At 43.4% G+C, this 72,089-nt stretch overlaps 2 protein-coding genes, 1 long non-coding RNA gene and 1 other non-coding gene across 5 annotated transcripts; 2 read left to right on the top strand and 2 right to left on the bottom strand.

Moving 5' to 3' along the window:
• Positions 1-3,433: 3,433 nt before the first annotated feature.
• LOC118945324 (uncharacterized) lies at positions 3,434-10,220 on the bottom strand. The gene is made up of 4 exons (XM_036968069.2): positions 10,044-10,220; positions 9,611-9,817; positions 8,317-9,326; positions 3,434-4,373 (listed from the first exon to the last, which is right to left on the bottom strand). The coding sequence occupies exons 2-4, from the start codon at positions 9,705-9,707 to the stop codon at positions 4,041-4,043; spliced, it is 1,440 nt and encodes a 479-aa protein (XP_036823964.1). The 5' UTR covers positions 9,708-9,817; positions 10,044-10,220; the 3' UTR covers positions 3,434-4,040.
• Positions 10,221-23,951: 13,731 nt separating this feature from the next.
• LOC110509625 (claudin-4) lies at positions 23,952-31,556 on the bottom strand. Its single transcript, XM_090227108.1, has one exon. It carries the CDS (start codon positions 25,460-25,462, stop codon positions 24,815-24,817), a length of 648 nt encoding a protein of 215 aa, XP_090083234.1. The 5' UTR covers positions 25,463-31,556; the 3' UTR covers positions 23,952-24,814.
• A 5,131-nt stretch (positions 31,557-36,687) lies between these two features.
• Positions 36,688-61,655, top strand: LOC118945340 (uncharacterized). 2 transcript variants are annotated; one of them, XR_005040502.2, is made up of 3 exons: positions 36,688-37,018; positions 58,654-58,744; positions 60,196-61,655. It is a non-coding gene; the product is annotated as an uncharacterized LOC118945340 (long non-coding RNA). The 2 variants fall into 2 exon arrangements; XR_016493367.1 differs by lacking the exon at positions 36,688-37,018 and adding an exon at positions 58,843-59,031 and having other exon boundaries at positions 58,610-58,744; positions 60,196-60,920.
• Positions 61,656-62,186: 531 nt separating this feature from the next.
• Positions 62,187-71,602, top strand: LOC118945334 (GTPase IMAP family member 8). The gene is made up of 7 exons (XR_016493366.1): positions 62,187-62,336; positions 64,013-64,706; positions 64,990-65,772; positions 65,854-65,923; positions 66,383-66,505; positions 68,108-68,190; positions 68,681-71,602. It is a non-coding gene; the product is annotated as a GTPase IMAP family member 8 (transcript).
• Positions 71,603-72,089: the final 487 nt, after the last annotated feature.

Below are 72,089 nucleotides of genomic sequence, written 5' to 3'. Positions count from 1 at the left end.
GTCACCAGTCTTTGGAATTTGGTTGAGGTTATTCCTTTGTGCAATGAAGAAGTACGGCCATCTTGGAAAAAGGTAACGCTGTTGAGAGTGTGCAAGACTTGAAAAGTAGCGTTAGTTTCCTCTCGTCCTCTATTGAAAACAGATAGACCCGTCTTCAATTTGATCGATTATTAACGTTTAAAAATACCTAAAGTTGTATTACAAAAGTAGTTTGAAATGTTTTGCCAAAGTTTACAGGCAACTTTTGAGATATTTTGTTGTGCAATTTAGAAGCTGTTTTTTTCTGGATCAAACGCGCCAAATAAATTGACATTTTGGATATATATGGACGGAATTAATCGAACAAAAGGACCAATTACGATGTTTATGGGACATATTGGAGTGCCAACAAAAGAAGCTCGTCAAAGGTGAGGCATGTTTTATATTTTATTTCTGCGTTTTGTGTAGTGCCTGCAGGGTTGAAATATGCTACTCTCTTTGTTTACTGTTGTGCTATCACCAGATAATAGCTTCTTATGCTTTCGCCGAAAAGGCTTTTTAAAATCTGACATGTTGGCTGGATTCACAACGAGTGTAGCTTTAATTTACTATCTTTCATGTGATTTAATGAAAGTTTGATTTTTATATCATTTTATTTGAATTTGCCGCGCTGCATTTCCCCTGGCTTTTGGCCAAGTGGGCCGCAAGCGTCCCCTACACCATAAGAAGTTAACCTCCCGATGACTGACTTGAATTCATTTCTTACCACCTCATTCTTTTCACTTCTTTTCTCTTTTGACCTCACCCTTTCCCAGTCCCCTCCCACTCACTTGGCAGGCACGCTTGACCTCATCACCTACTCATCTAACTGCAACCCCCCTCCATGTCTCTAATTCTTACTTTGATTAATTTCTCGCCATCTCTCCTTCAATCCTACCCACTCAGACCCTACCCAGATGGTCATGCACATCCGCAATCTTCGCTCTCTCCCACTACTCTCTCCTCTTCTATCCTATCCTCTCCTTCTTCTGCTAAATCCTTCTCCCTCCTGTCTCCTGCCTATGCCTCTTCTGCATCCTTTGACTCTCACCATTCCCGTTCCTCCCTGCCGGCACGAGCTTTCCCTCCCGCTCCATGGCTCAGTGACTCACTGCGTGCTAACAGAACATGGCTGTGGAAATGGAGGAAAACTAAACTTCCGGAGGACCTATCATCCTTTCACTCACTCCTCTCTACCTTCTTTTCCTCTGTATCTGCTGCTAAAGCCATTTCCTATCACTCTAAATTTCAAGCTTCTGCCAACCCTGGGAAACTCTTCTTGTCATGCCCTGACCTTAGTTCCTTTTTTATGTCTCTATTTTGGTTTGGTCGGGCGTGCGTTGGGGTGGGCATTCTATGTTGTTTTTCTATGTGTTTGGCCTGGTATGGTTCCCAATCAGAGGCAGCTGTCTATCGTTGTCTCTGATTGAGAACCATACTTAGGTAGCCTTTTCCCACCAGGTGTTTGTGGGTAGTTGTTTCCTGTTTTCACCTTTCAGGACTGTTTCGATGTTCATTTCTTACATTCACTTTGTTATTTTGTTATTTTCGTGTTCTGTTATAATAAATAATCATGGACACTTACCACGCTGCGTTTTGGTCCGATCCTTCCTACTCCTCATCCGATGAAGACGAAGATCGTTACACTTCTCCACTTTCTACTCGCTCCGAAATCCTCCACCTCCTCCCCTTCCCTCCTCCCTCTCTGTGGACGACTTTGTCAACCACTTTGAAAAAATGGTTGACAACAGCTGCTCCTCATTCACTCATCCTACTGAGCCCACCCATCCCATTAATACAAAACTACCCTACGCCTTGACTCCTTTCTCCCCTGTCTTTCCAGATAAAATAATGTGACTAGTGATATCTGGCAGACCAACAACCTCCTATCTACTCCTTCCTTCTCTCATTCCTCTCTTCCCTTATCAACTCATCCCTGACCACTGGCTGTGTCCCCTCTAACTTCAACATGGCCAGAGTCACTCCCCTCCTCGAGAAACCATCACTCGACCCCTCTGACATTAAAAACTACAGACCGGTGTCCCTTCTTTCTTTTCTTTCCAAAACACTTGAGCATGCTGTCTCTGACCAACTCTCTCGCTATCTCTTTCAGAACAATATACTTGATCCAAACCAGTCAGGCTTCAAGAAAGCTCATTCAACTGAGACCGCTCTCCTCTGTGTCAAATAGGCTCTACGCTCTGCCAAAGCTGCCTCTCTCTCCTCTGGCAGACATCTCAGCTTGGATGTCGGCCCACCACCTCAAGCTCAACCTCAATAAAACGGAGCTGCTCTTCTTCCCGTGGAAGGCCTGCCCACTCCAAGACCACTCCATCACACTTGACAACTCCACGGTGTCCCCCTCCCAGAGTGCAAAGAACCTTGGCATGTCCCTGGACAACACCCTGTCTTTCTCGCTCCTGCTGGGTCATGCTCATTCATTATGGTATGACCTTATTCTCACACAGGAAACGGTCACTACAAGGGGAACTGACACTCTTTATCTAAAGGCTATGCTCAAACCTCAGGTCCCAACCCAAGCACTCCGTTCTGCCACCTGTGTTCTCTTGGCCCTCCCATCTCCTGCTCAGCCCAGTCTAAGCTGTTCTCTGTTCTGGCATCCCAATGGTGGAACAAGCTTACTCCTAAAGTCCGTAACATACAGTTATGTTAAATAGTGATAAAGCTGTTTTGACATGGTAACATTTTAGTATTAACCTTACCAAAAGGCAAGTTTTTGTTACTAGAATTTTGTTCTCAATGTTCTTAAACTGAACTTCAATTAAACTACTCAGTCTGCAACCCAGAGTTTGTAAGATTCTGGTTGAATGAAACAGACAAGAGTCAATGTTTATTCACGAGAGCGCTCTAAAATCAAAAATGTAAACACAGTGTTTATAATGCACACAAACAAGTTCAAATCTTAAGCTAAGCCTTGCTCGGACAGTCTGTGTTTTTCCACTACACAGATACATTGTTTCTTTATTCTGTAACATGTTTCATAATTTTCTGCCAGCCTAACAGTTTCTCCCCTCCACGGGCGGAGACAGAATGTCCCGTAAGGAACACAGTAGTACAACTTGTCTGTCGATAGCTCCTCTTATCATTTGTTTCACACTTTCACCCTGCTTTCATGCTAAGAAGGAACAAAAGGTCCTTGTTCTAATTCTGACTAAAGCTACACACATTATCAGATTATAGTTTTATGATTCTAATAAATGTCATACATTATACAGTGACAGGGTGGAATACTTTTAGTCATTATCTTAACATTACCTTAAACATATAATCATAATCATAAAAATAATTTAGTCATGATCTTACCATTACCTTAAAGATATAAATCATTTTAATTTCTATTATATCAGTTTCACAGACCGAGGTTAAGCCTATTGCAATAAATATAACACACACGTTTCTCACCAATGACTTTTAATTTGCCACGTGCTTCATTTTAACAATCTTTTAAATCATCTAGCAATCATTAAAATGATTTAACAATACACTAAATCCTTTAACAATAATTTAAAGCTGCAGTATGTAACTTAAGTTACTTGTGGTCATCCAATGTGATGCAACAGTAACAATATTGTGCTTCTAGCCTGCCTGAGAACTGCTGATTTCATTGGTTTTCATTTTGCCTGCTGGGTCAGATTTCCCCGGCAGGTTATGTGCTGAGCATAAAGTGTGATGTGTTTTCCGTCAGGGAGGAGGTGGTGCCACAGCTCTAACGGTTAGCACTATCATAGCTAGCTAGGTGAGCTCACGTCCACACTTGGCTAGCGGAGATACTTAGCTGACAGACATGGAAGACGCAAGGGGCAAACGACCTGAACATCAGCCAGAGTAGCACTTAATTTGACCCTGGGGACCATCAGGGCAAACATGGGAAATCACAGAATCATAATTTGAGCAGACATTCATCCAGTGTGATTCACAAGTAAGGAGCATTGCTGGGTCATACATGAATATGGAACATACTGTACATCTTAGTAAGGGTTAGTGGCAATCACTACTCTCCCCTACGGCCGTGTTCTCGCTATCTGCTCTGCCCTCGCTCTCTTCTTCCATTCACATTTCCTCATTTTCTTCTTTCTCATTGGTCTTGGGTGCTGGCCTCTGATAGGCTGATGGTCAGAGTTGTAGGTGTTTCTCTCTAGGAGAACCTCACCATTGGTAGAGTAGATGGCCTTGGACCAGGTCAGCACATTACCAGGGGCGTAGGACCAGTAGGACTGCCACCCAGACATGTAGGACATTATCCAGCTTGGGGAGAGGACGCTGTCCCACACTTCCACGTCAGTTACCTGCCCCTCAAACTTATACACTTTCAAGACAGGAGGCCCATTGGTCACCTACACACACACACACACACACACACACACACACACACACACACACACACACACACACACACACACACACACACACACACACACCATTTAATTAGAAAACATAACATTTTGTTATGTTACAGCCTGAATAAAACATGAATTAAATATATATTTGTCTCCCCCACCTACACACAATACCCCATAATGACAAAGTGAAAAGAAAACAAGTTATTACAAATGTTTCCAAATGTATAGAAAAAGAAATACATAAATATCTAATTTGCATAAGTATTCATACCCCTGAATTAATACTTTGTAGAAGCACCTTTGGCAGTGATTACAGCTGCGAGTCTCTTTGGCAAGTCCATAAGTGCTTTCCACACCTGGATTGTGCAACATTTGCCCATTTTACTTTTCAAAATGCTTCTATCTCTGTCAAATTGGTTGTTGATCATTGCTCGACAACCATTTTCAGGTCTTGCCATAGATTTGGAAGAAGATTTAAGTAAAAACTGTAATTCGGCCACTCAGAAAAATACACTGTCTTCTTGGTAAGTAACTCCAAGGTAGACCTTCAGAGAATGCTACACAAAGAGCCTGCTTGTACAAGTTTGGCTACAAACGTTTGTTTCAGTGTATATAGTTCCTCAGGAAACCAACTGTTGCTGCGCAATATACGGGAGAGAAACTGAAACGGCTGCTTGAGCAGTGGTCATCTGGCCATGGGCCTGAGCCCTAGGACCATGCCTCAGGACTACCTGGCATGATGTCTCCTTGCTGTCCACGGTCCACCTAGTCGTGCTGCTGCTCCAGTTTCAACTGCTCTGCCTGCGGCTATGGAACCCTGACCTGTTCACCGGACGTGCTACCTGTCCCAGACCTGCTGTTTTCAACTCTCTAGAGACAGCAGGAGTGATAGAGATACTTTCAATGATCGGCTATGAAAAGCCAACTGACATTTACTCCTGAGGTGCTGTTGCACCCTCTACAACCACTGTGATTATTTTTTTACCCTGCTGGTCATCTATGAACATCATTATAATTTCCACCCGGCACAGCCAGAAGAGGACTGGCCACCCCTCATAGCCTTGTTCCTCCTTTCTAGGGAGTTTTTCCTAGCCACCGTTTTTCTACACCTGCATTGTTTGCTGTTTGGGGTTTTAGGCTGGGTTTCTGTACAGCACTTTGTGGCATCAGCTGATGTAAGAAGGGCTTTATAAATAAATTTGATTGATTGATTGTAGATGTTTTAGGTTATTGTGCTGCTGAAAGGTGAATTCATCTCCCAGTGTCTGATGGAAAGCAGATTGAACCAGGTTTTCCTCTAGGATTTTGCCTGCGCTTAGCTCCATTCCGTTTCCAACACTATTATTACACACAGAGTGAGTCCATGATACATATTATGTGACTTGTTAAGCACATTTTTACTCCTGAACTTGGCTTGCCTTAACTAAGCGGTTGAATACGTATTGACCCCAAATCATTTCAGCTTTTCATTTTTAATAATTTGCATATATATATATATATATATATATATATGTTTATTTATTTACATAACTCCACTTTGACATTATGGGGTATTGTGTGTAGGCCAGTCACCAAACAAATCTCAATTTAATACATTTTTAGTTCAGGCTGTAACACAACAAAATGTGGAAAAGTAAATGGGTTTGAATACTTTCTGAAGGCACACTATATAATAAAGGCACACACTCATATACATTATGCTGAATTACTTCATTATGCTGAATTGCTTCATTCAGTATATTTTTTGAGAGATATCGAAAATACCTCAAGACAGATGTTGAGAGGCTCGGGGTCAGCGGCGGTGCACTTACAGTGAGCTCCAAAAGTATTGGGACAGTAACCAATTTTTTTGTTTGTTTTGGTTCTGTACTCCAGCACTTGGGATTTGAAATGATACATGACTATGAGAGTGTAGGCTGTTAGCATTAAGTTGAGAGTATTTTTATCCATATCGGGTGAAATGTTTAGAAATTACAGAACTTTTTATACGTAGTTCCCCCATTTTAGGGGACCAAAAGTATTGGGACAAATTTACTTAAGCGTATGTGTAATAAAGTACTAAAAATGTCAGTATTTGGTCCCATATTCATAGTACCCAATGACTACATCAAGCTTGTAATGCATTTGCCGTTTTGTATCGTATCAAATCCCAAGTGCTGGAGTACAGAGCCAAAACAACAACAACATGTGTCACTGTCCCAATGCTTTTGGAGCTCACTGTATATCACCCTCTCTCTCACCTACAGTGCCTTGCGAAAGTATTCGGCCCCCTTGAACTTTGCGACCTTTTGCCACATTTCAGGCTTCAAACATAAAGATATAAAACTGTATTTTTTTGTGAAGAATCAACAACAAGTGGGACACAATCATGAAGTGGAACGAAATTTATTGGATATTTCAAACTTTTTTAACAAATCAAAAACTGAAAAATTGGGCGTGCAAAATTATTCAGCCCCCTTAAGTTAATACTTTGTAGCGCCACCTTTTGCTGCGATTACAGCTGTAAGTCGCTTGGGGTATGTCTCTATCAGTTTTGCACATCGAGAGACTGAAATGTTTTCCCATTCCTCCTTGCAAAACAGCTCGAGCTCAGTGAGGTTGGATGGCGAGCATTTGTAAACAGCAGTTTTCAGTTCTTTCCACAGATTCTCGATTGGATTCAGGTCTGGACTTTGACTTGGCCATTCTAACACCTGGATATGTTTATTTTTGAACCATTCCATTGTAGATTTTGCTTTATGTTTTGGATCATTGTCTTGATGGAAGACAAATCTCCGTCCCAGTCTCAGGTCTTTTGCAAACTACATCAGGTTTTCTTCCAGAATGGTCCTGTATTTGGCTCCATCCATCTTCCCATCAATTTTAACCATATTCCCTGTCCCTGCTGAAGAAAAGCAGGCCCAAACCATGATGCTGCCACCACCATGTTTGACAGTGGGGATGGTGTGTTCAGGGTGATGAGCTGTGTTGCTTTTACGCCAAACATAACGCTTTGCATTGTTGCCAAAAAGTTCAATTTTGGTTTCATCTGACCAGAGCACCTTCTTCCACATGTTTGGTGTGTCTCCCAGGTGGCTTGTGGCAAACTTTAAACGACACTTTTTATGGATATCTTTAAGAAATGGCTTTCTTCTTGCCACTCTTCCATAAAGGCCAGATTTGTGCAACATACGACTGATTGTTGTCCTGTGGACAGAGTCTCCCACCTCAGCTGTAGATCTCTGCAGTTCATCCAGAGTGATCATGGGCCTCTTGACTGCATCTCTGATCAGTCTTCTCCTTGTATGAGCTGAAAGTTTAGAGGGACGGCCAGGTCTTGGTAGATTTGCAGTGGTCTGATACTCCTTCCATTTCAATATTATCGCTTGCACAGTGCTCCTTGGGATGTTTAAAGCTTGGGAAATCTTTTTGTATCCAAATTCGGCTTTAAACTTCTTCACAACAGTATCTCGGACCTGCCTGGTGTGTTCCTTGTTCTTCATGATGCTCTCTGCGCTTTTGACGGACCTCTGAGACTATCACATTTATACGGAGACTTGATTACACACAGGTGGATTGTATTTATCATCATTAGTCATTTAGGTATTTAGGTCAACATTGGATCATTCACAGATCCTCACTGAACTTCTGGAGAGAGTTTGCTGCACTGAAAGTAAAGGGGCTGAATAATTTTGCACGCCCAATTTTTCAGTTTTTGATTTGTTAAAAAAGTTTGAAATATCCAATAAATGTCGTTCCACTTTATGATTGTGTCCCACTTGTTGTTGATTCTTCACAAAAAAATACAGTTTTATATCTTTGTTTGAAGCCTGAAATGTGGCAAAAGGTCGCAAAGTTCAAGGGGGCCGAATACTTTCGCAAGGCACTGTATTCCCCCACCCCCTCAACCTGTTTCCCCTCCCCTCTCCCTCATCTTCACCACTTTATTTCCTCTTACCTGGCCAAACACTCTCTTCCTGATACTGACAGTCCTGCCCCTCCACACCTGGGCTACACCCGTGTTTTTCTCCCAGGTAACGCACAGGCTGGTCCATGGGCGTGGCTCTGTGATGGACCACAGCAGCCTATAGGAGCGGAAGGACTGAGAGGAGGAATGGATGGAGAGGTAGTCCATCCCACTGTTCCTTTCCAGTAACAGGTTCCAGTAGTTCCCCTGAGTGAGGCTGAAGAGAGTCAAGTCTTTTCCCTCCTCGGCCATGTAACGCAGACACACAGTCAGAGCAGAGAGAGAGGGAGAGGGGGTGGTGTAGGGATATGAGGTGTATGGAGAGGAGGGAGAAGAAGAATGAGAGGGGTAAGGGGTGGAGGAGGGAGAAGAGGAGGGAGAAGGAAAGGTGGAAGGAGAAGAGTAGGGAGAGGAGGGAGAACGAGAGGTGGAGGGAGAATGAGAGGTGGAAGGAGAAGGAGAGGTGGAAGGAGAAGAGTAGGGAGAGGAGGGAGAAGGAGAAGGAGAGGGGTAGGTGGTGGTGGAGGGCGAGGGAGAGGAGGAGGGAGAAGGAGAGGGGTAGGTGGTGGAGGAGGGAGAGGGGGAGGTGCTTGGGGAGGGAGAGGAAGAGTAAGGAGAGGTGGAAGGAGAGGGGTAGGGAGAGGAATAGGCAGAGGAGGAGGAAGGAGAGGTGGAAGGAGGAGATGGGTAGGAAGAGGAATAGACAGAGGAGGAGGAAAGAGAAGTGGAAGGAGAAGGGTAGGGAGAGGAGTAGGCAGAGGAGGAGGAAGGGGAGGAGGAAGGAGAGGTGGTGGGGGAGGGAGAGGAGGAGGAAGGAGAGGGGTAGGGAGAGTAGGCAGAGGAGGAGGAAGGGGAGGAGTAAGTAGAGGTGGAAGGAGAAGGGTAGATGGTGGGGGAAGGAGAGGGAAAGATTGCGTCTGTGTACATGGTGAAACCTATGCTATACGAATATGACACTGTAAACATCTGACCACGCAGGTCTGAGGTGGAGGGGCCTGGGCCTGGGGGCAGAGAATCAATCACTAATGAATCCCTCCATCAGCAATCAATCAAATATTATCTGTAAAAAGTGATTTGTTGCTGTACACTTCAAAGAACTCAGACCAAATGCAGTGTAACGAATGGTGGGGCAACGAAGCGAACCCCGCTCGCTGACATGAAAGGAAAACACCCTACACATCGTGCCAATAGCATTGACCCACTTGGTGGGAATTGTAACATGCCTCATATAGAGGATCGCTACAATACAACCTGTGTCTGTATTTGTGTATTTGAAAAACGGTACCTGAAGGGGTTGTATTGGGCGATGATGTTCTTGCCCCAGTTCGTCCCAACACCGACAGCAGTGCGAGAGCGTTGAACAGCACGGAAATCATATCCATCTTCTCGAGTCAGTGTGAGGCGTTTAAGAGAGGTAAGATCCTGAGTGAGAGCGGCCCCAATCAACATGTGGCTATGGGTTTCGCTTCCCACTTACTAAAGAGTTTCGTTTCTGCAAAAAATGTCACATGTTTTAAAGGAACTTGTCTATAGTTTATTTTAGACTGGTTGCAGTAGCCCTACAATCACACAGCAATGGAGACAATAGCCTAATAGGTCTTACAGACAAATCACCAAGATTCTGAAAAGAAACTAACAGGTATAGGCCAGCTAGGTCAGCTATTTTTGAAGGGTTTACTTGCAATGATCTTAATATGTTATTGTTTCACTTACCTCACCTTAATTTGTTGTATAGCCCAGTAATTGTCTGCTTCTCCAAGGCCTGATAAGCCTGTTGGCTCTGACAGACTGTATCAGGGCTCGTTCAGGAGACCAGGCACAATAATGTCTTCCTCATCCCTGTGACTGGGTCACTGGAGCAGACGTCGATCTTGTGTGTGTTCTTTTCTGTATATTCCGGTTTGGGAGCGTGTATTCATTTCTGTGTGCATGTGTGTGTACAATGGCTATGTGTGTGTGCTCCATTGACTCTGTGACTGGCCCATGTCCAAATTAGGCCATGGCCAGTCTGCCTGACCCTGGTGGCCTAATGATGCTGCTGATCCTGATGATGATAACAGATATTGTGGCTTACAGTGTGTATGGTATGTGTCTCAGTATGTGTGTTTAATGCGTATTGTTTGTTCAGTCAGCTCCAGTCTCCCAGCAGAGACAACCAACAGACATTTCCCTCTGAGGCCCTGATTCCATTTCTGTGTGTCTTTTCTTTTCTTTTGGATCTGAAAGTGCATCATTTTCATTCCATATTTCCACTGAAATCTACTTAATAATGGGTATTATTTCAGTTCTCACATTCCTCTTTGAATCCAAATATAGCACCATTTGTCCAACAAATGTAAAATAAATGGTTCAGATAAATACAGTCAAATGTAATCTGCATACAACAATATCACGTTGTTCTCCATCAATCACTAATCCCTGTATTGAGAGTTCTAATTTATGATGCTAGGGGTTCTGTGGCTAAAGCAAATAAATAACTGGACAGAGGGCATCCCTGTCTTGCCCCTCAGGATAACTTAAATGAATCAGAGATTTGTCTAATTGTTCTTATAGCTGTTTTGGGGGTTTTATACAATTGCTCAATCCAGGAAATAAATACCACACCAAGACCAAACTTTTTTTTAGACAGCCACCAAATATGCCTATGCCTATAAAATAACAAAGTGAAACACAGACACAGAAAACAAACACCCACAACCAAAATGGGGAAAACAGGCAACCTAAGTATGATTCTCAATCAGAGACAACGAACGACACCTGCCTCTGATTGAGAACCATACTAGGCCAAACACATAGAAATATGACAACATAGAAAAAAGAACATAGACTACCCACCCCAACTCACGCCCTGACCTAACACAAAGACATAACAAAGGAACTAAGGTCAGAACGTGACAGTATTGAGATATGAGGTAAACTCCTTATCTCCCAGTAACATTGTGTTGAATCACCATGTCAATGTCATTGGCATAGGAGTTTGAGCTTAAAAGTGAAGGACTATGATCAAATCAAATCAAAGTTTGTCACGTGCGCCGAATACAACAGATGTAGTAGACCTTACAGTGAAATGCTTACTTTCAGGCTCTAACAAATAGTGCAAAAAAGGTATTAGGTGAACAATAGGTAAGTAAATAAATCAAAACAACAGTAAAAAGAGAGTGAAAAATAACACTAGCGAGGCTATAAAAGTAGCGCGGCTACATACAGACACCGGTTAGTCAGGCTGATTGAGGTAGTATGTACATGTAGATATTCTAGGAATTTACATTAAGGAACAAAGTTAATCGAAGAAAAGTTTACAATAAAAAGCATGTTTTTTTAAGTCAGATTTGCTATACAGTTGTTAATTCAATTTGGGTCGTCTTCATTTGGGCAATAGCAATTCAGTTATCCCATCATTGTGTCACAGGTCAGGGTTTTATCCCTTCAGTGTACTTCCTGAGGTTGCCACTGGAGAGCACCCGTGGGTTACTTCTAGTATCCAGGTGACCCTGATTAGGCTTATTGGGATCACCTGCTGGATGACTATTTAGGTTCCTCTGTGGACTGGGCCAGTCGCTCAGGTCTTATGTTTTGGTCAGTGTTCTCGTGTGCCCTTGCATTGTTGTTTTGCTATGGAGACTCTTACCTCTGCCTGCTGTGTTTCTCTGCGCCTGGGTCCGAGTTCGTACTAGCACTAATGTCACCCAGCAGAGATTTCGTCCGAGGGACACTCCGAGCTCCACCATTTACGGTCGGCTCTCACTCACCATGGAACAGTGATTGGTCGCCATGAGGCGCGGCTGAAGACATTGTCGGAGGATTTAGGAACTCTTGTGTTCACTCTACAGATGGGAGCAACTGCTGCTGCACCTGTGGTTTTCACTTACCCGCACACTTTCCACACTTTTATTACCCTCGGGTCCAGTGGACCTGAACACCACATGTAATATAAATGTCTGGGGGTGGCACTCAATGAAAATGTGTTATTTTACATGTTCTACACAGAAATAGTGAATTTATCTTTGTTTCATAGTGTAGATTCTTCTTTTTATTCAGTTTAGTCACATGATTCCTCAATTTGCAGTACGTTTGCCAATCGCTTGTGCAGCCAGACTTATTTTCCTTTTTCCCCCTCAACCGGACAATTATTCAACTCCTCATCAGTCCACTGGGATTTAACAGTTTTTACAGTCATTTTGTTAATGGGTGCATTATTATTAGTAACTGGGAAAAGCAATATCATAAATGTGTCAAGAGCAGCATATGTTTGCTCCTCATCACACACCACGGACTAAAAAATATTATTTACATCAACAACATAGAAATCCCTACAAAACTTCTTGCAGGACCTCTTATACACTATATTAGGCTCAGCCTTTTGGAACTTTGGTTTTCCTAGATATATTATATTGTGATCACTACATTCGATGGATCTGGATACTGTTTTCAAGCAAATTTCTGCAGCATTTGGTAAAGATGTGATCAATACATGTTGAGGAGTTCATTCCTGTGCTGTTTGTAACTACCCTAATGGATTGACTAATAACCTGAACCAGGTTGCAGGCACTGGTTACAGTTTGAAGCTTTAGGTGAGGCAGATGAACCTGTAGCTGTATTACTTCAACAGTATTTAACATTAGATCCTCTAAGCTTTACAAGAATGTGGCTCTGAATATAAACAGCAACAACTCCACCACTGGCATTTCTGTCTTTTCTGTAGATGTTATAACCTTGTATTGCCACCACTGCATCATCAAATGCATTATCTAAGTGAGTTTCAGAGATATTAATGTAATCTGTTACTAGCAAGTTATTCATTTCATGAACCTTGTTTCTTAAGCTACATATGTTAACGTGGGCTATTTTGAGCACTTTTCTAGGATGCTTTCTTGTTTTCATTGCTTTACTGGGAAGCTTAGCAGAAGTAGACATGCTCATGTTATTTATGTTAGTGCAGGGTGAGCTGAACACAGTGGACTTCCAGCTAGGGTACACCACCTCATTGCTAACAGCATAAATCTGGTTCATATGTACATCATTGCTGCATACAATAGCTGTAGGATCAGCAGAGGCATTCAGGGACCTAAATGAGGTTACTTACATTGTGTCTACCAACGTCCCTGATATGATGTATATTTGCTAAAGCATTATGACAATTCAGCGACACAATGGTAGGGATTATCTGAGCTGGGCTTGGGTCATTGATCAGTCATTGTCTCAACACAGTCTTATAATGTTGTGAAAGAATACAGGAAGCCAAATGATTTGGGTGGATCCCATCCACCTTATAAAACGTGTTTTGTTTTCAATGGTATTGAAATTGTCAACAAAAGTTACACCCATTGAGCTGCAATAATCATGTAGCCAGTTGTGAAGAGAAATAATCCTGCTAAAGTGTTCAATGCTACAATTCAGAGAGGGCACAGGGCCAGATATGATGGGTTAGATGTTAGTGTCTAGCAGAGAGTCAATCGGCTCTTTAAAATCCAGCTGTTCCGAGCTTCCCTTCATAATGTCATTAAAACCCACATGGACATATCCAGATGTAGTACATTTGTTAGCATCTTATTAATGTAATTTACTTGAGCTCTGGGATGGGGCATTGTTTTTGCACCTGGAATAGTCACATTTCTTATCATGGAGCTAACTAAATTTACAGCTGGAGAGAAGGATGAGGAAATCCTCCCACTCTTCACAGGATTCGGAGAACCCTTTAAGAATGGGTGAGCGGCAGGATAACTTGAGTCCTTATCTCCCAGTGCCTGGTGCAGGCCTCCGACAAATGAAGAAGCCCCGCTCAATCCAGGGGCGAAAGGTTGCCGACCTCGACTTCGAAATCGTAGTGGAAGGAGTAGGAGTAGGCAAAGCGGCCGCAGACACAGGTACACCCAGCAACAAAGGTGCAGGAAGATCAGGTTCCAGGGCGGAAAAATATTTGTTGTTTGTATCAACTCCGGGCCTCTTGTTGGGAGTGTAGACTCCTTCGCGGAAGGCCACTGTGACATCCACTGCTCGGGACGTGCAACCACGCTTATCTTGCTGTGCTCCTTCGACTCCGCTATCAGATGGGGGAGGAGAGGTAGGAGATGGCTCCCCTGGCGAACAAACTCCGGGAAACACCGACCAGTCGGATAACGACAAACGACAAGGCAGAGATGCATCCAACAAGCGCAAACGCTGTCCAGCCACCAGCGTAGGAAAGGTCAACATTCCACTCTGCGTTTTCCCCAGTTTTTTTTACATTGGCTGTTGACCTGTGTGATCAAGGAAGCCACCTCAAGACAATAATCCTCAGCGAGCAAACAATCATAGCTTTGGAACTAAATGATCCAGTTTGTCCCGAAACAAAGCGCAGTAGATACAGCTCCTACAGCGCTGGAACCTTTCATTCACTCTCCAGACAAATTGGGCTCCATTGCAAAACTCATCTGTGACTAACTTCGTTAGCTTGATGGCTAGCAGTTTAGCTGGGTTAAGCAGGCTTCAACCTGTCAGTTAAGCGGGATTCCGGGACAAGGAATAGCGGCCCTAGCCGTTAAATAGCGGCCCTAGCCGCTAACTGCGGCACGGAATCCATGCAAAAAACAAGCCCGTATTTATAGTTAACAAAGATTGGTTATGTTTTAGTAAAAAATAACAAATTGAGTGTTTCCAGCATACAGTGTTCAGCTGCGCACTCTGATGACGTATGTGTTCCCAGACTTCAATGCTGACAGACTTAGCAGAGAAGTACTCCTCCATCAACGTAAAGTTCAGCTGGAATCTCCCTGGCCCTGTCTGTTATTATGGTTGCCAAGTGTTTACTTCTCAGCTCCTCTGCTGTATATCTGGCAATTTCTTTGTTAGATACTTCTCTCCTCAGACAGCTGTCTGCACCCTGCACCTCTCCCTCAGGCAGGGGAGAGGCTACGGTGGGGAGAGGGGGCTACACCTCTGGCTACGCATTTCGGTGATTGAAATACACAAATGAATAGAGAAAAAAACAGTCCATTTTAATGTAACTTTGCTGTCAGCTGGCAGCTTATTTTTAAGTTTTAGAATCATATGCATTCTATTTGAAATTTTGCAGATTTTGGTCGGAATTGGATTCCGTGCGTCTACCCATACACATTTATGCCACTCTAAAGGTAAACCACACAGGTGTCACAATACCAAACCATAAAAGGCTTTCAATATACATTACCAGTCAAAAGTTTGGAGACACCTACTCATTCCAGGGTTTTTCTTTATTTTGACTATTTTCTACACTGTAGAACAAAAGTGAAGACATCACAAGTATGAAATAACACATATTGAGTCATGTAGTAACCAAAAAACGATACACATTTATATTTGAGATTGTTCAAAGTAGCCACCCTTTGCCTTGATGACAGCTTTGAACACTCTTGGTATTCTTTTAACCAACTTCATGAGGTAGTCACCTGAAAAGCCTTTCAATTATAAGGTGTGCCTTGTTAAATGTTAATTTGTGGAATTTCTTTCCTTCTTAATGCATTTGAGCCAATCAGTTGTGTTGTGACAATGTAGGTGTGGTATACAGAAAGCCCTATTTATGGCAAGAACAGCTCAAATAAGCAAAGAGAAATGACAGTCCATCGTTACTTTAAGGCATGAAGGTGAGTCAATCCGGAAAATGTCAAGAAGTTACCTCAGCTGCAGAGGATAAGTTCCTTAGAGTTACCAGCCTCAGAGGTTTTTGGGTCCAACCGCCATGTCTTTGTGAGACGCAGAGTAGGTGAACAGATGATCCCCCCATGTGTGGTTCCCACTGTGAATCATGGAGGAGTAGGTGTGATGGTGTGGGGGTGCTTTGCTGTGATTTATTTAGAATTCAAGGCAGACTTGACTAGCATGGCTACCACAGCATTCTGTAGTTGTATAACAACACAACACAAGACGAGACCCAGAAGCAGACACGGGTTTGAGCTCTGATATTTATTATAGTCCAAGGGGTAGGCAAAAGGCAGGTCAGGGACAGGCAAGAGTTCATAACCAGATCAGAGTCCAAAATGGTACAGGGTGTCAGGCAGGCTCAAGGTCAGGGGCAGGCAGAATGGTCAGGCAGGTGGGCTCAGAGTCAGGCAAGGGCATGAACCAGGAGGACAAGAAAAACAGAGACCGGGAAAAACAGTAGCTAAGAGAAAACCGCTGGTTGACTTGGCAAACAAGATGAACTGGCACAGACAGACAGAAAACACAGGTATAAATACACAGGGGATAATGGGGAAGATTGGCGACACCTGGAGGGGGGTGGAGGCAAGCACAATGACAAGTGAAACAGATCAGGGTGTGACAAGTTGATTCCATATTTGACTCACCATCTGATTCGGTCTTATGTAGAACATTTTGAATTATTTATTTATTTTTTACATTGGATAAAAGTAGAGACTAGAGCTACAAAGTAGTATATCATACACTGCATTTGAGGAAACAATGGGAAAGTAATTCTGCTTTGAAAGTTGATCAACTTGTAAACTCACTTCTGAGAAAATCGCCTTTGAATGTTTTGGTATCCAGTGAAGAGCTCTTCTTTGTCTACACCCATTCAGCATCGTTCACACCCTCTTAAGCTTTCCCACCTATCTCGTTTCGCTCTCGGAGCGCACACTTGACGCTCTGGCCGATGATTTGTTTATGCATAACATGAAAACAGCCTAACCAGCACTGCTGGAACAATTAAATTATGCTTTTCTGCAGACTTTTACTGACACCGGTCATATTCAATGGGTGTTGTACACACGTCATGTAATGTTAGCTAATGAGCCAGGTGCTCACTACGAGTCAGCCAGTTAGCTACTTAAAACCTTTTGCGGCTAGGGGTTCTGCTAGCGGAACGTTTCAACAACATAACTTTGATACATTCACAAGTCCAAGACACCAAATTAAAGCTTAACTTATTGTTAATCTAGCCACTGTGTCAGATTTCAAAAAGGCTTTACGGCGAAAGCAAACCATGCTATTATCTGAGGACAGCACCTCATCAAACAAACACAGACAATCATATTTCACCCCGCCAGGCGCGACACAAAACTCAGCAATAACGATATAATTCATGCCTTACCTTTGAAGATCGTGTTCTGTTGGCACTCCAATATGTCCCATAAACATCAGAAATGGTCCTTTTGTTCGATTAATTGCGTCGTTATATCTCCAAAAAGTCAATTTATTTGGCGCGTTTGATTAAAAAAAACACTGTTTCCAACTCGTGCAACATGACTACAAAATATCTAAAAGGTTACCTGTAATCTTGATCCAAACATTTCAAACAACTTTCCTAATACATCTTAAGGTATTTGTTTTACATAAATAATCAATCAAATTTAAGACGGGATAAACTGTGTTCAATAGAGGATAAAAACAAAGTGGTGCGAGCTTTCAGGTCACGCGCCCCAACCACAACAGTACACTTCACTCGACCCTCGTTCTGAACTGCCCTACTTCTTCATTTCTCAAAGGAAAAACATCAACCAATTTCTAAAGACTGATGACATCCAGTGGAAGCGATAGGAACTGCAAGCAAGTGCCTTAGAAATCTAGATCCCCATAGAGAGAGTGACCTCAAAAATAGAATTGTCCTAAATAAGTTCTGTTATACTCACAGACATAATTTTAACAGTTTTAGAAACTTTAGAGTGTTTTCTATCCAAATCTACAAATTATATGCATATCCTAGCTTCTGGGCCTGAGTAGCAGGGAGTTTTCTTTGGGCACGCTTTTCATCCGGACGTGAAAATACCGCCCCCTATCCCAAACCGGTTTAACAACAATGAACAGTGCCAACAATGCCACAGAGCTAACCAACCAGGTTCAATGTTAGCTAGTAAACATTAGGCTCTAACTAGAAAAGCAAACAGCTCCGGGATATGACTAATGACGTCAGCTAGCTAACAGTACACTTTAGCTTGAAATTAAACCCCTTTCTGTCCAAATTAGAAACTAGCTGCATCTGAAAATGTAGCTAGCTAACGCTAGACTATCTTACCTGTATACATCATCATGCATGATGGATGGGTCTCCCTGTCAGGAATGCCATACCACAGTTGCACTTAGTTTGAAGATGTAATCGGGAGACAGGTGTTTTCTCCATCTCTTTTTATTTGATTTATTTACTCTTTATTTTACCAGGTAAATTGACTGAGAACATGTTCTCATTTACAGCAATGGCCTGGGGAATAGTTATAGGGGAGAGGAGGGGGATGAATGTTAGTTAGTTATCATACTCTAATTCCACTGATTTCAAAACGTGATCCTCCAGAAAGTGGAGAGCAACACTTATGCAGCTCTAATACACAATACATTTGACAAAAGCCGCGTTCAACAGGATTATCAACACAGACTGACGAGCTCAAATAAACAGAAGCCCTCTATATGGCAGACCAATCCGAACTCATCGCTGCCCAGCCCACTCATTATCTCAGCCAATCATGGATAGTTGGAAGGTTGCTGCCGTTTTCTGTGGCTAACCAACAAGGCTGGCAATTTAACAATTTGTTTCATATATACAGATGGCATACAAGTTTGTTATTAAGGCACATGAAAGTTCACATGTTCGAGAAGGCATTTCTACCCCCAAAAATTGTTTTACGTCCAAACGGCTCTCCTGTAATGTCTCCTGTAAAGACATGACTTGCAACATACGCCTAGTTTCCGGAATTGGGTCAAGTGTTATTTCATAGTTTTGATGTCTTATTCTACAATGTAGAAAATAGTAAAAATAAAGAAAAACCCTTGAATGAGTAGGTGTGTCCAAACGACATATTTTCCATTTTAATAATACATTTTCTTCACAAAAATGGCTTTTACACACGTCTACAGGTAACTGACTGTGGAAAGTAGTTATCCGACAAAATACTATTTGAGCTAACATAGGCTAATGCGATTAGCATGAGGTTGTAAGTAACAAGAACATTTCACAGGACATATACACATCTGATACTATCAGAAAGCTTAAATTCTTGGTAATTTAACTGCACTGTCCAATTTACAGTAGCTATTACATGCTATTGTTTGAGGAGAGTGCACAGTTTTGAACATCAAAAGTTATTAAGGCACACCAGTGATTTTACACAGGAGAAAACCATACAGTTGCTCAGAGTGTGGGAAGAGTTCAGCCCAGCGTGATGAGACACCAGATGGTTCACACAGGAGAGAGACCTCATGAATGCCCCTGCTGTGGGAAATGCTGTTTCTGATTAAATGCTCTGATAATGCACATGAGTGTTCACACTGGAGAGAAACACTCCATTTACTCAAATCAAATCAAATTGTATTAGTTACATGCGCCTGTAACGGTACTCGTCCTCATCTGATGACGAGTATGAAAGATCGGACCAATGCGCAGCGTAGTAAGTGTCCATTTGAATGAAATATGACTGAACACTGAAATACAAAAGAACAAGCGAAATAAATGAAAACCGAAACAGTTCTGTATGGTGAAACACAGAAAACCCACAACCCATAGTGGGAAAACAGGCTGCCTAAGTATGGTTCTCAATCAGAGACAACGATCGACAGCTGCATCTGATTGGGAACCATACCAGGCCAAACACAGAAATACAAAACATAGAATACAAAACATAGAATGCCCACCCCAACTCACGCCCTGACCACACTAAAACAGAGACGTAAAAAAGGAACTAAGGTCAGGACGTGACAGCGCCGAATACAACAGGTGTAGACCTTACAGTGAAATGCTTACTTACGAGACCCTAACCAACAATGCAGTTAAAAAAATAATAATAAGAAGAAATAAAAGGAACAAGTAATTAAATAGCAGCAGTAAAATAACAATAGCGAGACTATATACAGGGTACCGGTACAGGGTCAATGTGTGGGGGCACCAGTTAGTCAAGGTAATTGAGGTAATATGTACATGTAGGTAGAGTTATTAAAGTGACTATGCATAGATGATAACAACAGAGACCAGCAGCAGTGTAAAAGGGGGGTGCAATGCAAATAGTCTGGGTAGACATTAGATTAGATGTTCAGGAGTCTTATGGCTTGGGGTTAGAAGCTGTTGAGAAGTCTCTTGGACCTAGACTTGGTGCTCGGGTACTGCTTGCCGTGTGGTAGCAGAGAGAACAGTCTATGACTAGGGTGCTGGAGTCTTTGACAATTTTTAGGGCCTTCCTCTGACACCGCTGGTATAGAGGTCCTGGATGGCAGGAAGCTTGGCCCCAGTGATGTACTGGGCCATACGCACTACCCTCTGTACTGCCTTGTGGTCAGAGGCCGAGCAGTTGCAATACCAGGCAGTGATGCTCTCGATGTTGCAACTGTATTGAGGATCTGAGGACCCATGACAAATCTTTTCAGTCTCATGAGGGGGAATAGGTCTTGTCGTGCCCTCTTCACGACTGTCTTGGTGTGCTTGGACCATGTCAGTTTGTTGGTGATGTGGACACCAAGGAACTTGAAGCTCTCAACCTGCTCCACTACAGCCCTATTGATGAGAATGGGGGCCTGCTCGGTCCTCATTTTCCTGTAGTCCACAATCAGCTCCTTTGTCTTGATCACGTTGAGGGAGAGGTTGTTGTCCTGGCACCACACGACCAGGTCTCTGACCTCCTCCCTATACGCTGTCTCATCTTTGTCGGTGATCTGCAAATGGTGGTGTTGGAGTCGTGCCTGGCCGTGCAGTCATGAGTGAACAAGAAGTACAGGAGGGGACTGAGCACGCACCCCTGAGGGGGCCCTGTGTTGAGGATCAGCGTGGCAGATGTGTTGTTACCTACCCTTACCACCTGGGGGCGGTCCATCAGGATGTTCATGATCCAGTTGCAGAGGGAGGTGTTTAGTTCCAGGGTCCTTAGCTTAGTGATGAGCTCTGAGTGCGCTAATGGTGTTGAACGCTGAGCTGTAGTCACTGAATATAATTCTCACATAAGTGTTCCTTTTGCACAGGTAGGAAAGGGAAGTGTGGAGTGCAACAGAGATTGCATCATCTGTGGATCTGTTGGGGCAGATTGCAAATTTGGAGTGGGTCTGGGGTTTCTGGGATAATGGTGTTGATCTGAGCCATGACCAGCCTTTCAAAGCACTTCATGGCTACACACGTGAGTGCTACGGGTCGGTAGTCATTTAGGCAGGTTACCTTAGTCTTCTTGGGCACAGGGACTATGGTGGTCTGCTTAAAACATGTTGGTATTACAGACTCTGACAGGGAGAGGTTGAAAATGTCAGTGAAGACACTTGCCAGTTGGTCAGCGCATGCTCGGAGTATACATCCTGGTAATCCGTCTGGCCCTGCGGCCTTGTGAATAGAGTTAATGATCTTAATCACATCGGCTGCTGAGAGCGAGATCACACAGTCATCCGGAACAGCTGGTGGTCTCATTCATGTTTCAGTGTTATTTGCCTCCAAGTGAGCACAAAAGTAGTTTAGTGCATCTGGTAGGCTTGTGTCACTGTGCAGCTCTCGGCTGTGCTTCCTTTTGTAGTCTGTAATTGTTTGCTAGCCCTGCCACATCCGTCGAGGGTCAGAGCCGGTGTAGTACAATTCGATCTTAGTCCTGTACTGGCGCTTTGCCTGTTTTATGGTTCGTCAGAGTGAATAGCAGGATTTCTTATAAGCTTCCGGGTTAGAGTCCCGCTCCTTGAAAGCGTCAGCTCTAGCCTTTAGCTCGGTGTGGATATTGCCTGTAATCCATGGCTTCTGGTTGGGGTATGTACGTACTGTCACTGTGTGGACAACATCATCAATACACTTATTGATGAAGCCAATGACTGATGTGATGTACTCCTCCATGCCATCGGAGGAATCTGTGCTCGCAAAACAGTCCTGTAGCTTAGCATCTGCTTCATCTGACCACTTTTATATTGATTGAGTCACTGGTGCTTCCTGCTTTAATTTTGCTTGTAAGCAGGAATCAGGAGGATAGAATTATGGTCAGATTTGCAAATGGAGGGCGAGGGAGAGCTTTGTATGCGTCTCTGTGTGTCGAGTAAAGGTGTTCCAGAGTTTTTTCCCCTCTGGTTGCACATTTAACATGCTGATAGAAATTTGGTAAGACAAATTTAAGTTTCCCTGCATTAAAGTCCCCGGCCACTAGGAGTGCCGCCTTTGGGTGTGCGTTTTCCTGTTTGCTTATGGCGGAATACAGCTCATTGGGTGCGCTCTTAGTGCCAGCATCGGTCTGTGGTGGTATGTAGACAGCTACGAAAAATACAGATGAAAACTCTCTAGGTAGACAGTGTGGTCTACAGCTTATCATGAGACACTCTACATCAGGCGAGCAAAACCTTGAGACTTCCTGAGATATCGTGCACCAGCTGTTACTTACAAAAATACATAGTCCGCCGCCCCTTGTGTTACCAGACGCCGCTGTTCTATCCTGCCATTACAGCGTATTAACAGCCAGCTGTATGTTGATAATGTCATCGTTCAGCCACGACTTCGTGAAGTATAAGATATTGCAGTTTGGAATGTCCCATTGGTAGTTTAATCTTCCGGCGTAGGTCATCAATTGTATTTTCCAAAGACAGCACGTTTGCTAGCAGAATGGAAGGCGGTGGTGGTTTATTTGATTGCCTACGAATTCTCAGAAGGCACCCTGACCTCCGGACCCTTTTTCTCTGCCTTGTCTTCACGCAAATGATGGGGATCTGGGCCTGTTCCTGGGGAAACAGTATATCATTCACGTCGGGCTCGTCTGACTCTTTAAAGGAAAAAAAGGATTCTGCCAGTTCATGGTGAGTAATCGCAGTTATGATGTCCTGAATATCTTTTTGGTTATGAGAGAAAGTAGCAGCAACACTAGGTACAAAATAAGTTTAAAAAAAAGTTACAAACAATATAAAGAAACAAACAAAAAAACACAATCAGTTAGGGACACGTAAAACGTCAGCCTTCTTCTCCGGCTCCATCTCTGAGTGCGGGAAGTGGTTCTCCCAAGATAGCGACTGGAAACGACACCAGATAAGACACCACCCTAACCTCTGACCTTCCGACACAGGCAGCTTCAGTAGAGGCACACACCCAATCCCAAATCCACCCTCTACCCCTCCCTTCCTAGCTAATACCCCCTATCCACTATACCAGGGGGTGTCAATCTCAATTCCCAGAGGGTAGAATGTCTAATGGTTTATATTGTTTGCTTTCAATTTGTGTCCAATTAACACCTAGACAACCAGGAGAGGGGAGTTCCTAATCAATTACAAGGGAGGAGCGAAAACCCGCAGTGTCATTTGAGATTTGCTGTACTGTGTTCAGAGAACAGTCCTGTAGGCCTACTGTAGTTCTCCCTTTCTGATAGACTCACACACGCTGCTCTCCAAATAAATATGACACATTTTTGGGCCAAAGCGTTTTTTGTGAACCGTTCTGTCATTTGCTTGTGTTTTTACATTCAGTCACTTTGAGTCACATTCATCCATCAGTGCTTGTTTATGTCACTGTGAACCAGAAGGTGATAGCTGGTGTGTGCTGAATTGGCTGTAGTTAGGATTTTCACACATTCCCTCTGTTTGTGTAAGGCTTTGGTATGTGTGTGTGTGTGTGTGGTGTGTGGTAAAAGGTCAATGTAGAGAAACTTCAGTAGTTCAACTGAAACTGTATTCAGTCAGATATTCAGTCATAATATTATAATAAAAGTAGCCTAATGCACAATAATACTACTACACAGAAACACAAGGGAGATTGTGAATTGGGATTTCCTTTTTTTATTAAAGAACAACAATTGCCCAGTACTTTAAAGAGGGCTAGGACAAAAGATAGATACACACTCAGCCATGCAGTAAAATACAACAGCATTCAAACGCAAATAAGCTCCTTTGATCATGGTATGAGTGAACATTTGTCTGAGTAGCATTCACTGTGTTACAAAGGAGGAGTCCAGTGTGGGAACCTAAACATGTTAACTATTACCAGTCTCTGCAAAGATGTACATTATGTGGTTATTTAAAACTTCCAACCAGACACAGTAAAGCCAGTGGAGAACAATGAGCTTTATTCACAGAGCGCACAGACCGTGACAGCAGACTCTGGCGAGACAATAGACTAGTGTCAACCGATAACAACATGAACATTTTTACAGAAAGCCTATATAATTCCTGATGTAAAATAATCATATGCAAATACAAGATTTAAGTCTTAAAAATGTTACGCAATAGATAGACTACACAACAAGTGTTTCAACTTCTTGGTCAGTCTTGAGCTATGATCTCGGTGTGTATAGGGTTCCATTCCTTTGGCAAAAAAATTGAATTTTTCCTTTTCTGTTCATCAGACCCATGAACCCATGGCCAGACCCCTAAACAAAGTTGTAGCCTACAACACAGAAAAAATACATTTTGGTGAAGTCGCCATGCCAATCAAAGCAAAGGAGGGGAAAAAAGGATCCTGATATCATCTCGCCTACACATAATGTCCCTTATCGAAGCTTCCGTTCTAGAGAAACACAATAAAGATAACATACGCAATGGGCATCAAACAGTAGGCTAAGTAGACAACTTGTCCGTCCAGGTCCTGTGCCAAGTTTTGATGTGAGTAAAACTCTCCTCTCCTCACCTACACATAATGTTTCTTGTCGAAGTCTCCATTGGCCGAGATGGTCTTGGTGGGGGCATATTTGATGGGGTAGGCGCTCTTGGCTCCCTGGGGACAGGAGCAGCACAGCAGGGTTCCCCCCAGAAGGAGCAGGGCTGTGGCCGCCCAGCCAATGTAGATGGCCGCTCCTATCTCCCTCTTCTTGGACGAGGACACATCTGGGTTGTAGAAGTCTACTATGATGTTATTGGCCATCCAACAGAGGGGAACCAGCACCAATAGACCGCTGATGATGTAGACCACCCCACCTGCGTTCACCACTTTGGCTTTCACCGATTCGGTCTTGATGCAGTTGGTGCACTGTGCTCCAGCGATGGTCACCACCAGCCCCGCCACCCCCAGCACCGCCGATATCACCGTGAGGGCGCGTGCCGTCTGCAGGTCCTGGCTGAGCGCAAGCATCGAGTCGTGCATTTTGCACTGCATCTGACCCGTGCTCTGCACCACGCACGACATCCAGAGCCCGTCCCAGATGGTCTGCGCAACCACAATATTCATATCGATGAACGCCGTCACCTTCCACATGGGCAGCCCGCACGCGACCATGACCAGGAGCGAGCCCAGTAGGCACAACCCCATCCCAAGGACCTCCAGACACGCAGAGAGCATGGTGAGCCTTTTTCTTCTTTAAAACAGAGAGAGGAGAGTGAACACAAATGTCATTTAATATCCACTCGAGTATCAGAAGAATCTCTTTCTCTTATTCGCTCTAGAAATGTAGGCTTGTAATAGATGATCAAAGAGAGGCTAGGAGGTATAAGGTAAGGTATATAGGCTCTCTGGCAGGTCTGAATCCACTCTGTGCCAGAAGGGGGTGCAGCCTTTGTCATTTATGGGACCGTTATTCGCACGCTAACGTCCAGTGTGACAGTTGCACACATGTCAAAACAAAGCGGATAAACTTTGAGCCAACCAGTGACAAGCGCATCTCCACATCAGCCAATGAGTAGGCAGAATTCGGATGCGGAGAGACAAAAGAGTTCAATGAGGAGAGAGAGAGAGAGAGAGAGAGACAGAGAGCGAGACAGAGAGAGAGAGAGAGAGAGAGAGAGAGAGTGTGTGCATGGCAGTAACAGAAAAAGGAACACAACAGGTTAACTGTCTTCCTGGAATTGATCCTGAGGAAGAAAGAAAAAATAACAATGATGTGAGGTCAGAAGACCAGAAACAGAAATGGTCAACTATTTATGATAATAGACATTATTTAGATGAGGAGAAAACTGATTTAATTCGTTGTTATACAATATATGCAAACCACAGTGTGTGTGTGTGTATTTATACAACAGGCGGGTCTAATCCTGGATGTGGTAAGGTTAAAACCGCATTCCAGTCGGTGTCTATTTAGGCAATAAGGCCTGAGGGGGTGTGGTATATGGCCAATATACCATAGCTAAGGGCTGTTCTTAAGCGCAACGCAACGCAACGCAAAGTACCTGGATACAGCCCTTAGCCGTGGTATATTGGCCATATACCACAAACACCTGAGGGGCCTTATTGCTATTATAAACTGGTTACCAGCGTGAGGACAGTAAACAAGTAATTTTGTGTCGTACTCATACTATATTGTCTGATATTCCACAGCCTCCAGACAATCAGCATCCAGGACCCAAACTACCTGGTTTATAATTCACAAGTTACCACTGGCTAAAGCTATGACATTTAAATGCCTATTTGCTGTTCAATTTCACAGTGCATTCTGTCTCATCAGCCTAGCCAGAGCCAGGCGATTCGAAAAATGTATCTCCAATGTAAAAAAGCATCTAGACATTATTTCCCCTTTCTTTTAGACAAGCATTTGGTTTTCAACAGAGATTTGAAAAAACCTTGCTGCCTGTCTCTCTGACATTTTTAATATTGTTGAATAATACTGAAGACATCAAAACTGTGAAATAACACATATGGAATCATGTAGTAACCAAAAAAGTGTTAAACAAATCAAAATATATGTTATATTTTAGATTATTCAAAGTAGCCAAACTTTGCCTTGATGACAGCTTCGCACACTTTTGGCATTCTCTCAACCAGTTTCACCTGGAATGCTTTTCCAACAGTGGTGAAGGAGTTCTCACATATGCTGAGCACTTGTTGGCTGCTTTTCCTTCATTCTGCTGTCTAAGTCATCCCAAACCATCTCAATTGGGTTGAGGTCAGGTGACTGTGGAGGCCAGGTCATCTGATGCAGCACTCTATCACTCTCCTTCTTGGTCAAATAGCCCTTACACAGCCTGGAGGTGTGTTGGGTCATTTTCCTGTTAAAAAGCAAATGATAGTCCCACTAAGCGCTAACCAGATGGGATGACGTATCACTGCAGAATGCTGTGGTAGCCATGCTGGTTAAGTGTACCTTGAATTATAAATAAATCACTGACAATGTCACCAGCAAAGCACTCCCACACCATCACACCTACTCCATGCTTCACGGCAGGAACCATACATGCAGAGATCATTCGTTCACCTACTCTGCATCTCACAAAGACATGGTGGTTGGAACCAAAAATCTCAAATTTGGACTCATCTGACCAAAGGACAGATTTTTCCCCGATCTAATGTCCATTGCTTGTGTTTCTTGGCCCAAGCAAGTCTCTTCTTCTTATTGGTGTCCTTTAGTAGTTTATTTGCAGCAATTCGATCATGAAGGCCTGATTCACGCAGTCTCCTCTCAACAGTTTATGTTGAGATGTGTCTGTTACTTGAACTCTGTGAAGCATTTATTTGGGCTGCAATTTCTGAGGCTGGTAACTCTAAGGAACATATCCTCTGCAGCAGAGGTAACTCTGGGTCTTCCTTTCCTGTGGCGGTCCTCATGAGAGCCAGTTCCATCAAGGCGCTTGATGGTTTTTGCGACTGCATTTGAAGAAACTTTGAAAGTTCTTGATTGACTGACCCTTCATGTCTTAAAGTAATGATGGACTGTCGTTTCTCTTTGCTTATTTGAGCTGTTCTTGCCATAATATGGACTTGGTCTTTTACCAAATAGGGCTATCTTCTGTATACCACCCCTACCTTGTCACAACACAACTGATTGGCTCAAACGCATTAAGAAAGAAAGTAATCCCACAAATGAACTTTTAACAATGCACACCTGTTAATTGAAATGCATTCTAGGAGACTACCTCATGAAGGTGTTTGAGAGCATGTCAAGAGTGTGCAAAGCTGTCATCAAGGCCAAAGGTGGCTTCTTTGAAGAATCTCAAATCTCAAATATACTTTGTAAGGCAGCCTGATTGGGTGGGTAAGTGGTTAATCTGGCAGGACCTCTGCCAAGCCAGGCCCTGCCTCAGCTTTACCTCTGAGAAAAACTATTAAGAAAACTAGTATCACTTAAGTGTGTGTGTTTGTGTGTGCATGTTCCCCACAAGCCAATGTCAGACAAAGTCTGTTTCTCTTTCCTTTCCCTGTTTGTGTCCTCGCCGTCTTTCCCGAGACCTCTTGCCTGCCACATGGCATTCTGGGAAATACATAAACAGGAAGTGTTGTCCGCTGTGTCATTCTCTGGCCTATCGCTGGACACAGCTGCTAGGAGAGAGAAGGATGGAAAGAGTGGTGGGAGGGGGTGGATGGTTGGAGGGTTGGAGAAGGAATGACGGTAAGGATTAATGCAAACATTGGAAAGACAATGGAGAGACCAAGAGTTTTGAATCTGTTATATCTTTATACGTTGCTTTTCTATACTATTCACACCCTTTGACTTTTTCCACATTTTGTTGTGTTACAGCCTGAATTTTTGTGTCACCGGCCTACATACAATACCCTATAATGTTAAAGTGTAATTATGACTTTTGACATTTTTACTAATTAATAAAAATGAAAAGCTCAAATGCCTTGAGTTAATAAGTATTCCAACTCTTTGTTATGGCAAGCATAAATAAATCCAGGAGTAAAAATGTGATTAACAGTTCACATAAGACTTTTTGTGCAATAATAGTGTTTAACATGATTTTTGAATTTCTACCTAATTTCTGTACCCCACACAAACAATCGTCTGTAAGGTCCCTCGCTCGAGCAGTGAATTTCAAACAAAAAATGCCTCACAAAGAAAGGTAGAAGTGTAAAAATAAAAAAGCAGCCATTGAATATCCCTTTGAAGTTATTAATGACACTTTGTATGGTGCATCAATACACCCAATCAGTACAAAGATACATGCATAATTCCTAACTCAGTTGCCGGAGAGGAAGGAAACCGCTCAGGGATTTCACCATATTAAACAGTTACAGAGTTTCATGGCTGTGATAGGAGTAAACTGAGGATGGATCAACAACATTATAGTTACTCCACAATAACTCCACTGTAGTTACTCCACTGTAACATAACAGCATTTGGAATAACGTAAGTCAAGGGGTATGAATACTTTCTGAAGACACTGTATCTGGTTTGCATGGAGGCGATCGAGCTTTTGACTTAGTGGAGAACAACAAGCTCTCACAGTCTCACTGCAGAAGTAGACGTCTATCCACCTTCCCCAAACGTCAAATTTCAAAGTGTTTAGGTTGCTCCTGCTTCTCTGTAACATTCATCCTGCTGCTCTGTAATTGTTCCATTTCTCCAAATGTCAAATTTCGAAGCTAAAGGTTAAGTTTAGGCACTCACTTTTAATGGTTAAGGTAAGGGTTAAGGTTTGGGATTGGGTTAAAAAATGTATTTAAAAAACAGTGTCCACAACTGGGATTGAACACACAACCTTCTGATCGACAGTCATGGGATCCACACCACCAAGTAAAACCGAAGGTTACTTGATGGTAATAGCGCTCACTGTTGCCCCTAGTGGCAGGTTTGAAGGCATTTCCCAACATTCTAAGGCAGTGGTTCTTAACCTTGTTGGAGGTACTGAACCCCACCAGTTTCATATGCGCATTCACCGAACCCTTCTTAATTGGAAAAATAAAATATGATTTTTTTCAAATTCAAAACATAGGTATATATTTTACTGGTACACAAAATGAACCGTGCATCAACATCACTGTGTTCAAAGAACAAAATCATCAAAACATGATTTTCACACAAAAACAAAAACAGAATAATGAATATTTACTGCAAATCAGTGTGACTTGTGCTGTTGCCTTTCAGAGACCAGTTCAGAAATGCGCGGCTTCACCTTGGCAAGTGCCACTCTCATGTCATTTTCACAACAAAGTCTGTTCCTTTTCTTCGTTTTTCTGTCCAGCATCCTCGAAAAGGATTGCTCGCAAAGATATGTTGTAACAAACGGTATGAAAATCTCCAGAGCTTTCTTAGCAATAACAGGGTACGTTACCATTTGTTGACACCAAAACGTTGAAAGTGTTGTTGTTCTGAAGAGTTGTTGTTGAACCTGGCTCTGCTGAATTTCAATGATTTCATCAAGGTATTCATCATTGACATCTGTTGTCTCAACACTAAACGTGAACGGCTGTCTCACCCATGCTGGATATGACTCTCTTGTAGGGAAGTATCCGTCGAGAGACTTTGCAAGCTCATCTAAGTGCGTGGCAATTGCTAAGGACATGGATAGATGTCCAATTTCGACGGCCCCCATCTCCCTGAAATGCTATCTGGTGCACTAATGCAGTGGTGGAAAAAGTACTCAATTGTCATACTTGAGTAAAAGTAAAGATACCTTAATAGAAAATGACTTAAGTAAAAGTGAAAGTCACCCAGTAAAATACTACTTGAGTAAAAGTCTAAAAGTATTTGGTTTTAAATATACTTAAGTATCAAAAGTATATGGAATTGCTAAAATGCATAAAGTATCAAAAGTAAAAGTATAAACCAGTTAAAATTCCTTATATTCAGCAAGCCAGATTTTTTTATTGACGGATTACCAGAGCGCACTCCAACACTCAGACATAATTTACAAACAAAGCATTTGTGTTTAGTGAGTCTGCCAGATTAGAGGCAGTAGGGATGACCAGGTTTGTTATTTTCATAAGTATGTGAATTGGACCATTTTTGTGTCAAAATGTAACGAGTACTTTTGGGTGTCAGGGAACATGTATAGAGTAAAACGTATATTATTTTCTTTAGGAATGAAGTGAAGTAAAAGTAAAAAGTTGGCAAAAATATAAATAGTAAAATAAAGTACAGATACCCCACAAAAATGACTTAAGTAGTACTTTAAGGTATTTTAACCTAAGTACTTTACCCCATTGCACTAATGGAGGTTGTCACTCACATCAGTCAGACAGGCCAGACTACAAAGGGAAGCACAACTGCGAGCTGGCCGGTGACACGAGCCTACCAGATGAGCTAAATCACTTCTATGCTCAATTCGAGGCAAGCAACACTGAGGCATGCATGAGAGCATCAGCTGTTCCGGACGACTGTGTGATCACACTCTCCGCAGCCGACGTGAGTAAGACCTTTAAACAGGTCAACATACACAAGGCTGTGGGGCCAGACGGATTACCAGAATGTGTGCTCCAGGCATGTGCTGACCAACTGGCAGGTGTCTTCACTGACATTTTCAAAATGTCCCTGATTGAGTCTGTAATACCAACATGTTTCAAGCAGACCACCATAGACCCTGTGCCCAAGAACATGAAGGCAACCTGCCTAAATGACTACAGATCCGTAGCACTCACGTCTGTAGCCATGAAGTGCTTTGAAAGGTTGGTAATGGCTCACATCAACACCATTATCCCAGAATACATAGACCCACTCCAATTTGCATACCGCCCAAACAGAACCACAGATGATGCAATCTCTATTGCACTCCACACTGCCTTTTCCCACCTGGACAAAAGGAACACTGATGCTATTCATTGACTACAGCTCAGTGTTCAACACCATAGCACTCTCAAAGCTCATCACTAAGCTAAGGACCCTGGGACTAAACACCTCCCTCTGCAACTGGATCCTGGACTTCTTGACCGGTCGCCCCCAGGTGGTGAGGATAGGTAGCATCTGCCATGCTGATCCTCAACACTGGAGCTCCCCAGGGGTGCGTGATCAGTCCCCTCCTGTACTCCCTGTTCACCCACGACTGCATGGCCAGGCACGACTCCAACACCATCATTCAGTTTGCAGACAACACAACAGTGGTAGGCCTGATCACCGACAACGACGAGACAGCCTATAGGGAGGAGGTCAGAGACCTGGTCGGGTGGTGCCAGAATAAAAACCTATGAGAGATTCAAGTTCCTTGGTGTCCACATCAACAACAAACTAGAATGGTCCAAACACACCAAGACAGTCGTGAAGAGGGCACAACAAAGTCTATTCCCCCTCAGGAAACGAAAAATATTTGTCATGGGTCCTGAGATCCTCAAAATGTTCTACAGCTGCAACATCGAGAGCATCGAGCGCACTGGTTGCATCACTGCCTGGTAAGGCAATTGCTCGTCCTCTGACCACAAGGCACTACAAAGGGTAGTGCGTACGGCCCAGTACATCACTAGGGCTAAGAGGCCTTCCATCCAGGACCTCTACACCAGGCGGTGTCAGAGGAAGGCCCTAAAAATGGTCAAAGACCCCAGCCACCCCAGTCATAGACTGTTTTCTCTACTACCGCATGGCAAGCGGTACCGGAGTGCCAAGTCTAGGACAAAAGGCTTCTCAACAGTTTTTACCCCCAAGCCATAAGACTCCTGAGCAGGTCATCAAATGGCTTCCCAGACTATTTGCATTGTGTCCCCCCCCCAACCCCTCTTTTACGCTACTGCTACTCTCTGTTCATCATATATCCATAGTCACTTTAACCATATCTACATGTACATACTACCTCAATCAGCCTGACTAACCGGTGTCTGTATGTAGCCTCTCTACTTTTATAGCCTTGCTACTGTATATAGCCTGTCTTTTTACTGTTGTTTTATATATTTACCTACCTATTGTTCATCTAATACTTTTTTTTGCACTATTGGTTAGAGCCTGAAGTAACCATTTTGCTGTAAGGTGTTGTATTCGGCGCACGTGACAAACTTTGATTTGATTTGATAGAGGTAGCCAGAATACTCTCCATAGGGCTCTGTTGGTTCTCACTATTGTGTTCCCACAAGGTTGACAAATGTTCTCTCAATGTTCTTTTATTATTGTCTGGTCTCACTAAACTTACAGTAAGTGACTGGTTAGTCTAAGTAACAATCACACTGACTCCCTATGTTTGTGTGTGTTACACATTGTGAGAAGATGCACACTCATCACTCTCTGTGTGTGTGTGATGGGTAATGTGGGCCCACAGTGTTTACTGCTGAGGGAAGTGATGCGTGTTGATAACGATGTGGACCCCTCCTAATTACTAAATCAACATGTGGCAAAACTAAATACTCTTAACCACACCAATGCCTCCACAGTGGCACGATGGCCAAAACACACACACAGTCACACACACAGTCACACACACACACACACACAGAGACAGACAGTCACACAGACGGACAGGGATGGAGGAGGGAAGCCTGGGACTCCCAGATAACAACTTTGTCCTAAACAGGAGAAAGAATCACAAAACAAGACATGAAGTTTGTGTTTTGTCGTGGATGTTTTGTAGGTTGAGGGTACTTAACGCCTGCGTGAGAATTCATTCAAATAATAATATATTTGCTTATGATCAACTTCCCCTTCCTTATATAAACCCCCCCTGTCTGATTTCCATAATGAAGTTTACTACATGAAGGGTGAATGGGTTTTATATTAAATGTATTAAAGCAACATTCCCAGATGCACTAGATGTTTGTTCGTTAGGGGTTGTCGACATGCTGACAAACAACATTCCATTCATATGACAATCAGCTCTTATCTGTATCGAAATGTCATTAGTGAAGTATGCACGCACGCACATTCTCAGTTCTCACACACACGGTGTATGATGTCAGGCACTGGGTGAGGGGTCACGGATGTCCACTAGCTATCTATACAATGGTCCCTGGCCCAGACATGAAATCACTGCTTGGTGTTTGTGTGTGTGTGTGTGTTGTATTAGCATCCTGGCCAGATGTTTCCTCTGCTCGGCTATGGTGTGTGTGTTGCATGCCGATGTGTGTATTACTTGAGCACCAGGTGTCTCTGACTTAGCTTTCTGGGCCTCATAATCTACGTTAGAGCCTGGGATGCAGGTAGTTGGCTGTGCACAGACAAACACACCTCAAGGCTGGGAGGCCTGGTGAGAAGCTGGGGGATGGGCAAGAGGACAGGGGGGCAGGTAAGGTAATAGGACAAAAGAGAATGAGTGGGTGCCCATCCCAAATGTATCCACCGGGGCTGGGCTAAAAACGACTGAAACACACTGTTATATGCTTCTCACTTGTTGAAGACTCTTGGAGCCATTTCAAGCAGTAATGTGGAAAGTGAGGAGGGGATGATCACTGGTACCAGAGAACCATTGGCTCAGGGGAAACGGTAGGACAGAGACAGGACATCTTAACTGCTACAACAAGTTGTGTATGGAGGAATAAAGCACAGGAGCAACCAAGGGGGTCAGAGTGACAGCTTCTCCAGGCAGGGAAGGGGAGTGTGTTACTTAGTGGGGGCCAGCTGAGAGAGAGAGGAGGGAGTAGCAGTTAAGATGTTCTGTCTCTGATTATACACACACTGTGACATGTGTAGCTGAGATTTGGCACCTTACATTTTTATGTTATTTAACTAGGCAAGTCAGTTAAGAACAAATTCTTATTTACAATGACAGCCTACCGGGGAACAGTGGGTTAAATGCCTTGTTCAGATTTTTACCTTGTCAGCTCGGGATTCGATCCAGAAACCTTTTGGTTACTGGCCCAACGCTCTAACCACTAGTCTACCTGCCGCCCCTGCTGGAACATCTCTTGGCGTGTATGTGTTTTGCGCCCAGAATTTGATACGCGTGCGTGTTGGGTCTGACACTTGGTGCATATATGTGTATTTGCATGTCTGAATTAGTGGTCACTTTGTTCTCTGTAGTTATATTTCAGCATAGCAGAGCATTCAGTTGTATGACCACAGATAACACTGGACCAGTGCTTCCCAAACACTGGGTTGGGTCCTAATGGTGGGCCACATCGTAGCCAGTCCCTCTCAAGTCACTGCTAAAGATTGGGTTGCGGCTAGCATGGTTTTGGGTGAGTAACAAGAACATTCAAAGGACTTTGGGCAGCCCCACAATGTCACAATGTTTCACAAACTTGCACTGCCTGTTACCATGAACTGTATGTCATATAAAATACACCTCTCTTTCGTCATACAGTTCCCGATATGGGACGTTATGTCAATTGTTCCAAGAACAATAATGGGACGATTTTTTGGGGGGGATCATTCTCATGATATTCGGTCCACTTGAAAGTTATTCCATAAAGGACTAATGATGCTAACAACCCTAATGCTGCTAACTACGCTAATTATGCTTGAGATGCTAGCAGCAATCAGACTAATGCTGTGTGTTTCCTGTCAGGGCAATCACCGCGGTGACAGACATGTCACTGTTTACATCTACAGTGTATTGTCTGTTTACCGTCCCGTTTAAACACTCTGACGACCACGATGCTATCTCATGGAAAAGTTTAGTCGGTCATCTTGATAGCGAGCGTGGGTTAGCCCAAGTGGTTCTCTAAGACCTAAGTGGCCAGTAGGCCTCTAGGGGTTTGCCTTGATTGTCTTAATAGCAGCGGGCCTGTCCGGAGGGGTAAGACGAAGGCTGGGATTCCATCCAAGGTGTGTTGTAGAGTGCTGTTGACAATGCGCCTTTTCAAGGCACATTCGAAGGAGATCGCATTCACTGTTAACACGGCAGATGGCGGCTCAATCTGAAATGATCTTCACGCGTGAAGTGCTCTACAACGAGCCTCGAATTGAATTTCGGCCTAACATTATTGACAGTCAGAAAAAAGGCATGGGGTAAACCCACACTGTTGCGCTACACCAGGATGCGTTAAACCAGCTCACAGCTTAGTTTACCACCCGGCCTGACGGGTTACTTTGGGCGTGTTCGTCTCTGAGTTACAGTCATTACACAAACGGAATAATCTGTGAGCCACTATAGATAGTCTACTTTCTCCCGCTGGGTTCCACCATTATTTGAACAACCCCCCCCTGGTCTCCACTAGCTGTTTCTCCTCATGTTCCTGGCCTGTTATGATTTTCTGGAGCCATTTTCCTCCCCTTCCTATCGTCCGATCAGCACATTTCCTCCTCGGAACTACACAGTTTCCAGGCCCCATTAAGAGCAATCAGAGAGATAACACAGTCACCAGACCCAGCTGCATTTCTCTCTCTCTCTCTCGCTCTCTCTCTCCATTTCTCTCTACCTCTCTCTCCCTTCCCCCTCCCTCTATCCTCTCTCCTGTACCCTCCCTCCTCTGAACACTCATATCAGATTAGTCATTTTGAGAAGACTATGTGAAGATTAAGATAGAGTTACGAATGAGTGTCACGCCCACTCCCCCTGTCCCACCCTCACCCTCTTATCTACTCTTTCTTGTTTACTCATACCAGACCGATAATAAGATCAATCTTTCAAAAACAAACAACTAACAGTTATGGTAAAATGAAAAAATAAAAACCCTTAACCAGTGGGAGCAGAGTAACTCTCATCCTCTGGGTTTGGAGAAAAAAAGGAATGTACTGAGAGGAACACTCTGATTTGACCACCAGCACACCATTGCTCCTGCTCCCTTTCCTATACATCAGTCTGCACAACAACAACAAAAATAACAGTAATGTTTTCCTCCTTGTTCTCTCTAACCCTGTCACACCCTGACCTTAGTATTCTTTGTTTTCTTTGTTATTTTGGTTAGTTCAGGGTGTGACATGGGTGATGTATGTGTTTTGTCTTGTCTAGGGGTTTTGTATGTTTATGGGGGTGTTTCCTATCTAGGTGTTTTTGTAAGTCTATTGTTGCCTAGATTGGTTCTCAATTATTGTTGTCTCTGATTGGGAACCATATTTAGGCAGCCATATTCTTTGGGTATTTTGTGGGTGATTGTTCCTGTTTCCAGTGTTCCAGTGTTAGTTCACGTTACGGGACTGTTTCGTCTTCGTTCATTTTTGTCGGTTTGTTGTTTTTGTTCATTGTTTAAGTTTCCTATTAAATATGGATAATCATCACGCTGCATTTTGGTCCTCCTCTCTTTCACCCGAAGACAATCGTGACAAACCCTTTTACCCTCGTCTTCCGCAATTGTTCCTCAGCTGTGGAGAAATAGCTTTTTGAGAACAATAAACGCTTCCTGCAGCGAGTTAGGCTGCTCGGCAGTGGGGCGCTGAATGGGAAAATACATAAGGTACTTGATGGGCTACTGTATGCGTGTGTGGGCTAGAAAACTGGCTTTTCTGAGGTAACCCATTTCCCAGCTAAAGTCATTGTGTGACCCTGGGTTATAGCTCAGTCTGTATGGAGGAAACACTCAGAGAATGTTCACTCACACTTACTGTACACAAGTGTATACACTACACACATGTGAGTATAACACACACATGCATGTGAGTAGGCTATGTGTTGTGTAACAGAGTAGGCTCCGTCTCTGTCCCGACCAATGCTGGAACCAGGGACCTTCTGAACAATAACACTTTACGTGACCAATTGAACACCAAAAATATCATACGCATCACAAAATATCAGGTTCCATGCTTCTTAGGGAAGGTGGGAGGCAAGTATTGGTTAAGAGCGTTGGGCCAGTAACTGAAAGGTCCTGGTTCAAAATCCCAGACCTGACTAGGTGAACAAAAAATGTACGATGTGCCCTTGAGAAAAGCTCTTCACCCTAATTGATCCTATAAGTCACATATATTAGTGATAAGAGCACCTGCTAAATGACTCAAATGTAAATGTGATGTCATTGGGGAAAGTGACGACAATCTTACACTGTTAGAAAAAAGGGCTCCAAAATGGTTCTTCGGCTGTCCCCATAGGATAGCACTTTTTGGTTCCAGGTACAACCCTTTTTGTTCTACACAGAGGGTTCTACATGTAACCCAAAAGGGTTATACCTAAAACCAAAAAGGGTTCTTCAAAAGGTTCTCCTACGGGGATAGCCGAATAACCCTTTTAGGTTCTAGATAGCACCTTTTTTCTAAGGGTGTACTTCAGCTAAATTAAAACAGAGGAAGATTATAGTAGGTAGTACAATATCCTCACATTAAATTGAACAAACAAAAATAACCCTGTTGTTACTGGCAGACCACCACACTTCCTCTATGGCAGTGATGTAATTTCCTGTACCTTTTCATTATCAGCCTACTAATGGAATATAGAACATAGAATATGGAATGTGAGGTCTGGTAGGAGGAATATGAAAGGTAGGGGAAAGGAGACTACATTTGCTTTGACCTACATGTCACATCCCAACACAAACAGTAAGTAGTGGACAGTGGGGTAAGTTTAAAAAAACATTACATTCAGGATCACTCCGTCAAGGGAAATAGAGTATTCTATCTAACAAAGATATCAAAATATATTTCAGGATGTTTTGTATCTCCGGTAATAATGAGAATTCATGTCAACATTACAGTTTTGAAAACCTAGCTTGTCCCAAAAAAAGTGGTCTCTTGCCACTTAGCGGTAAATTGGAGTAAATTGTGCTGCTGGTCAGAGTTAATCTTAAAGATCCGCCCCTTGTGTCCAATTTTCGCCTAAAATGACATACCCAAATCTAGCTTAGGACCTGGAGCAAGGATATGCATATTCTTGATACCATTTGAAAGGAAACACTTTGAAGTTTGTGGAAATGTGAAAGGAATGTAGGAGAATATAACACATTAGATCTGGGAAAAGATAATACAAAGAAAAAAACATGTTTTTTTGTATTTTTTTGTACCATCATCTTTGAAATGTATTATTCCATAATGTATTATTCCAGCCCAGGGGAAATTTAGATTTTGGCCACTAGATAGCAGCAGTGTGTGTGCAAAGTTTTAGACTGATCAAATGAACCATTGGATTTCTGTTCAAAATGTTGCATCAAGACTGCCCAAATGTGCCTTAATAACTTTTCAAGTTCATAACTGTGCACTCTCCTCAAACAATAGCATGGTATTCTTTCACTGTAATAGCTACTGTAAATTGGACAATGCGGTTAGATTAACAAGAATTTAAGATTTCTGCCAATATCAGATATGTCTATGTCCTGGGAAATGTTCTTGTTACTTACGACCTCATGGTAATCGCATTAGCCTATGTTAGCTCAACAGTCCCATGGCGGACCTACCGATCCTGTAGAGGTCAGTCTCCTACAAATTTCTGTACCGAATGAAATATTACCACAACCTTTTTGAAACCATGTCTATCTTTATTTCCCAAACACAATCCAACACAATCATAACCTCTGTTTTGTCTTTTAATAAGGCTAGGCAGAATACTGCCCCCTTTGGAGGAATTGCGTGCCCATAGTAAACTGAAAAAAAATCTGTCCAAAATTGCTAATATATGCATATAATAATTATTATTTGATAGAAAACACTCTAAAGCTTCTAAAACCGTTGGAATTATGTCTGTAAGTATAGCAGAACTCACAGGGCAGGCATTCTTCCAAACTAGTTTTGGGATCATGAAAGTTGGGGCAACTTTGACGTGATCGCCCCCACCCTTCCCAACCAGCTATGGATCTGGGGACACTTTCTATGTCTTCCACTAGATGTCCTCATTCAGTAGAGCGTTCAAATCCCGTTCAAATCCCGCGAGTTTTGGCCCTATGGGAGTGAATTGAGTGCGTGTCGCGAGAAAATACCTGTGCGTTAGGGCGCGAATTGGTCCCATCCATTCCTTTGTTCCAGCACTCCGGAGGAGAACTAACAATGACCGGTTGAATTGAAAATAGTTTTGTACGTTTAGAACATCCTAAAGCTTGATTCTGCACTTAGTTTGACCTGTTTAGTCGACATATAATATGTAATTTTGAAGTTTTGATGTGCAACTTTTCCGGACCAGAGGACATTTTGGGTGCATTTCAGCTCATATTGTTAGCAGATGCTAATACAAAGACACAAGACTTGAAACCAAACAATGTTTTGGGTAAGTATGAACCCTTCCAGTACATTCTGAACGAAGACCTTCAAAGGTAAGGGAATATTTATGCTGAAATTGTGTGTTTCCGTTGACTCCAACATAGCGGAGAAATATTGCTTATGTCTGAGCGCCGTCTCAGAATATTGAATAGTGAGCGATTTCTGTAACGTTAAAAAGAAATGTAACAAAGCGATTGCATTAAGAAGCAGTGTATCTTTCTAACTATATGTAGAACATGTATATTTAGTCAAAGTTTATGATGTCTATTTACGTTATCTTGCGGCGCTATCTATATTTTCTGCGGACATTTTTCAGTATTTTCTGAACATGAATTCAATGTAAATGGACATTTATAGATATAAATGGCATATTATTGAGAAAAAAAAATGTACTGTGTAACATGTCCTAGTACTGTCATCTGATGAAGATTTTCAAAAGGTTAGTGAATGATTTCTTTTTTAATCCTGCTTTTATAATTTTATATTTTCTGGGACAAAATGGCTGCCTCTTGTCTTGGTGGTGGTCTAATATAAATATGTGGTGTGTTTTCGCCGTAAAACATTTAAAAAATCTGACATGCTGGGTAGATGAACAAGGTGTTTATCTTTCATTTGAGGTATTGGACTTGTTAATGTGTGGAGGTTAAATATTTCTAAGAATATTTTTGCGTTCCATGCGCCATATTCCAGCTGAACGTGGGAGGGGTCGTTCCCAAAAGGGAACCCTCACCCGTCAACAGGTTTTAACCTGTTTTAAGCATCTTTTAACACAGGCTTAACACCATACAAACACTTTGTACTTTTTTCAACACTTTTAACATTGGCCAGGCCCTGTTGGAACCTCATATCCCAGTGATAATGTTTTGCACTACACCTAGGAAGAAAGCACTTACATTTATGGGGAGGCAGGGTAGTGGTTAGAGCGTTGTACTCGTAACCGAAAGTTTGCAAGTTCAAATCCCCGAGCTGACAAGGTACAAATCTGTCATTCTGCCCCTGAACAGGCTGTTAACCCACTATTCCTAGGCCGTCATTGAAAAAAAGAGTTTGTTCTTAATTAACTGACTTGCCTAGTTAAATAAAGGTCAAATAAAACTCAACTTACCATTGGCAGTGTTTACCTCATGGCCATTGTCTCAATTTACCCCAAGGTAAAATTATAACTATTTTAGCCCACATAGCTACAAGGATTCACTTTTATGCTAGGTTGAGGACCTCATATTGAAGCTTATAGAGACCCCAACTGATGTATAGAACAATCTTAAATTAAAATGATCTACTTTATGAAACCTCTATACATTCATTCAACTTTGTGGAAATCTGTTTTTTTGGACCTAACTTGCTTTCCACTTTTTCCTTGTGGATTCTTCCATCACAGACTCCATTCAATGATGACCTCTTGCTAAATATTTGGTCAAATGATACATTTTTATAGGAAACCATACACGAGAGCCTGGCACCCCTGCACCTGGCACCCCTGCACACCTGTCTGGACGTATTAACTGTCAAAAGGTGGCTCAATTTACCCCACCCCAACTGTAGCACAAACTCATCCATACATAGCCTGCGCCCAAATGGCACCAGATTCCTTATATAGGGCACTACTTTTGACCAGGGCCGCACTTACGCACACATGCATACACACATGCATACACACAGGTACTCACAGACACAGTTAATACGTCCAGACAGGGGTGCCAGGCTCTCGTGTATGGTTTCCTATAAACAAGGGTGGATCAACTTACCCCTTTGGCTCAACTTACCCCAAAGTGTGAATAAATGTTAAATAAATTCCCTCTGAGTTGTTTTGGGCTTTGAGAGGGGCTGAGTGAGATCCAGTGACCCCTCTCAGAGAGTAAAGGGCAATATTGCTCTAAGCACCCATGTCTTGTGTATTTGTGTGTGTGTATGCGTGTGCTTCATTGTGTATGACCACCCCCACCCTGTAACCTGTTTGTGACCACAGGAAGTAATACTTTAGCACCCTGACCCCCATCACTGCTCCCCTGCTGCCCATTCCTATAACCATTGTTGAATAGTGCAACACCAATGTAGTATAAATATATACCATGAAGCAAACACTCGTATCTTAATCGACTCACAGTACAGTGAGTGCGTACATTTTTGAATGGCTTCAGGGGGACTCAAAACGCACAGCCCCAGCATTGGTAGCCCCGTGCTCTTACCAATTGAGCCACACATGACCATCAAGACTTCTGTCAGCATTGTTAAAATGCAATGAAAGTTCCCGGATTCTGATTCTCAGCTATTTGTCAACCTCACATGAGTTGGGGTCTGCTTGCCACTGCTGTGTTTCTGTGTGTATTTGTTATTGACCACTGAGCTGTGACATCCACAAACTTTATACCAGTAAAACCACAACAAGACAAAGAAGTACCAGCCATAGAGTTTGTGGTACCAAGGCTTCTTGGTAGTAATAGTAGCAGAAGTAGAATTAGTAGTAGTAGTAGTAGTAGTAGTAGTAGTAGTAGTGTGTAGGCAGGATTTCACACCATGCCAGAAAAGGCACAGACATCAATCAGTCCAACGTCTAGTTTTGATTCACATTTGATTTCACTAATGTGAAATCAACAACACAATTCATTCACCATGTCATTGGATTTTAGTTTAACCCCCTAGCATCTGAATTCACCCCATCTGCCGATGTCGCACTTCTGCATCTGCGGTGAAAGGTGGCAGAGCTAGAGCGGTATTTGTCAGATCATGATACATCCCGAAAATTGGTCTTCTTACAAAATCATCTGTAACGTCTGAACTGTTTGGCCTAAAAACTATTATGGAAAGTTCTACAACCCCAACAAGCGTCTTGGAACTCATCTGAAGTCGGTACAGCCGATTTGCCAACTTCTGTCTGTAGCATCCGAACAGTTTGGGCAACACACTAATACCCCTCTGTGGAAAGGTGAGACCAAAGGACACGTACATGTCCGTTGTTTTGCTCTAGGATGCCCACAGGCCTCACAAGACTCGCCTGAAGGTCCCCTGGTACCAGTTGAAAAAGATGAATGGAAGTTCAAATGGAGACAATTTGAACAAAATTAAGGAATTTAACAATATAGGTACAGCTTCATTTTTAGTCACCATGGATGTGGCCTCTATACACCACCAATGAACATGAACAAAAGTAAAAACAACTCTAGACCACCTTTACTCCATACACAGAGACGCATACAAAGATATCCCTCGCCCTCCATGTGGAAAATCTGACCATAATTATATCCTCCTGATTCCTGCTTACAAGCAAAAACTAAAGCAGAAAGCAGTGACTCGGTCAATTAAAAGGCATTCAGTTGAAGCAGATGCTAAGCTACAGGACTGTTTTGCTAGCACAGACTGGAAAATGTTCCGGGATTCTTCTGATGGCATTGAGGAGTACACCACATCAGTCACTGGCTTAATCAATAAGAGCATCGATGATGTCGTCCCCAACCGGAAGCCATGGATTACAGGCAACAACCGCACTGAGCTAAAGGGTAGAGCTGCCCCTTTCAAGGAGAGGGACTCTAACCCGGAAGTTTACAAGAAATCCTGCTATGCCCTCCGATGAACCATCAAACAGGCAAAGCATCAATACAGGACTAAGATTGAATTGTACTACACTGGCTCTGATGCTCGTCGGATGTGGCAGGGTTAAAAACTATTACAGACTACAAAGGGAAGCACAGCAGCGAGCTGCCCAGTGACACAAGCCTACCAGATGAGCTAAATTACTTCTATGCTCACTTCGAGGCAAGTAACACTGAAACATGCATGAGAGCATCGGCTGTTCCGGACAACCGTGTGATCACGCTCTCTGTAACCGATGAGAGTAAGACCTTTAAAAAGGTCAACCAGGACATGTACTCCGAGCATGTGCTGACCAACTGGCAAGTGTCTTCACTGACATTTTCAACCTCTCCCTGTCTGAGTCTGTAATACCAACATGTTTCAAGCAGAACACCATAGTCCCTGTGCCCAAGAACACTAAGGTAACCTGCATAATTGACTACTGACCCATAGCACTCACGTCTGTAGCCATGAAATGCTTTGAAAGGCTGGTCATGGCTCACATCAACACCATTATCCCAGAATTCCTAGACCCACTCCAATTTGCATACCGCAGCAACAGATCCACAGATGATGCAATCTCTGTTGCACTCCACTCTGCCCTTTCACAACTGGACAAAAGGAACACCTATTTGAGAATGCTATTCATTGACTACAGCTCAGCATTCAACACCAGAGTGCCCTCAAAGCTCATCACTAAGCTAAGGACCCTGGGACTAAAAACCTCCATCTGCAACTGGATCCTGGACTTCCTGACGCGCAGCCCCCAGGTGGTATGGGTAGGTAACAACACATCCGTCACGCTGATCCTCAACACGGGGATCCTCAGGGGTGCGTGCTCAGCCCCCTCCTGTACTCCCTGTTCACTCATGACTGCATGGTCAGGCACGACTCCAACACCATCATTAAGTTTGCTGATCACCGACAACGATGAGACAGCAAATAGGGAGGAGGTCAGAGACCTGACCGTGTGGTTCCAGGACAACAACCTCTCCCTCAACGTGATCAAGACAAAGGAGATGATTGTGGACGACAGGAAAAGGAGGACCGAGCAGGCCCCCATTCTCATCCATGTGGCTGTAGTCGAGCAGGTTAAGAGCTTCAAGTTCCTTGGTGTCCACATCACCAACACACTATCGTGGTCCAAGCACACCAAGACAGTCGTGAAGAGGGCACGACAATACCCATTCCCCATCAGGAGACTGAATAGATTTGGCATGGGTCCTCAGATCCTCAAAAGTTATACAGCAGGAGAATCCTGACTGGTTGCATCACTGCCTGGTATTGCAACTGCTCGGCCTCTGACCGCAAGGCACTAAAGAAGGTCATGCGAATGGCCCATCACTGGGGCCAAGCTTCCTTTCATCCAGGACCTCTATACCAGGCGATGTCAGAGGAAGGCCCTAAAAATTGTCAAAGACTCCAGTCACCCTAGTCATAGACTGTTCTCTCTGTTACCACATGGCAAGCGGTATCGGAGCACCAAGTCTAGGTCTGAAAGACTTCTCGACAGCTTCTACCCCCAAGCCATACGACTCTTGAATAGCTAATCAAATGGCAACCCAGAAAAGGTTCATTGCCCACCCCCATTTCACACTGCTGCTATACTCTGTTTATTATCTATGCATGGTCACTAACTCTACCGACATGTACACATTACTTCAATTACCTCAACTAACTGGTGCCCACGCACATTGACTCTGTACTGGTAACCCCTGTATATAGCTTTGCTATTGATATTTTTTTTGATATTTGTATTCGGAGCCAGTGACAAATACAATTTGATTTGATTTGTTCAAGGATTGGCAGCTATCCACCATTTCTTGAGTACCCGGTCTGAGACTGAGATGCCTCCTACAGAATTGATTGTTTCACTGACTGAATGGACATACATTTGCAAGAAAAAGTATGGGAAACTCTAGGCTAATGACTTCTCCAAAAGCTAATTGGAGTCAGGAGTCAGCTAACCTGGAGTCCAATTAATGAGACGAGATTGCTATGCACATGAAGCGTTGCTTGCTGTGAACCATGCCTCAAACAAAAGAGATCTCAGAAGACCTAAGATTAAGAATTGTTGACTTGCATAAAGCTGGAAAGGGTGTCAAAAGTATCTCTAAAAGCCTTTATCTTCATCAATCCACGGTAAGACAAACTGTTGCTACTTTCCCTAGGAGTGGCTGTCCTGCAAAGATGACTGCAAGAGCACAGCGCAGAATGCTCAATGAGGTTAAGAAGAATCCTAGAGTGTCAGCTAAAGACTTACAAAAATCTCTGGATCATGCTAACATCTCTGTTGACGGGTCTACGATAAGTAAAACACTAAACAAGAATGGTGTTCATGCGAGGACACCACGGAAGAAGCCACTGCTGTCCAAAATAAACATTGTTGCACGTCTGAAGTTTGCAAAAGAGGACCTGGATGTTCCACAGCGCTACTGGCAAAATATTCTGTGGACAGATGAAACTAAAGTTGTGTTGTTTGGAAGGAACACACAACACTATGTGTAGAAAAAAAAGGCACAGCACACCAACATCAAATCAAATCAAATTTTAGTGGTCACATACACATGGTTAGCGGATGTTAATGCGAGTGTAGCGAAATGCTTGTGCTTCTAGTTCCGACCATGCAGTAATATCTAACAAGTAATCGAACAATTTCACAACCACCTTATACACACAAGTGTAATGGAATGAATAAGAATATGTACACATGAATATATGGATGAGCGATGGCCGAACGGCATAGGCAAGATGCAGTAGATGGTATTGAGTACAGTATATACATATGAGATGAGTAATGTATGGTATGCAAACATTACATAAAGTGGCATTGTTTAAAGTGACTTGTGATACATTTATTACATCCATTTTTTTATTATTAAGTGGCTAGAGATTTGAGTCAGTATGTTGGCAGCAGCCACTCAATGTTAGTGATGGCTGTTTAACAGTCTGATGGCCTTGAGATAGAAGCTGTTTTTCAGTCTCTCGGTCCCAGCATTGATGCACCTGTACTGACCTCGCCTTCAGGATGATTGTGGGGTGAACAGGCAGTGGCTCGGGTGGTTGTTGTCCTTGATAAACTGTTTGGCCTTCCTGTGACATCGGGTGGTGTAGGTGTCCTGGAGTGCAGATAGTTTGCCCCCGGTGATGCGTTGTGCAGACCTCACTACCCTCTGGAGAGCCGTGGGAGGAGCAGTTGCCGTACCAGGTGGCGATACAAGTTTGTGAGTGTTTTTGGTGACAAGCCAAATTTCTTCAGCCTTCTGAGGTTGAGGAGGCACTGTTGCGTCTTCTTCACTACGCTGTCTGTGTGGGTGGACCATGTCAGTTTGTCCGTGATGTGTACGCCGAGGAACTTAAAACTTTCCACCTTCTCCACTACTGTCCCGTCGGTGTGGATAGGGGGGTGCTCCTTCTACTGTTTCCTGAAGTCCACAATCACATCCTTTGTTTTGTTGACGTTGAGTATAAGTTTATTTTCTTGACACCACACTCCGAGGGCCCACACCTCCTCCCTGTAGGCCGTCTCGTCGTTGTTGGTAATCAAGCCTACCACTGTAGTGTTGTCTGCAAACTTGATGATTGAGTTGGAGGTGTGCATGGCCACACAGTCATGGGTGAACAGGGAGTACAGGAGAGGGCTGAGAACACACCTTTGTGGGGCCCAAGTGTTTAGGATCAGCAAAGTGGAGATGTTGTTTTCTACCCTCACCACCTAGGGGCGGTCCGTCAGAAAGTCCAGGACCCAGTTGCACAGGGCGGGATCAAGACCCAGGGTCTCGAGCTTAATGATGAGTTTGGAGGGTACTATGGTGTTAAATGCTGAGCTGTAGTCAGATTAACAGCATTCTTACATAGGTATTCCTCTTGTCCAGATGGGTTAGGGCAGTGTGATTGTGATTGTGTCGTCTGTGGACCTATTGGGGTGGTAAGCAAATTGGAGTGGGTCTAGGGTGTCAGGTAGGGTGGAGGTGATATGATCCTTGACTAGTATCTCAAAGCACTTCATGATGACGGAAGTGAGTGCTATGGGGCGATAGTCATTTAGCTCAGTTACCTTAGCTTTCTTGGGAACAGGAACAGCAATGGCCCTCTTGAAGCATGTGGGACCAGCAGATTGGGAAAGGGATTGATTGAATATGTTTGAGGATGCGGCTAGGGATGCCGTCTGGGCCGGAAGCCTTGCGAGACATCAATCAAAACCTCATCCCAACTGTAAAATATAGTGGATGGAGCATCATGGTTTGGGGCTGCTTTGCTGCCTCAGGGCCTGGATAGCTTGCTATCATTGACAGAAAAATGAATTCCCATGTTTATCAAGACATTTTGCAGGAGAATGTAGAAGGCTATCTGTCCACCAATTGAAGCTCAACAGAAGTTGGGTGATGCAACAGGACAACGACCCAAAACACAGAAGTAAATCAACAACAGAATGGCTTCAACAGAAGAAAATATGCCTTCTGGAGTGGCCCAGTCAGAGTCCTGACCTCAACCCGATTGAGATGCTGTGGCATGACCTCGAGAGCGGTTCACACCAGATCTTCCAAGAATATTGCTGAACTGAAACAGTTTTATAAAGAGGAATGGTCCAAAATTCCTCCTGACTGTTGTGCAGGTCTGATACGCAACTAAAGAAAACGTTTGGTTGAGGTTATTGCTGCCAAAGGAGGGTCAACCAGTTATTAAATCCAAAGATTCACATACTTTTCCCACCCTGCACTGTGAATGTTTACACGGCGTGTTCAATGAAGACATGAAAACGTATAATTGTTTGTGTGTTATTAGTTTTAGCAGACTGTGTTTGTCTATTGTTGTGACTTAGATGAAGATTAGATCATATTTTATGACCAATGTAGAAATCCAGGTCAGAGTTCGCATACTTTTTCTTGCCACTGTCACACTCGCTATCCTCAAACTCCCTGTCATAAATTGACCAAGGCGCAGCATGCATGTAGTTCCACATCTTTTAATGAAAGTGAAACCGAAACAACCAAAAAACAAACAGGTAAACAGCAAAGACCGTGACACAACCGAGGTGCACACAAACACACACAGAAAAATAATTACCCACAGAACACAGGTGGGAAAAGGCTACCTAAGTATGGTTCTCAATCAGAGACAACGACAGACAGATGTCCCTGATTGAGAACCATACCAGGCCAAAAACAAAGAAATACAAAAACATAGAAAAAAATAACATAGAATGCCCACCCTAGTCACACCCTGGCCTAACCAAAATAGAGAATAAAAAGCCTCTCTGTGGCCAGGGCGTGACAACCACTGTATCTGTCTTTCAGGACTGCGTTTTTAAACAAGTAAAAGAATGTGCCATGGGACCTTGCTATAGCCCTTCATCTGCTGGTTTGTACTTAGGTAAATGGGAAAATGACTTAATTTAGGATCCTTCTAAAAACAAGTTATTTGACCAGATTACAGTGGGGCAAAAAAATATTTAGTCAGCCACCAATTGTGCATTTTCTCCCACTTAAAAAGATGAGAGAGGCCTGTAATTTTCATCATAGGTACACTTCAACTATGACAGACAGAATGAAAAAACAAATCCAGAAAATTTACATTTTTAAAACATTACAATACATTCACAGATTTCTCTTCATGAGGTCCAGCATAATTAAGGAAGTTTATACAATTTAAAAAACAATACAATACATTCACAGATTTCCCAACACACTGTGTTCCCTTAGGCCCCTACTCCACCACAACCACATATCTACAGCACTAAATCCATGTGTATATGTGTGTATAGTGCGTATGTTATTGTGTGTATGTGTGTGTATGCATGTGTCTGTGCCTGTTTGTGTTGCTTCACAGTCCCCGCTGTTCCATAAGGTGTTTTGATCTGTTTTTTTTAAATCTAATTTTACTGATTGCATCAGTAACTTGATGTAGAATATAGTTCCACGTAGTCATGGCTCTATGTAGTACTGTGCGCCTCCCATAGTCTGTTCTGAACTTAGGGACCGTGAAGAGACCTCTTGTGGCAGGTCCTGGGTGTCCGAGCTGTGTGCCAGTAGTTTAGACAGATAGCTCGGTGCATTCAACAAGTCAATACCTCTCATAAATACAAGTAGTGATGAAGTCAATCTCTCTTCCACTTTGAGCCAGGAGAGATTGACATGCATATAATTAATATTAGCTCTCTGTGTACATCCAAGGGCCAGGCGTGTGCCCTGTTCTGAGCTTATTCCAATTGCAAAAGTCCTTTTTTGTGGCACCTGACTACACGACTGAACAGCAGTCAAGATGCGACAAAACTATCGCCTGTAGGATCTGCCTTGTTGATAGTGTTGTTAAGAAGGCAGAGCAGTGCTTTATATGGACATACTTCTCCCCGTCTTAGCTACTATTGTATCAAGATGAACAGTGTTTCCTCCGACACATTGGTGCTGCTGGCTTCCGGGTGAAGCCGGGGGGGGGAGGGGGGGGGGTTAAGAAGCGCGGTTTGTCCCGAAATGACTCGATCTTCGCCTCCCGAGCCCGTTGGGGAGTTGCAGCGATGAGACAAGATCGAATTTGGGGGGGAAAAGGCTGTAAAATACCCCAAATATATTTAAAAAATGAATACAGCACTACATCCGGCGCCGACAGAGATGGCCGCCTCGCTTCGCGTTCTTAGGAAACTATGCAGTATTTAGTTTTTTTTTAATGTATTATTTCTTACACTGTTACCCCAGGAAATCTTAAGTCTTATTAGATTCAGTCGGGAAGAACTATTGAATATAATATTACGACCAGGAATATGACTTCCTGAAGCAGATCCTTTGTTGGGTCCACCACCCAGGACAATGGATCGAATCCCAGCAGGCGACCCAAAACAAGGCAGACGGAACGGTCTTCTGGTCAGGCTCCGTAGACAGACACATCGCCCAGCGCTCCCGAGTATACTACTCGCCAATGTCCAGTCTCTTGACAACAAGGTAGACGAAATCCGAACAAGGGTTACCTTCCAGAGAGACATCAGAGATTGTAATATTCTCTGTTTCACGGTAACATGGCTCACTTGGGATACTTTATCAGAGTCGGTTTCTGGTTTCTCCACGCATCGCGCCGACAGAAACAAACATCTCTCTGATAAGAAGAAGGGTGGCGGTGTATGCCTTATGATTAACGAGTCGTGTTGTGATCATATCAACATACAGGAACTTAAATCCTTTTGTTCACCTGACCTAGAATTCCTTACAATCAAATGCCGACCACATTATCTACCAAGATAATCCTCTTAAATTATAATCACAGTTGTGTAGTTGTGCAGTTGTGTATATCTCCCCCAAGCAGACACCTCGACCGCCCTGAAAGAACTTCATATCCTGAAGCTGCATTTATTGTAGCTGGGGATTTTAACAAGGCAAATCTGAAAACAAGTCTCCCTAAATTTTATCAGCATATCGAATGCGCAACCCGAGCTGGCAAAATTCTGGATCATTGTCACTCTAACTTCCACAACGCATACAAAGCCCCCCCTCGACCTCATTTCGGCAAATCTGATCACGACTCCATTTTGTTGCTCCCAGGCTATAGACAGAAACTAAAACAGGAAACGTCCGTGCTCAGGTTAGTTCAACGCTGGTCTGACCAATCTGATTCAACGCTTCAAGATTGCTTCGATCACGTGGACTGGGATATGTTCCAGATAGTGTCGGACAACAACATTGATGTATATGCTGATTCGGTGAGCGAGTTTATTAGCAAGTGCATCGGTGATGTTGTACCCTTGGCAACTATTAAAACCTTCCCCAAACAGAAACTGTGGATTGATGGCTGCATTTGCGCGAAACTGAAAGTGTTTACGGACATATTCAATCAATCCCTATACCAGTCTGCTGTTCCCACATGCTTCAAGAGGGCCACCGTTGTTCCTGTTCCCAAGAAAGCTATGGTAACTGAGCTAAACGACTATCGCCCCATAGCACTCACTACAGTCATCTTGAAGTGCTTTGAGAGGATCATATCACCTCCACCCTACCTGAGACCCTAGACCCACTCCAATTTGCTTACCGCCCCAATAGGTCCACAGACGACGCAATTGCAATCACACTGCCCTAACCCACCCCCACAAGGGTGCGTTCTCAGCCCTCTCCTGTACTCCCTGTTCACCCATGACTGCGTGGCCATGCACGCCTCCAACTCAATCATCAAGTTTGCAGACGACACTACAGTGGTAGGCTTGATTACCAACAACGACGAGTTGGCCTACAAGGAGGAGGTGAGGGCCCTCAGAGTGTGGTGTCAGGAAAATAACCTCTCACCCAATGTCAACAAAACAAAGGAGATGATTGTGGACTGCAGGAAACAGCAGAGGGAGCACCCCCCTATCCACATCGACAGGACAGTAGTGGAGACGGTGGAAAGTTTTAAGTTCCTCGGCGTACCATCACGGACAAACTGACATGGTCCATCCACACAGACAGCCTACGCTGAAGGCACCACAGCACCTCTTCAACCTCAGGAGGCTGAAGAAATTCAGTTTGTCACCAAAAGCACTCAAACTTTTACAGATGCACAATCGAGAGCATCCTGTTGGGCTGTATCACTGCCTGGTACGGCAACTGCCCTGCCCACAACCGTAAGGCTCTCCAGAGGGTAGTGAGGTCTGCACAACGCATCACCGGGGGCAAACTACCTGCCCTCCAGGACACCTACACCACCTTGATGTCACAGGAAGGCCAAAAAGATCATCAAGGACAACAACCACCCGAGCCACTGCCTGTTCACCCCGCTATCATCCAGAAAGCGAGGTCAGTACAGGTGCATCAATGCTGGGACCGAGAGACTGAAAAACAGCTTCTATCTCAAGGCCATCAGACTGTTAAACAGCCATCACTAACATTGAGTGGCTGCTGCCAACATACTGACTCAAATCTCTTGCCACTTTAACAATTAAAAATTGGATGTAATAAATGTATCACTTTAAACAATGCCACTTTATATAATGTTTACATACCCTACATTACTCATCTCATATGTATATACTGTACTCATATGTATATACTTTATATACTATACCATCTACTGCATCTTGCTTATGCCGTTCGGCCATCGCTTATCCATATATTCATCTGTACATATTCTTATTCATTCCTTTACACTTGTGTGTATAAGGTAGTTGTTGTGAAATTGTTAGATGACATAGATGACATTCGCTACACTCACATTAACATCTGCTAACCATGTGTATGTGAAAAATAAAATTGGATTTGATTTGAAGAAGAGAACATTTTAAAAAAACACTGAAAATATTTGGGGAATCATTCAATGTGATACGCTACTACGCCAAGTCTTTCCTGAGTCACCAGTCATAATCTTTGAGATGTCCTACCCTAAATGACAAATTCGTCCACAGCTATCTTCCTGGTGACTCTAAAAAAAACTTGGCAAGACCACAAACCCATGGGCTCGTTTAAATGCAACCAGTGCGACCACTGCAGAAATATTGCACAGAAAAAGTGTTTTGCTGAAACAGCTTCTCAAATGGTCAAGCATTTCAATAACTGCAAAACCACTCATGTCATCTACAGATTGGAATGTCCACAGTGTAAGACGTTCTACGTTGGGTGGATCATGACTGCTTAGCAGAACATAAGTACGCCATACAGACAGGAAATGAAGACTACCCCATGGCAAGGTACTACATGTCCTTACACCATGGCGACCCTGCCTCCCTTCAAGCTGTGGGTATCGATCATGTTCCAGGCCTCAATTAGAAAAGGGGACCATCTTAAAAAAATATATTTAAACAGCTAAACCAAAGAGAACGTTTTTGGATTTACAAACTACAGGCCACTAAATACCCTGGTTTAAATGAAGATATGGATTTCTCACCTTTCCTGTAGGGTCGTGAGAGGTCCCTTTGCTGTCATCTAGTGGACATATTGCTCTATTGCCCTCAGCTATGTTTAGACTGTTGTGGTCCATGTTTGCTGTGTTCTCGTGTACTATAAAATAGATGGCTCTCCTATTCTTATTCACTTTGCCCAGTCATATTCTAGATTAGAACTACCTATCAAGGGGTTCTGATGCTTCTAGTCAAGATTATAATTTTTGATAACATATCTACAGTATTTCACTTTTCAATGTGTATAGTATTGCTTACTTGGTGTTGTCTAATGAATTCTGTAACCAATCCCTCATCAAATCAGGGTTGATTGGAAAAAGCTGATCAAAAGAGGACTTTGTATTATCGTACATTTGTACTTCCTGACGAAGGCCATGCAGCCGAAACACTACACACCTGATTCAAATGATCAAAGCTTGATGGTTAGTTGATTAATTTAATCAGCAGTGTAGTGATAGGGCAAAAACAAAAACGTGCACCCCTTGGGGTCCCGAGGACAGAGTTTAGGGAACCCTGGGTTTAGGGTTAGAATTAGTATCAGGGTTTTGGGGTTAAAGTTCAGAGTTAGGGTTAGGTTTAGGTTCAGGGAAAATAGGATTTTGAATGGAAATCAATTATTTTGTCCCCACAAGAATAGTAAAACAAACGTGTGTGTGTGTGTGTAAGAGAGAGAGATAGAGAGAGACAGTGTGTCAGACTGTTAGAGAGAGCGAGAGAGTGAGAGAGACTGAGTTCTATGTAACTTATCGGTACAGTTCTAAGGCAAAGTCCCTTTGATGTCATTGTTGAAAACATTTATATCCGTTCCCAGGGGAGAGTAGGGGCATTTCTGAGAGGCCAACTCTGAGTACCTGTCAAAACACTTCCTTTCTGTGTCACAACTAGAACAACAATAATGGCCTAACCTACATTCACTAGGTCTCAAAGAGCTTTTCATTGTAAGCACCATTGTGTCGCCACAAAAAGTGTTAAATGCTCTCTCTCTCTCTCATAGTAAAGATACAGCCCCATCTACTGTAGCCTACCTGTCAAATAGTATCCAGAGCCATTCACCGTCTTGTTTAGGAGTGGTATTAGACTGCCAATCTTCGGCCGTAACCATTAACTACACACAGTTCTGAGAGATTGAATTCACTGAGGTCTCAAGACGAAAGAAACAAGGCTCCTAGAGATTGTTTGTTGTATAGCGCTCTTCTTGTGTTTATTGTTACAATTAGTTAATTTTAGTATACTGTAAACAAATGGTATCCTTTCAGTTGAGCATACTCTGTCTACCGGAAGTTGATGCTGTTGCTAGGCAACTTATTGCTAGCTTGTTAGCATAACAAATTACTAGCTAGACTTCGGGTGTGTTTGTAAATTCAATCTGGAGTGCCAGAACGCACACTGGACACACCGGCCGAGGAGTAGGGTTGATCCGAGTGTTCTGACCTCGGCAGTCAAGCACCTTAGCAAACTGGGTAACGTTGGCTAACTGTACTGGCTAGCTCCTTCCAGACACAAATGAGAGAACACCTCACTCTGACCATTTTACTCACCTTAGCAGAGCTGGTTATGGCAGTTTTCATGTTATCCAGAGCAACGGTAACAGTAACTGTCCTGCTGGCAACAACTTAATTAAAAATGCCTGCCGACATCTACTGACACCGGCCACATTCAACTGGTGTTGAGCGTTCATTAATTCATCAGTCATTCTGCGCTCTGGCAGAGTCAGACGAGAGTGCTCTGAAATCGGAGTAGTTTACAAACACACCTGAACCACTATACCACTTAGCTAAACTATGAATGGCGAGAATAATCAAGTTGGGTAGTGAGATAGCATGACGTAAATATACTGGCAAGTTCAATGTATTAGTAGCCGCCTAACGTTACAGTAGGTAGGTAGCTAACATACCCGGTACACACTGTAATTATATGCTGTGCGGTAAGGACAGTGTAACTAATAAATTGTCAACCAACATAACGTGTAACGTAACATATTTGAAAAGTAATGACTTTATTACATTGCTCAACATTTGTTAACATTTGTCATAATTAGTTAAAGCGACGCATTTGTATCTGCTCTCGTCGGACTTCAGCTGCGTATTTTCCACAATTTTATTCAGATCTGAAAACTTTGTGAAGCCACGCCCATTTTCGGAAGAATTGCATTATGGGCCCTGAAAGCACGGAAATAGTGTCCACTGCATGCATACTTCGTATTTTGGCAAATGTAGTACGACATCTGGGAACTTTAAGCACACTAACTATATCAATACTATGACTATGACACTACATACTCAATTTATGTCACAAATAGTACGGTTGTTGCGGTCCGTATGAGTATTCGAACACCAGCTAGAGACTGTGAGATCTGGTTTCGGCAGCCAAGATAACAAGCAACACCAGGCACAAGAGGGAATGCTCAGATCAGGCACCACATTACTCCAGCGGAGTGACCGCTATAACCGTTTTATAACGGGCCTGTCGCCCCATATGACTGCGGCCTGTCTGTGTTACGAGAAAAGTGCTGTTGAAATTTAATTATCTACTTGCATAAGTCATTTCTTCATTAGGCTACAATCGAAATGGTATTTCCACATCTGGAAAAATATATTCAATAAGCGTTCTCTTCAATATGGGAAAGAGGAATATTTCGTCCTCTATGGCATCTTTGAAGAAAATATTAGATGTTATGGTTCCGTCCTGTTATGAATGATCACATTACGCCTGCATGGTGCCACTTATCCTTTCTGGTATCTTATCACAGCAGCAGGCGGAAGCAGCAGCCAATTGGGGCACTAAAGAAAAAAAAGCAAAGACCATTTCCGTGACCCCAATTAGGACGCTGGGAACCACAGCATTGTCTTATTTTATCAGACACACACACACACACACACACACACACGCAGAGCTGTGCATAGATCAGAGACAGGTGTATCTATAGGTGTCTCTATCTTCGTGTGGGTAGCTGTCTATTTACAAGCTGCTGTCTGTGAAGGTGCTCACTGCTCATTTTACAGCTCCCTCATCTAGGGTTGGCCAACCTCCAAGCTCCCAGAGAAAGCTGGGTGTGCAGGATTTGAGGGCATTTTTTTACACGTCAAATTGGCCACGATAATTTTGAATGGTCGTTAGCTGTCGTCATAGCAACCCCCTGTTAATATGATTGTCTTTCGGCGCTGCCAGAGGAGATACAGCAGCTTGAAATGGCTGGGCTTTCGCTCTTCCAACCTCTCCCTTTCTATCCTTTCTTTTTCTCTCGGTCTCTCTTATTCTCTCACTATCCTCCCTCTCAGGTTCTCCTTTTCCCTATACTCTATCCTCCCACTCTCTGTTCCCCATCCCCCCGCCCACCTCCGACTCTCCTCCAGGCCTAGCTCCCCCGCTGCTCTCCTAGGGAGTTGGTCTACTAATTCTAGACGCTTACCTACTGTTCAATACTGTAGACGCGGCACAACACTGCAGCACTCACTCACACTCCTCCACTCTGTCTCAAATAACTCTCTCTCTCTCTCTGTCCCCTCCCTCTCTCTTCTCTTTTTTTCACACAACATTTTCACACAGGTTCTTTTAGCAGGATTACAGGAGGCCCCCTCCTATCTTCTCCTGCTTATCTCTGTGTTGTTTGAATGCAGCCAAGCCATTTAGCTATTTATTATTACCCCTCGGCCACATGATGCAGGCACTAGCTGTTCTGGACGACTGTGTGGTCTCGCTCTCCATAGCCGATGCGAGGAAGACCTTTAAACATCCACCTGGACAAAATTAATACCTATGTCAGAATGCTGTTCATTGACTACAGCTCAGCGTTCAACACCACAGTGCCCTCCAAGCTCATCACTACACTCAGGACCCTTGGACTGAACACCTCCCTCGGCAACTGGATACTGGACTATCTGACGGACCACCCCCCAGGTGATGAGGGTAGGCAACAACACATCCACCACGCTGACTATCAACATAGGGGCCCCTCAAGCCACACAGTTGTGAAGAAGGCACGATGATGCCTCATGCCCCTCAGGAGGCTGAAAGGATTTGGAATGGGCCCTCAAAGTTCTACAGCTGCACCATTGAGAACAGCTTGACTGGCTACATCATTGCTTCGTACGGCACCTGCAAGGCACCCGACCGCAAGGCGCTGCAGAGGGTGGTGAGTTCGGCCCAGTACATCACTGGGGCCAAGCTCCCTGCCATCCAGGCGGTGTCAGAGGAAGGCCCAAAAAATGGTAAACGACCCCAGCCACCCAAGCCATAGACTGTTCTCCCTGCTACCGCATGGCAAGCGGTACCGGTGCACCAAGTCTGGAACCAATAGGACCCTGAACAAAAGCCATAATAGTGTTCAAACAAGACGGCTAAATCAAATGGCAACCCGGACTACCTGCATTGACCCTTTTCTGCACTAACTCTCTATGCGCACACACACACACACACACACACATACATAACATGCGCACACATGTATACTGACGCCACACACGCACGCACGCACGCACGCACACACACACACACACACACACACACACACACTACTTTCCCCCACATGCATAACATGTGCACACATGCATACTGACGCCACACACACACACACACACACACACACCACTTTCCCCCACATGCATAACATGTGCACACATGCATACTGACGCCACACACACACACGCACACACACACACACGCCACATAAGCTGCTGCTACTGTCTATTATCTCTCCTGTTGCCTAGTCACTTTACCCCTATATGCATAGCTACCTCAATTATCTGATACCCCTGCACCTCGACTCAGTGCTGGTACTCCCTGTATATAGCCATGTTATTTGTATTCCTCATTGTTATTAATTATTCACTGTGTATTTATTCCTCGTGTCACCATTTCAATTTTTATTTTATTTTTCATCTATTTGTTTTACTTTGCATTGTTGGAAGAGGATCCGTTAACAAGCATTTCACTATTAGTCTACACCTGTTGTTTCAGAAGCATGTGACAAATAAAATGAGATTTTATTTGATGACGCAGGTCTTTATGCAACTCAGGAGTCAGAAGTACAGATGCTTTCACAGAGATCAATGTATGCTCCGATCTGGGGTCCTATTGTAGCGGAGAGCAGTCACGTACGTATGCACACACACACACACATGCCCACACACAAGCAAGTACACACGCACACCCACATACATGCACGCACACACAAACACAGACACAGCGAGAGCAGGGCATCTAGTCTTCTTTCTGGAAGATTCCACAGTAGAGGAGCTAATGAAGCGGATGGCTGTATCTCCTACAGTCCTGACAGCAGGAATCACTAATTCACTCTTTCAGCTCTCCTCCTCCCCTCCTCCCCCAGCTCAGCCCTCCAGCACAGTGTCAGTGTTAGTAGGGCATACCCAGAATTCCTCTCATGTTTTATTAAATCAGAGCAGTGATGGGAGTGAGGGGAGAGAGACATGCCTTCAGGGGGGGGGGGGGGGGGGGGGGGGGGGGTTGACCTGCTTCTAACTATGTGTGTGTTTCCTCCAGGAGGAAGAGTATTTGGGTTTTGCCACCCTCCCCAACCAGGTCCACAGGAAGTCTGTGAAGAAGGGGTTTGACTTTACCCTCATGGTGTTAGGTAAGAGATGCATAATCACACTTACGCAGTGTATGTGCTGATTGATGCTGCTGACTGATGCTTTTGTGTGTATGTGTGTGTTGTCTGGTTTGGGAAAGTCTACTACAGCCTGTTCCACACAGACCTACACAAGTAAAGGAAACTACTCAACGCTGAGGGTGAGGTGTTACTGTTCCTCTCAGAGCATATCACCAGCCAGGTCACCCGTGATACAAGTCAGTATTCCACGTCCATCCATGTCTGAGCACGTTGGGAGATGATGTGGAAACCGGCCACTAGGGGCAACGGTGAGCACTGTAACCTTCAAGTAGGTTTCGGTTTTGCTAGGGCATGGTGGACAGGGATGGCAGACGGCAATAAGCATCATCCTCTGATTCCAAAAGGTGCAAGTTCAAATCACACAATAGAAAGTTGATTTTGATTTTTAAAATCAAGCCTATTCCAAACCTTCCCCCACATCTCAACCATATGGACTTCATGCCTAAACTTTCATCTTGAACATTAAACACATCTAAATTTGACATTTGGAACAACTTCGAAATGTGACGTTTCAGAAGCATCGATGAACAAACTTCTAATTCTGAAGCGAGCCTGTGAGAGCTGGTAGCGTATCACACAGTGGAGATCACACAGTGGAGATCACACAGTGGAGATTACATAGCGGACGTGTCAAAAAAATGTCAAAACAATTGTCACCATATATACTTCTTACACTCTCCTTCTCATCCCTCACGCTATCTCTCTCGCTATCTCTCTCTATCTATTCTCTGTCTCTGTCTTTCCCTCATTCCAGAGTGTATCAGTCATTCCAGAGTGTATGAATTGTTAATTACAGTTAATTAATGACATTCAAATGATAATTAAATGTATGTGCTAATTATATAATACCAGGGTTGGGGAGTAACTGATTACATGTAATCTGATTGAAAACAAAAATGAACTGTACGTTCAGCTAATCAGATTGTAATCAGAATACAGATACTTTTGAAAAAGTAGATGATTACTTCTGGGATTACTTTAAAATTCTGAAAGGATGTTGTGAAAAAATAAATTTACATTCAATTCAGCATTAAAAAACAGGTGAAGCCAAGTTTGTTCCACCTATCATTTGCCCCTGAGAAACATGCTTGATTGGCCCTCTGTCTTTTTGGAGTATATTTTAAAGGAAAAGTAATCTAAAAGTAACTGAAAGTAATCAGGTTATGTTACTGAGTTTGGGTAATCCACAAACTTACGTTATGGATGACAATTTTGTACAGGTAACAAGTAACTGTAATAGATTACATTTAGAAAGTAACCTAACCAACCATGTATGATAGTGGTTTGCATTGATATAATGCTATAGATTGATGCATACTGGAAACATACATTGTGTTGGAAGAGTTTTTTCTTTCCTATTTCACTCTCAATCCCTCTCTCTCTTTCTTCCTTCCCTCTTTCTCTCTCTGTAGTTGTAGAGGATGCAGGAGATGCTTCAGAAGATGCAACATGAGCAGGTCCTGTGAGCGCTGATCCTTTACCTTTCACCCCAGAGCTTCCACCTCGCTCCTCTCACCTAATGAGGAGTATCACAGGGTCAATCACATGCTGGCCAATCACACACTGCCACCTGACCACTGTCTCTTAATCGTAAACATTCATTGGAGTTCTATACAGTACAGTTCTGTTTGAACTTTCTGTAATTGTTACTCCCTCTTCTGAATATGTTCATGTCTCCAATCACTAACAGAGGAACTGGACACGTGGTAAAACCAACACTAAACACTCTCCAAACCGTGGACATTATAGGTCGGCCACACCCTACATTGGAGTCTGACTTTTAAACAGGGTCAAGCATTTTGTCAATGTTTTGTTGGTGTTGTGAAAAACCAAGAAACAACGCTCTGTTGGATACCGTTAGAAGCCAAGACTGTAGCCAAGCTTTGTAGCGCTGTAGTAGATTTGCACCTTAGATTGCAGTTGATGTCCGAGCCCCTTTTTGTGTATTCAAGGAAAGTTATTTAGTACTTAATAAGACTGTTTATGATTATGGTTGAATATGTATTTTGCACTCTACCTGATCACACAGTTAGAATGTTGGCCAGATTAATTTATTCTGTTTCTAACATTGTGTTCCATGTTATTTATTTTAATCGATGGCATCTTTGAATGAGTAAAAGTGAGCATGTGAAATTGTGAGTGTACGTGTGTGTGTGTTTATAGTTGTGGTGTGTGTGAGAGAAATAGAGAGAACGTGTCTCTATGTCAGAAACGTAGACCACAGTGCCATTTCCTGTCTGACAGAAGTTATGAAACGAACCAAAGTTTTAAGCGAGACTAAATATGCAATTTTCTTTTAGTCCATTGACAGACGGAGGCTTTCTAAAGCACCACTTCTGTCTACGAAGGCTCTCTTACGGAACCGGGGCAAAGTGTTACAGCACAATCAATACTCTGACAGTCTACTTTAGATTACATTAGATAAAGAATCATTAGATCAAACTCAAATGAAAAACTTTATAGGACCAGAACCCATCCACTTGACAAGATTGCATTACACCCTTTAAGTGTGTGTGTGTGTGTGTGTGTGTGTGTGTGTGTGTGTGTGTGTGTGTGTGTGTGTGTGTGTGTGTGTGTGTGTGTGTGTGTGTGTGTGTGTGTGTGTGTGTGTGTGTGTGTGTGTGTGTGTGTGTGTATGCCTGTGTGTGTGTATGCCTGTGTGTGTGTATGCCTGTGTGTGTGTATGCCTGTGTGTGTATGCGCACCTGAGTGTCAGTGGTGGTGAGGTTTAGCCTATATGTTGGTCCATCCCATTGTTGTACGCTACATAGATGAGTACATATGTCAGCATGATCAAGGTTGTGTCCACACAGACACAGTGATGTCTCACACTGGTGCTCGTCACAAAATAAAAGCCCACCGTTGTACCTTTGATGCTCACTAATATTACTGTGTGTTATTGGGTGTGTGGCTCAGCATCGGACAGTGTTTTACCCCTGATACATGGCTGTGCCGTGTGAAACCTCGACAAATAGTCTCATCGTAGGTTACTGTACACTGTGAAAATGCAGTCCAGTCTGTTTTGTTCAGTGCTGGTTAATCTACTACGTCATCATAACACATCGTTTGGGACCTGCCACAGCTATTCGTACGCAGTCACATCCCCTCTGGATGAACTTTCTCATAGACACTCATCTAAGGTCAGCTTTATGTTTTCCCCCTCTAATGGGGTTAGGATTTGGTGAAGGTAAACTGACCCTAGATCTGTGCCTAAGGACAACTGCTTTGCCTGTCTGTGAGGATGAGACAAGGCCTGTCGTCCCCTATCACAGGTAAAAACGTGATTCACGTATGGTTGATTATGAGCCAAAACAGTAGGGAGAAATGCAACCAGTCTAGTTATTCTAGGGTTGGTATTCAGGGAGAAAATGTCCTTGTTCACTCTTATGTTATAGGTCCTGTGTATGGAATATATTTTTTCCACTGTTCTTTCAGGCTAACACAGACCAAGACACTGGGACCTACACAGATTTACTGAAACCAAATCTTTTGGATTTTTATAACAAAACTCTGAGAAAAATGGAGGAAAAGTCTGAATCCAACTATGAAAGAGGTGAGTCCCTCACTTACTTTCTCATTTAGCATACATGTACAACCAATTTAGTACACCAGTACAGCACCCTTTCCCATTGAGATGTACATACAATAAGTTCTGCAATACATACATTTTGTATAAGTCCTGTTGCTACTGTAAGGTTCTGTATTTATTTTCTTAGTCAACCTTGTGTTCTGTTTCGTTGTGTTCTTGAACGTAGCCCTACCTTTCATTTTTGTTCATTGATTTCACCTGTGTTCGTTTCTCACCTGGTCTCACCAGCTCCTTATTTAGTTCAGTTCATTCTGTTTGTGCCTTTGTGAGGTATTGTTCGTTTTGACTCTACTAAGCTTCCTAGCTCGTTTGTGAGAACCAGTTATAGCTTTCAGTCCTAGTTTTAATTCACCTCCCTGTTTGCCTACCTTTGTTTGACCACTGCCTTTGACCACAATTCCTGCCTTCTGCGAAGGCGAAATAAACACCGGCCGCGCTCTGCGTGTGAATCCAGACTATTTCTCTCTGAGTATTCATTACAGCTACAGGGCAGTTACTGTTTCACAGTGTGTTAATCAGATTGAACTCCATGGAAGGCATTGGTTTTAAAGTGTGTTAATCAGATTGAACTCCATGGAAGGCATTGGTTTTAAAGTGTGTTAATCAGATTGAACTCCATGGAAGGCATTGGTTTTAAAGTGTGTTAATCAGATTGAACTCCATGGAAGGCATTGGTTTTAAAGTGTGTTAATCAGATTGAACTCCATGGAAGGCATTGGTTTTAAAGTGTGTTAATCAGATTGAACTCCATGGAAGGCATTGGTTTTAAAGTGTGTTAATCAGATTGAACTCCATGGAAGGCATTGGTTTTAAAGTGTGTTAATCAGATTGAACTCCATGGAAGGCATTGGTTTTAAAGTGTGTTAATCAGATTGAACTCCATGGAAGGCATTGGTTTTACAGTGTGTTAATCAGATTGAACTCCATGGAAGGCATTGGTTTTAAAGTGTGTTAATCAGATTGAACTCCATGGAAGGCATTGGTTTTACAGTGTGTTAATCAGATTGAACTCCATGGAAGGCTGGTTTTAAAGGAGAATACAATGTTTTGTCACGTTCTGACCTTAATTCTTTCGTTATGTCTTTGTTTTAGTTTGGTCAGGGCGTGAGTTGGGTGGGTAGTCTATGTTCCTTTTTCTATGTTGTGTTTTGAGTTTGGCCTGGTATGGTTCTCAATCAGAGGCAGGTGTTGTTAGTTGTCTCTGATTGAGAATCATACTTAGGTAGCCCTTTTCCACCTCTGTTTCGTGGGTGTTGATTTTCTGTTCTGTGTTTGTATTTCACCATTCAGGACTGTTTTTGTTTCGTTCTCGTGTTTTGTTGTTTTTGTTTGAGTATTCATTTTCATGAAAAGAGAATATGAATACTTACCAAGCTGCACCTTGGGCCTCCTCTCTTTCTCCCAATGACGAACGTTACATGTTTTGAAGTTTAGTTGGTTGCCATGTTTACTAATGACATTAGAAAGTAATTGAAAACAACAAAAAATGTTCATCCCTTGCATACACTTCTCCTCTCTCATTCCCTCATAATTTTTTCTCTTGCCCTCATCCTCCTTCACCTTCTTTCTCCCCCTCCATCACCCTCCCTCTCTTGTCTTTCTCTACCCTTTTCCTCCTCCACTCACTTTCTATCTCTCAGAGCTGAGAGTGCTGATTGTGGGGCCACAAATGTCTGTGAGGCACTCTGTTGGAAACACAATCCTGGGTAGAGAGGCCTTTCAAGCTGGGGGAATCACTGCCCAGTGTGAGAAGAGACGTGGAGGAGTGAGAGGGAAGAAGCTCACTCTGGTCAAAGCTCCTGGCTGGTGGAGGAAATATTGTTTAGGTGACACACCAGAGTTGGTTAAGAGAGAACTTATAAGCAGTACATCTCTTTGCCATCCTGGACCCCATGCTTTCATACTTGTGGTTGAGGCTGAGTGTCGATTCACAGAAGCAAGCAGGAAATCAGTAGAGGAACACCTGGAGCTTCTCAGTGAGAGAGTCTGGGGTTACACTATTGTGCTGTTCGCCTATGGGGAAGGTCTGGGAGACACAACACCCATTGAGCAGCACATTAAGAATGAAGGGAAGGCACTCCAGTGGCTCATTGAGAGATGTGGGAGCAGGTACTACGTCTTTGACAGTAAAGGTAAAGCCACTGACACTGAGGTCACAGAGCTGCTGGAGAAGATAGAGGAGATGGTGGCAGGGAACAATGGGAGCCACTTTTGGAGTTGAGGGTGCAGTGTTGCTGAACATTGAGGAGAAGGGAAGGGGAGTGGTGGAGAGATCGGAAGAAAGATGTCTGAAAACGCAGAAGGAAAGGAAGAAACTAAATGTGCTTCTGAATGGTTGGTAATAAATAAATGGTCAGAAGAGACAACATGAACCACTTAAATATGATAAATATGCTCTAAGCAACAATTCCACCTACATATACCCATTTATTATTCCTCCACAAAACTGCCCTGATCTCCACTATAATACCCTAAAAATCATAATTCTACAGCTCCAATGATCTTGTTACATCTCTATTAGGATGTCCGCGAGTAACCGTTTTGTGAAGGCTAAATGGTTGTATGTTCTATGTTTTAATGAATTTCAATTGATATCTTATGAATTTCTTTCTTACAGAGGAGACCCACATCCTAACCAAACTGAGAATCCTAATGCTGGGGTGGGTCTTTGTTGGGAGAAGAGCTGCTGGAAATGCCATCTTGAACACTTCTAAGTTTGAGGCTGGAAGGAGAAGTGTAAAATCTACACAACAGTCGGCTAAGTTTGGGGGGAGGCAAGTCACTGTCGTGGACACACCCGGATGGTGGACGTTCTTTCTGGCCGAGTTCACTTCTCCCTTGGTGAAGTCAGAAATCCTGAAGGGTGTTTCTCTTGGTTGTCCGTTTCCCAATGCTGCCCTCCTGATGATTCCTGTAGACACAGCGTTTACTGAGGAACACAGGAAGGTGACACAGGACAACATGAAGCTGCTAGGAGAGGGAGTCTGGAGACACACTATAGTGGTCTTTACCTGGGGGGCATGTCTGGGAGACACAACTATTGAGCAGCACATTGAGAGTGAAGGGAAGGCCCTGCATTGGCTTATAGAGAAATGTGGGAACAGGTACCATGTCTTTGACAGTAAGGGTAAAGACACAGACGCTCAGGTCAAAGAGCTGCTGGAGAAGATAGAGGAGATGGTGGCAGGGAAACATTTATTTTGCCTGAGCACTGAGATCCATAAACCAGTGGAGACAGGGATCATTCCACGGGCAGATGATGAAGCCACTGAGAAGATTTCACAACTTCTCAATCAGGAATGGGATCGGAGAAACTGGGAGATTTTGGAAATAGCAAAGACATCAACTCCACCAATTCTAAAGGGAAATAGGAGTATGCCTGAACCTTATAGACCTGACTGTGAGTAATCACTTTTCTCTCTCTCTTTACCCCAGCATGCTTTGTTCGAAGTTCTTCATTGTTATTGTTTTTCCTGAACAGTCAGTGGAGACAAGCCACCCCTGGAGAGCTCTAGACTGGGAGAGGGAGAAATCCCAATGGAAGATCTGAGGTAGGATCAAGGTGTTAGCAGTAAGCAAACAGTCTTCTTATACCAGAATATACATCCTTTCCTCAATTCCACCCTCCTCGCACTGTCTCCATTCAATGTAACCTTGTGCATCTGTACCATAGAGATAGATAGAGGACTCATCTTTGTATCTGTGCCATTATAATGTCTGTGACAGCATGGGCAGCTTCATTGAGGCTATATCCATTTTAAATTAGTCAATTTTCTTCTTCACGATTGGCTGATACCTACTGATGACCTGGTTGGGCTCGCTCCAATCGAGTCATCAGGAGGGATCAGCCAATGAAGTAAGGAAGTCCCACCCAGTTGACTACCTTAAAATGGTGGAAGCCCTCAATGGTGCTTGGCATGCTGCCCATGTTAATACAGACTTTTGGCCACTAGAGGCCTCTATCTTTCTCTATGATCTGTTCTTATGTCTTTTTTTGCTTTGCATAGCAGGCGGTCAACAATTAGAAAGATTGCAGTCGATAGATCTGGAGGTGAGAGAACAGTGGAAGGAACTGCTGGAGGAGGAGTGGAGTCGGAGAGAGATAGCCAGTCAGCTGAATCTGCCATCTCATGGTGAGTGGCTGGTAACTTTGGATAATCTGCATCAGTTTTAAATTCACCGAAATGTTTCTGTCACAGAAATCTGATCTCTAGCTACAGCCTTTCTATGGCTCTCTTATGCCTAAATAATAGCTTATTTATGCCGATACAGAGTAGAAGTATTCAATCAACGATTCACTGACATTTTGATATAAATGCATTTTTTATTGGGCAAAACAAATCTCAGACGCAATATTCGGACATGATCAGCAATGATTTCCCTGTTGTTGAAGTTATATTGTGCCACAGATAACATCTCCGAGCCAGACGCTGACGAGCTGAAGAGATCCCGTCACAAAGTCTTAGCGTGGCTGAAGAGCTCTGGATATCGCACTGCCACTACCACAAGTATGGACAGTATACACAGCAGTAAGACAGAGGACTTTGTGACAGATGTGGGCAACTAGTTCAGACGAGAAGAGAGAAACATCAGGTTGTAATCTATAATCTAGTTTAGGAGTAAATCTAACTGGTATCTGCAGTCAGATTTGCAGACATAAACCAGGTAACAGAGGTGATGTTTCCGGTCATCTTGCCCTGGTAAAAACGCAGTGGTTCGCGCTTTCAGTTTCACGGGAATGCTGCCCTCAATCCACGGTTTCAGGTTTGGGAATGTTTTAATCGTTGCTATGGGAACGACATCTTCAATGCACTTTCTAATGAACTCGCTCACCGAATCAGCGTATTCGTCAATGTTGTTGTTTGATGCAATGCGGAACATATCCCAGTCCTGGTGATCGAAGCAGTCTTGGAGCGTGGAATCAGATTGGTCGGACCAGCGTTGAACAGACCTGAGCACAGGAGCTTCTTGTTTTAGCTTCTGTCTGTAGGCAGGGAGCAACAAAATGGAGTCGTGGTCAGCTTTTTCCGAAAGGAGGGCGGGGGAGGGCCTTATATTCGTCGCGGAAGTTAGAATAGCAATGATCCAAGGTTTTACCAGCCCTGGTTGCGCAATCGATATGCTGATACAATTTAGGGAGTCTTGCTTTCAGATTAGCCTTGTTAAAATCCCCAGCTACAATGAATGCAGCCTCAGGATATGTGGTTTCCAGTTTACATAGAGTCAAATAAAGTTTGTTCAGAGCCATCGATGTGTCTGCTTGGGGGGGAATATATACGGCTGTGATTATAATAAAAGAGAATTCCCTTGGTAGATAATGCGGTCGACATTTGATTGTGAGGAATTCTAAATCAGGTGAACAGAAGGACATGAGTTCCTGTATGCTGTTGTGACCACACCACGTCTCGTTAACCATAAGGCATACGCCCCCGCCCCTCTTATTACCAGAAAGATGTTTGTTTCTGTCTGCGCGATGCGTGAAGAAACCAGCTGGCTGCACCAATTCCGTTAGCGTCTCTCGAGTGAGCCATGTTTCCGTGAAGTAAAGAACGTTACAGTCTCTGATGTCCCTCTGGAATGCTACCCTTGCTCGGAATTCATCAACCTTGTTGTCAAGAGACTGGACATTGGCGAGTAGTATGCTAGGGAGTGGTGCGCGATGTGCCCGTCTCTGGAGCCTGACCAGAAGACCGCTTCGTTTCCCTCTTTTACGACGTCTTTGTTTTGGGTCGCAGGCTGGGATCCATTCCGTTGTCCTGGGTGAAAGGCAGAACACAGGATCTGCTTCGGGAAAGTCATATTCCTGGTCGTTCTGATGGTGAGTTGACGTTGCTCTTATATTCAGTAGTTCTTCCCGACTGTATGTAATGAAACCTAAGATGACCTGGGGTACCAATGTAAGAAATAACACGTAAAGAAACAAAAAACTGCATGGTTTTCTAGGAACGTGAAGCGAGGCGGACATCTCTGTCGGCGCCGGAAGTTTATTTACAAACCGAGTACATATATTACCCATATTGCTGCCTTAAAACAATCTTTGATTATTGTCCTATGCATTACGTATTTTAACATGCACTACCGTAACAGTTTATTGTAAAAAAATAAATAATTTTTAAACGCCTTTTAAGTTAAAAATATTTCTATATAATTGGTCAAAAAATGAATTTAGCTACTAAATAAGGATTTTGATTTAAACAATGGAGTCACTCAATATGTGAATGGTGTAGGCTACTGTAAGTCACTCTGGATAGTGTCTACTAGCAAACCACTAAATGTAGGTCTAAATATGAAATGTACAACCTCTGCAGTCCCGGAGCACCGCCGTCCCGGAGCAGTCCCGGAGCAGTCCCGGAGCAGTCCCGGAGCAGTCCCGTCCCAGAGAAGTCCCGGAGCACCGCCGTCCCAGAGCAGTCCCGGAGCACCGCCGTCCCAGAGCAGTCCCGGAGCACCGCCGTCCCAGAGTAGTCCCGGAGCACCGCCGTCCCAGAGTAGTCCCGGAGCACCGCCGTCCCAGAGTAGTCCCGGAGCACCGCCGTCCCAGAGTAGTCCCGGAGCAGTCCCGGAGCACCGCCGCAACTATTTATATTTTACAGCAAAGGCTGCAGCAGAAGCTAACTCCTAATGTTGGCGCACACGCCTGTGTGCGATTGGCTGGGGAAGATTGTGTGTGGGAGATTGTCTGGGAATCCTGCAGTCCTGGCTCACACACAACCCTTCTGCCCATAGAGAACCACAGATCTGCAGGACAGCCTATATAGAGAAACATCAGAGACCTGTAAAAGGTTGTCAGGGGCAACGATTGGATATTAACTGGGACCATTTAATCAGCTTGGTGTAAAATTGGCGAACACCAGTTGAGTTTGGTGGTAGGCTGCGCGTCTCACATTATGCAGTATTTATTTGATCATTTATTATGGATAGGCCTATGGGTTCATAGCCTAGCCTACCTGATGGTGGACAGTAATGTACTGGCCTCCTGCTGGCTGTTGAATGGGCTGAGTATCATTCACTACACTGGAGCCTAGGTTCCTTTCAAGTAAAGCAATAGGCTATACTATAACTCACTCCAATGGTCTACAGAGAGTATCTAACCAAAGTTATGGAGTCAGACTTGAAAGGAGAAACCGCTAAGGCATTACACTGTTTCCAATGAAAAATAGAATGTGTGTGTGCCTGTTTGCAGACATGTGGAGATGTGTGTGTGCACGCTGCACCTGTTTGTCAATGGTGGTGATGTTTAGCCTGTATGTTGGTCCATCCCATTGTTGTACGCTACATAGATGAGTACATATGTCAGCATGATCAAGGTTGTGTCCACACAGACACAGTGATGTCTCACACTGGTGCTCGTCACAAAATAAAAGCCCACCGTTGTACCTTTGATGCTCACTAATATTACTGTGTGTTATTGGGTGTGTGGCTCAGCATCGGACAGTGTTTTACCCCTGATACATGGCTGTGCCGTGTGAAACCTCGACAAATAGTCTCATCGTAGGTTACTGTACACTGTGAAAATGCAGTCCAGTCTGTTTTGTTCAGTGCTGGTTAATCTACTACGTCATCATAACACATAGTTTGGGACCTGCCACAGCTATTCGTACGCAGTCACATCCCCTATGGAGGAACTTTCTCATAGACACTCATCTAAGGTCAGCTTTATGTTTTCCCCCTCTAATGGGGCTAGGATTTGGTGAAGGTAAACTGACCTTAGATCTGTGCCTAAGGACAACTGCTTTGCCTGTCTGTGAGGATGACACAAGGCCTATGACAGGAAAAAACATGATTCACATATGGTTGATTATGAGCCAAAACACTAGGGAAATGCAACCAGTCTAGTTGTTCTAGGGTTTACTCCTGATACATGGCTGTGCCATGTGCAACCACAACAAATAGTCTATTCATAGGTTACTGTACACTGTGTGCTCTTAGAGTAAAAATGCAGTCCCAGACATGCTTTCTTACCTTATCAGGACTACAATGTTCTGACATGTCACCAGAATGTCCTGACAAGGTAGGAAAACAAGAACAATTTGGACTTTTTTCTTGTCCTGAATTTGTTAAAACGTAATTTTAGACTTAGGTTTAGGGGATAAGGTTTAAAGGGAGACTTCAACGCTAGACCTTATTTAAGGTGTTTTTTCCAGTCTCCCTACATAATTATGAGTGACGAGGTGTTTCAGACATAACTATGCACATGTTTGCGCCGGGAGCGTTCGACCAATGACGTCATTCATAAATATACCATTTTTTGCAATTATTGTGGCCTTTGTGTTTCGTCGATTGAGCAATCACGCTACCAGCGAGTAGATATGGCGGTCCTTGTTCAATAGAGCCATTAGACTTGTCTCGACGATGTTCTCATCTTATCAGACCAGCCGGACCAGGAGGGCACAGTGACAAACGAGTAAGTTGTTTTGCTGTTGCTAACTAGCAATATAAGCTCTCGTATAACTTTATGATCGTTTCGGCCGTAACTGGGGCTTGCTAGTACCACTACAAGCAAAGCTAACCAAGTTGGGCCATCTGTCTTTGTTCGCTATACACAAAATGTAATGCAGTCTGATGCTATAGCTAGCTAGCCTAGCTAGCCTCAGTGCATCTTATTAGGAGCAAAACTGGAGAAGTGTTTTGATGATGATGATGAAGAGTAAAGGAATGACTTTGGCTTTATGACTTATATTAGTCTTTGAGTTACTCTACCTGTGTGTTGTAGCTAGCTAGCTAACGTCTGTGAGATGTGTACTTTTCTGTATTGTGCTGCTACAGAAGGAATCCAAACAGCACACAACAATTGCCCGTGAAAGTTGAATATCATTTTTGTCATTCTCTTCAAGACAATATCGCTCAGTGGCTTACAGACTCTTTTGGGGTTTGTTTTTTACGTGGGGAGAAGCTAGGCACAGGACATCGAATCCCCTTGCTTGCGTGTGTTGTTGGGGCCCTTCATGCAATTCATCCCTCACACGATGGACAGTATGTTGGATACAAATAAGCTGATGACTCAAGAGGAGATGTGAAAGGTCCATAACAACAATCTCCACTTGTATCAAAGTGACTCCGAACACCTCGCTGCACCCGCCCAAAACATATGAAAATATTCCCTTTGTCGAACTGTAGTATTTATTATTACTGTATATACTATATGTCATGAATTGCCATAACTGTTCCTGCATACTGCTGTGTAAACTCACCTCGGTCTCCAGACCAAATAAACGTTGTCTTGAAAACAAGCCAAGTCTACTTATATGCTATATTTGACAGACTAATCTACTGTCAATCTACTTACTATTGACAGACTAATCTACTGTTTTATTGAAACATGTTTACCTGCCAACAAATGAAAGTTGAAATGATACATCAACTCCCTGCATCATTTAATTTTAGCAGTAAGTTTGTAGCTAGTTACATTTAATGTACTCAGCCTTAAATGGGATTTGAACTAATAACCCCTTGTTCGTTACAACCTGTAGTGTCTTGTTACAGTGCAGCTACAGCACCAGATCTGTAAGCATAAAAGAGATATGGCCACAGATTTATTGGCAAGAATGCATTTCTGCACTTTGCTAAAACCTACCCAGAATCAAGTAAATAATTTAACAATTATCACCACCAATGTTCAAGGACACTTGATGTAGAGCAAACGATAAGTATTTGGGGATTTGAAACGGCAACTTCTCGGTTGGGAGTGGATCAATGTTTCTGCAGTGCCACCAGGTT

Source organism: Oncorhynchus mykiss, chromosome 29 (genome assembly GCF_057628025.1).
Source record: "Oncorhynchus mykiss isolate SJ-2025 chromosome 29, ASM5762802v1, whole genome shotgun sequence".
Taxonomy (NCBI): Eukaryota; Metazoa; Chordata; class Actinopteri; order Salmoniformes; family Salmonidae; genus Oncorhynchus; species Oncorhynchus mykiss.
Note: the sequence above shows the minus strand (reverse complement) of the source record. Positions and strands in the feature narration are given on the sequence as shown.

Bases quoted from the DNA above. Each gene is read 5' to 3' on its own strand.
- LOC118945324 (XM_036968069.2), bottom strand. From the start codon at position 9,707: ATGGATATGATTTCCGTGCTGTTCAACGCTCTCGCACTGCTGTCGGTG. The intron at 9,327-9,610 runs GTACCGTTTTTC...CTCTGCCCCCAG, and splicing joins GCCCAATACAACCCCTTCAG to GCCCAGGCCCCTCCACCTCA. The intron at 4,374-8,316 runs GTAAGAGGAAAT...GTGTGTGTGTAG, and splicing joins GGAAGAGAGTGTTTGGCCAG to GTGACCAATGGGCCTCCTGT.
- LOC110509625 (XM_090227108.1), bottom strand. From the start codon at position 25,462: ATGCTCTCTGCGTGTCTGGAGGTCCTTGGGATGGGGTTGTGCCTACTG.